We start from the raw sequence: 72,089 nt of genomic DNA, 5'->3' as shown, positions 1-72,089 counted from the left end.
GTCAATTAATAGTGGACGGAGAGAATACATATTTTATCTTATATACAATTTGGTACATCCCAAACTATTTGATACCCCTATTAGCAGCCGTGTTCCCAACAAAACTTTAGTCTTAGTAATACTCTACACCAATGTTTTAAAACCAAGTCGGAAAGAACGCAACCACAACCGAATTAGTGATTCAGAACATGTCGTGATGATGGTCATACCGATAAAATCTTATAAAATCTTCTTTTGTAATAGTAATTAACTACAATAATTAACTATAAAATAAATAAATTGTATTGACTTGCGATTGACTTGAGGCACATGAGCCACCACTGACTTATTTAGGTAGAATTCTAGTCATGCGTTCACACTTCATCGACTAATCGAGATTATGGTGGAGTGACACCAATTTCATTTATAAGTCAAAAGCAGATCTTTAAATTATTTATCGACATAAGCACTAAAGCAATCAAATTGATATTGATACCAATTGTTTACGTATAACGATGGATAATTATGCTAGTCAATTGTCAATTAATTTTTTCTGTTTTTTGATATATATTGCAAAAGCTTACGAAGAGTAAGCAGGAAACATATAAGGCAAACAACCCAAAGGGAGAGGAAGAACAAGCTCGACCTCCTTAGAGCCCAGAGTACCTAAAATATCTTAGAATGAGATCCAAGAACAGAAAAAGCAGAAAATTACGTTATAAAAAGAAAAAGATCTCAATTAGCAATGACTTGATCGAGACGTACCCCTTTCAAAGATTCTAAGTTTTTACATTAGAAGAAAGTTTGAGTTTTTACATCTTGTATGAGAGTCGTGAAGTTTGACGTCCGGTTGTTGAATACGATGTCATTCCGACAATTCCAAATACACCAACAAATAGCTGCCGTCAGCGCATGCCAAAGACATTTTCCAGTAGTGGAGAGGTTATTCACTCTCCAACCCTTGATGAGAAGGTCAATGCAATTAGGCATCACCCAGTCCATTTTAGCACTCGACATAAAATGTTGCCATCAAATGCTCCTTCGCAAACCAGGAGTAAGCCGACTTTACCGAAAAACTCATTTTTTGTCAATAGACCAGGATAAAGAGTCTTGATTAGGACCTATCATTAATTTTTCTATCATCCCCAGTAAAGTAGAGACTTCATCAATTTGGACTTGGGAAAGTCTTCTGTCCAGGCCTAGGTTCCACGCACCTCCATTCAATAACGTCGCTGCACAATCTTGCATTGTCCATTTTTTAGTAGAAGTAATGGAGTAAATATGAGGGAATGTTGCATTCAGTGGTTCTTCCCCTACCCAAGTGTCCTCCCAAAATCTGATCGTCTGACTGTCTCCTAAATTAAGATCGGTGCATTGCTTGAAAGTTTTAAGATGACCATAAATATGTTTCCAAACTTCACAACCGTTGCCTGATTTAGGTTTCTTAGTCTCTCTATCCATATAGTTGTCTCATGTTTTGAGACAATTGCCTTTCTCCATAATGCTGATTTTTCTTTGTTAAAACGCTACCATTATTTCGAAAGAAGCGCTTTATTCATACTTTTAACTGATTTGATGCCCAATCCCCCACATTTCAGAGGAATATGACACTTCTTCCACGACACATAATGGTATCCCTTTTAGTCTCGGAAGCATCCCATAAGAAATTCCTTATAACTTGTTCAATAGCTTTGATAACTCTGGGAGGAGCTATAAATAGCGAGAGCATATATATATAGGTATACTAGATAACACATTCTTGATAAGAGACAACTTACCCGCTTTAATCAGGCTGGAGCGTTTCTACGAAGGAAGCTGACCCTTGATTCTTTCAATATTTAAGTCCCATTTCTGCAATCCCCTAGATGTATCACCAAGCGGAAGACCCAAATAAGAAGATGGTAAAGTGTCAGATTTACAACCTAACATTGCTGCCATTCTGTCTAAGTTTGTTTCTCCAGCGACGCCAAAGATGTATTGGCGTGTACATAGTAACAAGTCCTATACAACTGCATATTTTTTTATCAAGAGTGATTGAAGTTGTGTAATTGATATCATATATTTTGTTTACTAAAATAGTTAGCGTTGATATACGTTAGAGTCAATCAAAGGTCAATCATCTTAATTATAATTGATTTCCTAGATATTGTATCTCCCTGTAAATATAAATAGAGGTTCTTACCTCTCTGTTATATTATTAAAGAAACTCAATTCTTGATGGTCCAGAGCAGGAACATCTGATCTTAAGTTGTTTGATCAAATTCCTATGAGAAATTTTTTTTCTATCATTTTTTTCCCCTCTTTCGTCTTTTGATTATGGAAGGAGAACAAAGTCCTAATGCTTCAAGCCCTACTAGGCAATCAACTTCAATTTCTTTGGATAATGCTTCTTATCGTGATCCATTTTTTGTCCATCCATCGGACAACCCCAATGTTGTTCTTTGTAGCCCTCCATTAAACGGAAGATATGAATGATGAGAGCTTTGAGTGTGAAGAACAAGATTGGTTTTATTGATGGATCTATTTCCAAACCAACTGATCCGGCCAAACTCGCAGAGTGGATGCGGGAAGATGGTCTTGTCATCGGTTGGATTCATGCTGCTATTCTTCCTAACATTAAAGATAGTGCTTCTTATGCTCCTATTGCTTATCTTCTCTGGAAAGATATCGAGAATAGGCATGTTGAGTCTTGTGCTCCAAAGATATATCAATTGAAACAACAACTTGCTTCTATTAAGCAGGATGGTTCGTCTATGATGGGTTTTTATGGTCGTCTTCGTGCTATTTGGGATGAAATGGATGTTATAAGGCCTGTAAGTACTTGTATTTGTGCTAATGCCAAGGATGCTATTGATCATCTTAACCAAGATAGAGCCATGGAGTTCTTACAAGGCCTTCATGATAGGTATGCTGGTCTCCGTTCTAACATTTTGCAACATATTGAGTTTCCACCCTTGTTAACTATTTATAATTTAGTCCGACAAGAAGAGGTTCAACAATCTTTAGCTAATACCATTCTGATTGTTGAATCGGCTACCCTTGCTGTTGCTCGGCATGAAGGTGATAGCTCTTCCAAAACTAACAAAAAGAGAAGTTATTATTGTGATTACTGTCATAAAGATGGTCATACTAGAGACCGTTGTTACAAACTGAATGGTTATCCTCCAAAATATAAGCGCAAGGATGGCACAACTTTGGATACCACTTCTGCTGTTCTTCAAGGTGTGCTACCATAACAACATGATGCATCACAAGGGATGATTCCTTCACCAACTACTGCTGGTCCGCTTTTCCTTGGATTATCCGATGATCATTTGGATCGCTTGGATGCTTTTGCTGCGACACTCCCTGCTACAGCAGACGAACAACCTAAAATGAATCTCGCTGGTACGTTTGTATGTTCCTTCGATACTGAATGTATTATTGATAGCGGTGCTACCCACCATGCATGTTCATCACTAAAAAAATAATTCAACCTATAAAAATGCCCCGCCTAATATGGGTATTTTATTACCTGATGGTATAAGGGCTTTGATTTCTCATATTGGTATTGTTAATCTTTCCCCCACTTTGATTTTAAGGGATGTTTATTATTTACCATCTTTTAAATATAACCTCATTTCAGTGAGTAGGTTATGTTCTTCTTCAAATTGTGAAATTACTTTTTCTCACAATTCTTGTCGTTTTCAGGACCGATCGACGAAGAAACTTATTGGTCAGGGTGATTTGGTTTCAGGCTTATATCAATTGCGCTCTTCTTCGGTGCTTTCTTTTATGAAAAATAAGCCTTTTGGTCTATGGCATTGTCGCTTTGGGCACTCTAGTTCAGGTCGTTTTCGCTCTCTAGTTAATCGTTTTAATTATATGCATTCTACTTTGGAACACAAATGTGTAATCTGCCCTATTGGCAAAACAGTCTCGCTTACCATTTAATAAAAGTATTACTTTTAGTACATCTCCGTTTCAATTAATTCATTGTGATATTTGGGGACCTTTTTCGGTTCCTTCTTTGAATGGTGATCGTTATTTTTTGACGATTTTTCATGATTACACTCGTTGTACTTGGGTTTTTTTTGAATTAATGTTAGCACTCATGCATCAGCATCCCCTTCCCAAACAAGTGTCCACATCCATGAACTTCCACCTGATTCTCAAACTAGTAATGTTCATGAACCCACACTTGATTCTGATCACACATTTGAACCTGTTATCTCTTCTAATCATGTTTTACGACGATCAGAAAGATCACACAATTTATCTTCTTACTTAAAATATTATGTTTGTTCTTCTGTTGAGTGTTCCCAATCTCAACCTTATCCTCTTACAAATTATTTTTCGTTTGATAATTTTAGTCCTTCTCATAATTTTTTCTTGACCACAGTTTTGAACACAGCGGAACCAACTTCTTTTAAGGATGTTATGCAGATTCCAGTATGGCGCAATTCTATGGTTGAACAAGTTCGGGCTTTTAAGGACAATGACACTTGGATAGAGATGAATTTTCTTCCTCCCGGTAAGTTTATTGTTGGGTTTACAAAATTATATACAAATATGATGGTAGTATTGAACGATACAAAGCTCGTTTGGTTGCAAAAGGTTGTACCCAACTTGAAGGGGTGGACTATCATGATACGTTTGCTCCTGTTGCAAAGTTAGTTACCGTTAGAGTTTTGCTTTCTTTAGCTTCCATAAAGGTTGGAATTTACACCAACTTGATGTTAACAATGCATTTCTTCAAGGTGATCTTGATGAGGAAATCTACATGCGTCCTCAACCTGGATTTGGTAAATCTAACCAAGTTTGTCATTTAAAAAAATCTATTTACGGTCTTAAACAGGCCTCTCACCAGTGGTTTGCGAAATTTTCGACCTCCCTTATTGCTGAGGGTTTCCAGCAATCTACTGCTGATTATTCGTTGTTTACTCTTCATCGAAAATCTTTATCTCTATATGTCTTAGTCTACGTCGATGATATTGTGATTACCGAAAATGATTCTGCTGCTATTTCTCGTATAATTTCTCGTTTAGAAACTTTGTTTTCAATTAAAGACTTGGGTCGTTTAAAATATTTTTTGGGAATAGAGGTTTCTCATTCTTCTGATGGAATTTTTCTATGTCAACGCAAATATATTCTTGATATCTTGCGTGACTTTGGCCTAACCGGGGAAAAGCCATCAGCATTTCCTATGGAACAACATCTAAAGTTATTACCACGGATGGTGCTCCACTTAAAGACCCATCATAGTTTAGGCGCCTTATTGGTCGCTTACTTTATCTTACGGTAACCAGGCCCGATATTAATTATGCGGTTACCTATTTAAGTCAATTTATGTCTTCTCCTCGAACTGCACATTTTGATGCTGCGATCCGAGTTCGTCGATATCTTAAGGGAACTTTAGGACATGGCATTCTTCTTTCTTCCCGTAGTTCTTTACAGTTGACAGGATTTACTGATTCGGACTGGGCTTGTTGTCCTACCACCCGTCGATCTACAACTGGCTATTTCGTTTTACTGTGTGATAGTCCCATTTCTTCGAAATCAAAAAAACAGCCAACCGTATCCCGTTCTTCTGCTGAGGCAGAATATCGTGCTTTGGCTACTTTAACCGCTGAATTGCAGTGGTTACGTTATTTATTCAATGATCTTCGCATTTATTCTACTTCCCCTATTTCTGTTTACTGCGATAGTCAAGCTCCCATCCACATTGCAGAGAATCCTATCTTCCACGAACGAACCAAGTACATTGAGATAGACTGCCATTTTGTTCGTGAGAAGATCCAAAGGAAACTTATCAGTCCACGCGCATATTGCTTCCGCTGCACAACTCGTTGATGTCCTTATGAAGCCTCTTGGTGCAAACCAGTTCACGACGTTAGTAAGCAAGTTGGGCGTTTGTCAAATTTCTGCACCCTCTCCAACTTGGGGGGGGGGGGGGGGGGGGGGGGGGGGGGGGGGGGGGGGGGGTGGGGGGGGGGGGGGGGGGCTTATATTCTGTCAAGAGTGATTGAAGTTGTGTAATTGATATCATATATTTTGTTTACTAAAATAGTTAGTGTTGATATACGTTAGAGTCAATCAAAGGTCAATCATCTTAATTATAATTGATTCCCTAGATATTGTATCTCCCTGTAAATATAAATAGAGGTTCTTACCTCTCTGTAATATTACCAAAGAAACTCAATTCTTGAAGATGTTGCATTTTACAAAGTTTATTCGAGGGCCAGACAACATTTCGAACCCCAAAAGATAGTATCTTAGATGATTCATTTTCTCAATGGAATCGTCAAGGAAAACTAGCGTATCGTCTGCGAATTGGAGGTGAGTGATGTTGACCCCATTGCAGCTCATTGCGAACCCTCCTATATGCCCAAGATCCTTGCCTGTTTGCAACATCAGACTCAAAGCTTCAGAGACGATGAGGAAAATGAAGGGAGAGACAGAATCTCCTTGCGTCAAACCTTGCCTGTAGTAAACTTAGTATGGGAAGATCCATTTATAAGGACCGACAAAGGAGAATTTGTGATGCATCCTTGAATCCATCTCCTCCAAAGATCTCCAAACCCATTTTTGCTAGCACTTCATCCACAAAATCCCAAGAAACATGATCAAATGCCTTCTGGAAATCTATTTTGCATAAAACTCCCGGGACGCCACTTTTCATTCTCGAATCAAGGCGTTCGTTGGCTAGAAGAGCGTCATCTAGAATTTGTCTTCCTTTAATAAAGGCCGACTGTTGATGAGAAAAAACAAACGGTAACACCGTTTTCAATCTCTCTGCGAGCATTTTCGAGATCATCTTGTACACGGTTCCCATCAACCCAATAGGTCTTAAGTCTTTAATTTCTTCGACTACTTCTTTCTTAGGAATCAACGATAAGAATGTAGTCTTTAGTCTCCAATTTAGCGTTCCCCACTTGTTAAAGTCCTTTGCCACCTTCATAATATCGTCTCTCATGAATGACCAACATTTGTGAATTACCATAACTTGAAAACCATTCGGGCGTGACGCCTTGTTCTGTGCAATCTTCTAAGAGCGTCAACACACTCTGATTCGGAAATAGGAGTTTCTAATTGAAGAGCCATATCCTTGGTTATCTGTTTGAACTTCATGTTTCCAACTGAAGGCCTTGGGGACTTTTTCGTTTCAAACAAATTGGAGAAAAACTCAGTGATCGAAGATTTGATGACTTTTTTATCCTCCGTCAACTGACCATTAATCTTTAGGGACCTTATCGTGTTTCTTCTCTTTTGTAACTTAGCTTTTCTATGAAAGTATGTTGTGTTTCTGTCCCCATCTTTATCCTAGTACATTCCTTCCTTTCAATTAATTCTTCTGTTTCTTGACGAAAACTGTTGGGAATATATGTTTTAAAAACATTATTAATTTCCAAAAAAAATAATTAGTGCCTCATTTAAATGGTGTAAATGTGATAATTATTCTCTCTCTTAAAGAATAAATATTTTGTGTTAATGTCAAAACCGTTTTTGTTGAACGAATTAATGATGCTAATTAACATCTTAATAATGTCTTTCATTTAATCCATATTTATTTATTCTTGGCTTTAAAAATAAAAAATCATAATTTTAGAATGGGATTTTTTAGAAGAATTGTTGAAACATTTTTTATAAAGAGAGTTTCTCTTTTATGTCTCTTGGGTTTTCAAATAAAAATGAATTTTTGTGAGAAAGAAAAACAAGTGTGTGATTAACATCCTTGATTTTACAAACAAGAGTGGGGTAAGTGTAATTAACATTCTTGATTTTTCTAAAAGTGTTTCTGAGCAAGAATGAAGTGTAGAAGTTTCACGTCCTCTCATCGTGCAAGAGTGATTGTGTAAGAGATTGAATTCGGATGTTTTATCCTAGGGACGACGCGTCATTGAAGAACTGCTTGCACAATCTTGGGCAGAGCCGCGAAACGTCTTAAAGAAAGCGACCTAGTCCGCGACTCAGCCATAACAATGTTTCTTTTTTTTTGTATGATTGTTTTGCAGGCATAATTCAACAATTGTTCCAACAATTTTAAAACGTTTATTCTTCCACAGATATCAAAAGAAAACGATTGCTGAAACGCGATAAGTATCATTGTTTTATTTCGTTTTATAGAACTATAATCGGTATAATTTTTCTTTGACGATTGAAAATTATGCCTGAGATTTTAGGTAACCTGATACTTCGGGTTAATTTTATGTTATGGACTAGGATTGTAAAATGGTTGATATCTTTTCATGAATTTTTAGCATAGAAAAATATTGTTGAACATACACGAACGTATTTGACATGTTATAGAGTTTTATGAGCATCTCTATAAAGAAAAGGAATTGGGTCTTGAAATTTTAACCGAGTATATGAGACATCATGAGGATCATTCCTGTAAAAGTTCATAATTTTTGGAGTCCGAAAAGTATTTTTAGAGTATTTTATGAAACTGAATAATGTTGTTGAAAATTTCTGACGATTAGAAATTTAGTATTGATTAATTTAGCTTTTCTGATCTTTGTGCTGATATTTTGGGTTTGTGTGAAACACAAAAATTTTAAATCATGAACTTATCTTCGAAACCCATTTTGAAATTTCCTGTTTGGATTGTTAGATTGAGAGATGTGGTGATTTCAAAATCGTAGTGTACGTTTGTCCAAAATAGGAGATGATACTTGACATTAGAGATTAAAGATTGAGATGTAATAAATTATATTAAAATTCATGTTTTTATTTTGATTTTTATTACTTCATACTCTTGTTTTGGAAATGAGAAAGAAGATCATTGTTAGAGATTAAGCTAATGCACCACATGTGCTTGATAATATGCTTAGTAGAAAGTTATAATTGTATGTTATAACTACATAACTTTGAATCTTTGTTTGAAACTTAAGAGAAACATGGGGTGCTCTGTTTTATTTGTTTTTCAAGCAATTATGTAAGTGCATACCTTACATATTTTTTCCTGGTTTCAAATGCTCACATGTACATGATTGTGACAGGTGAAAATTCACTTACTTGAGGAAATTTTATTTTCTAATGAAATAAAAAATTGCGAGAGATTAATCGATGTGTGGAGCAATGGAGTTGCTGATTTCTTTGTTAGTGCGCAAAGAATGGACAATGTTTTACAACCAATTGAGCTTTAAAAGCAATTGAGGTATGTTTGTTGAACTATTTGTAGTTATTGTATTCTAAATTGAATAAATTTATTGTTCAATCTTAGAATAAATTTTAGGGAAACAAGATATCGAGAATTCTTGTGTATGAAAATAAACATGTGACTCATATAAGTTTTGAATTTATGAGATGGAATTTTATACGAACCCAAAACCGAAATAATTAGAAACCTAGTAAAAACAAATGTGAATATCAACTCTCACCAAGAAATGAACATAATATTGATTATGAGATTATTTGCTATTCTTGCATGGCATTGCAAGGATATCAAATGTTATTAACAACGCTTTTCAAGCTTAGTTAATGTGAACTATGGATACGGTGAGAGGTTGATATATATTGGTGTTTTACACCATGTTTGTTTTGATAGGTTATGGTTCAAAAGTTGAACCAATCGTTTGAAAGAAAGTGGTTGAGATATACTCACATCACTCACTAGGATTTTCGGTATTGGTACGATTCAAAGTTTACTTTGGGTAGAACAATCTTGTTAAAGATGTTCTACTTCCGAAATGTTCAGTTAAACAAGATTTATATCTTGTTATAAACAGAGTTAGAAATTTGTTGAATTTGATCATGCACTACTACAAATGATATTATGGATAAAATGTTTGAATATAATTTACAATTTTATCATAACATAAATTGAATTTTGAATATTTGAAATATGAGATTTTGTCATGCTTTTAAGAAATCAATGAGTTAGTGATGAATGAGCATGTTATATTTTCTTATAACTTGGTGAATTTTTGAGTAACATGTATGTAATCTTACCTAACTCATAAAAGCATGTACCCTTTCAAATCTACGCAACTTGCAATGTTTGGATGAAATAAATATTTGAGAATTTTATAAGATGCTTCAGTAACTTGTCTTGATATCAAATATGTTTTGAGTAGTGAATATAGATGTTGCTTTCAAGAAAATTGTTTGAATTTTTCTCTATATTGTGGAAAACATTTTGGGTTTAGATCATTGGTTTATTAGTTTTTCACAATTTTTGGGATCTTTGGATATTGTTTTGAAATTCTTGTTTGAGTCAAAAAATAGTGGGGATTCCATACCCTATGTTTTAACAACTTTGATTTAAGTTAGAGGAACTAGAAAAATGAAGGTGACAAGTAATTCACTAAAACTGAACCTAGAAAAGCATATATAGTGAGACTAAATTTTAATCATGAATATTTTGTTGCTGGAAAATAACTTCTTATAGAGAGTAACTTTGTTCTTCAAACTATTAAATCTTTGGCAAAAAGTTTTTATGAGCCTATTATTTTTTAGACAAGCAAACAGAAAATTGTTGACTCTTGCATTCATGTCGCTAAATAACTTACATGCTTGTTTTGTTGATGTTGTTTCTACAATGTATGATTTGTTATAGTCATAAGTAGAAATATATACTTTTGTGTAAGTTAAGGATGAGAATTTATGTAAACCAAGCATGGAAAATTGTGTAGTTTCTACAATAAAGGAAATCATATAAGTTAGATAAGTTATCATTTATATTCTGAAAAACAACTTTAAAACAATTTATAAAATAAAAATTGTTTACTTGATTCATTCGAATGATTTCAGAATTGATGAAAGTGAAATGCACATTACTCTTTGTTTTGTATGCATAAGTGATTTGTTGATTTTTTTATTCTAACTTATATGATGAAAATGAAACTGAGAACATGCTTAGTTTGCTATTTGACATGAAAGACTTGAGTGAAGATGGTGTATATTTTTGAAACGAATCTTTTCTTTCTTTGGATCAATTTTCATTTCAATGAAAATAGAATTTTTAAAAGAGACAGAAATATATATAGTCTTGACTGTAAACAAGTTTTCACTCATTTGGTTTAGTGCTAATGATTTTGAGATTGTGTGTGATTGCACTAGACATGAGTATGGTAGCTCAGTATGCTTCTTTGCTACGTGATTGACTATATATATATATAAGTATTTTTTGTAGTGGGGTGTAATATATTGCTTCCATAGTGGGGGTTTTATATTCAGATTTATCAATCCTAGTATGAAAAATTGGTAAAATATTGAGAAGGTTATGAGGTGTTTCAAACACATCTTACGCCTAGAAATACACTATCTAAATGGTTACCGCAATCCTTTAAGGATATTGCGAAGCTGATTGGACATCCTTTCAGTTGAATCCTTTAAGGGATGAAGCGATTCGATCCTCTAATAGATAAAGGAACAGACATATTAATCCAATGTGATAGTACTGCGGCTATTGCAAGAGTTAAGAAATGTAACTATCACTATAAGAGTTGATGTTACGAGAATGGATTATATAGTGTCTGAAAAGAGTATTCGTTAATCCTTTGACGAAAGGATTACTAAAAAGGTGTGAACACATCTTATGGGATGAGGTTGATGCCCATTGAGATTGAGTCATCTACGTTGGATACCCAACCTACAAATAGGTTCAAAGGGACTAGACGAAGTCATGGATGATATGTAGATGTGAGGATCATGCTTTGAAGAATTCATCCCACGGCATGACATCCTGAAACGAGTAAAGGTTGAGTTTAATTTTTTATTTTAAAATTTTAAACTCTTAATGATGTTTATATCTCTATTTAGAGCGGGGTACTTTAAGGAGTACTCTTGATAAACTCATCTATATGAATGTGAAAGTGTGGCCGCTTTATATGAGAATATGGGCAGTTCTCTAAATCATTCATTAAACTGGGATACAAGCGCAGGGCCGTAATGTGCTGGCTTTATACTTTACACTAGTATAGTCGTGTGTGTTAAGCAATCTTTTTATCTCATAGAGTTCAAGACTCATGTTCACTCTATGGTTAGATTTTAAGAGAGCCTATTAACACTACGTAAAGGTTCAAGTTGCGAGACACCTTTGCTTATGCACAACTCTATACGTTCTTGGTCAATGTTTTGAAAAATATAAGTGGGGGATTGTTGGCAATATATGTTTTAAAAACATTATTAATTTCCAAAAAAAAATTAGTGTCTCATTTAAATGGTGTAAACGTGATTATTATTCTCTCCCTTAAAAGAATTTTTTTTTGTGTTAATGTCAAAACCGTTTTTGTTGAACGAATTAATGATGCTAATTAACATCTTAATAATGTCTTTCATTTAATCCATATTTATTTATTCTTGGCTTTAAAAATAAAAAAATCAGAATTTTAGAATGAGATTTTTTAGAAGAGTTGTTGAAACATTTTTTATAGAGAGAGTTTCTCTTTTATGTCTCTTGGATTTTCAAAGAAAAATGAATTTTTGTGAGAAAGAAAAACAAGTGTGTGATCATCCTTGATTTTTCTAAAAGTGTTTCTGAGCATGAATGAAATGTAGAAGTTTCACATCCTCTCATCGTGCAAGAGTGATTATGTAAGAGATTGAACTCGGTTGTTTTATCCTATGGACGACGCGCCATTGAAGAACTGCTTGCACAATCTTGGGCAGAGCCGCGGAACGTCTTAAAGAAGACGACCTAGTCCGCAACTCAGCCATAACAATGTTTTATTTTTATTTATTTTTTATGATTGTTTTGCAGGCATAATTCAGTAATTGTTCGAACAAAAACAATGGCCAATTAATGTTAGCATGGTACTAACACGGAGTACTCATCAGGAAAAATCCAAGGCTGCTAATGGGGTACCACATTACTTGGGATGTACCAACCCAACGGTAATGAATATTTTGTCTTGTGTGTATTTGGTAGGCCCTCAAGCAAAATAGGACTCCCTATCAGCAATGTTGGAAAAACCGACCACTTTTTTTAATAATCTTCTTGTATGCAAGTCGCACTCACTCAAGGCTACTCTCGTTTTGGCATTGCAAGTTTGCTATGTAAAAGAAGAAAGAGAACGTTTTTTGGTTTATACACAATTTTTGAGCTAGAAGTCTGTAGGCGTAGCTTTAGGTTTAGGAGGACTCCATGGATTAGATCGAGCAGCTGGAGCGCCATAAGTAGCATGGAGTATCGATCCATGGCCGATTAAGATTCTGCGTAGGAGGGGCCGAAAGATGAGTTTGCTCGGATATGGCTCCCCCTAGCCAAGCCATATACAACAGATACACTTTGGCTCTTATGGTAATGATGATCGTTTATAGGGCAACCATGACTGGTATGATTTTGGCCGGTCAAGCTACAAGTTCATGACCACTTATACCTGTTTATGGTACTGTTTATGTTACCATACATTCACTGCTGATTAAAATAGTCTTGCTGATTAAGGTGGAAGAAAAAACAAAGAACAAGACAGAAGCGGTAGAACTGGTCACTGGTGGGTCGTGGCAATGTGTACGATTTATCTGTAGCTGTTGACGACTTCACACTATCTTTTCTTTGTGTCCATAAATACATGCATCCGTCATCATCTCTAAGTATCTTTTCTGTTTTGTTCATATGGAGTTAGCCCTAATATCAAAACAGCAGCACTCAAACCTTTTAGCATGCTTCAAAAAAAAAAAACTTTTAGGGTTTGGATTCTGTTTTAGGATTTGGATTGAAGTTGAGATGTACAAGCTAATCTATATGGGTTACAAAATCCAAATGTTCCAGATTTTTCTTATTGTCACTATGGTTTTGAAACTTCCTCTCTGCTCTCTCCAAACCCCTCAAACACTTGGTACATAAATCAGCCGCTTCCGCTTTCTTTCTCGGATCTAGTCCTATCAACTTGTTGCCTAATTTAGTTATTTGCTAGGGTTTTTAGACTATTCTACTAATAAACCAAGCCGGAAATAAACTCAATCACGAACGACTTAGCGATTCAGATCATGTCGTGATGATCGTCATACAGATAAAATCTTAGAAAATTTTCATTTGTAATTAAATAGCTAATTAATGACAGAATAAATAAATTGTTTTGACTTGCGATTGACATGAGGGGCACATGAGCCACACCATACACTTATTGAAGATGCTTCAAAAAAAAAAAATTCACTTATTAAGTAGAATTTAGTCATGCATTCACATTTCACACCCGTAATAATGTACAACCATTTTCAACAAAGAAATAACCCATCTATTTCTTGCATTGGCTCTTGGTGTAAGCGTGATGAATTGCTATTAATGAAATCGGAGAAGAAGTGTGTATGGGATGTGCATTATTACATTTGGACAGGACAAGCAAAGACATGAAACAACATGAAATTGTTTAGATTATATATTCTCAACCAACTAGTACGAGTATAACATAAAGACATAAAGATATCGATATAGTTATTGCCACCCACGTTGTTGAAGCAACAGTGCCACAACTAGGGCTGTCAATGGGTACTCGTTACCCGGAACCGAAACCGGACCCGAATGAATAGGGTCCGGTTCCGGGTCCCAAAATTGGATCCATTAACAAGTTAGGGCCCGACGGGTAATTACCCGATTGGACCCGAATCTAAACGTGTCCGAACGGGTAATACCCGATGGGTACCCGCGGGTAACGGGTACCCGCGGGTAACGGGTACCCGGTTATTCATTCTTTTATCCCTCTTTTTAGCAAAATTATAAGTATTTTGCTAGTTTGGTTTTGAATTTTTTTCTCATTTTTCATTTCTTCTTACATATAATCTTTATTTAGTACATTAATAAAGAAATAATACCAAATTTTTATAGAAATAAGTTTGATTCAAGCAAAAAAAAGGGAAAGACATCAAAATTTTGAACTTTTATGTGTGTTTTCTTAATACCCAACGGGTACCCGGAACAGATGGGTACCCGGGCTTTTAAACGGGTCCGGTTCTGGGTCCACTAATTTAAGAACCGGACCCGGAACCGCTAGTAACCGGACCTAGGGGTGTAAATATTACCCGAAAAAACTCAGCCTGCCCGCACCCGCCCAAGCCCGCCTGTACCTGAAATTGCCCAAAGCCTGTTATGGCCCGTTGCGGGCTACCCGGCCTGGACTGGATTAATTTATTAGACGGTCTCGGGCTTTGCGATTAATTATGATGCCCGGCCTGATACTCGGCCTGGTGCCCGGCCTGAAAGGCTTCTATGTGCTATTAATCATTTAATATCCTCTTAAAAAGACTTAAAAGTTACAATTTTATAATTGTCAATTTTGTGTCAAGAAAAATAAAATATATAATTGTTTTTACTTATAGTTAACCTTTTCAAAACATTAATGGTAATATATTTTCTTATTAGAAAGTTTATTGTACTCTAATTAATTATTTATTATAGCCTAAAATTAAAAATTTGTCAGTGTAATTTAAATATAAAATAATACTATCACTTTACTTACGATATGTGATGTTGGAAAGGAAAGGATATTGTATTTAACACCGTTCATTTGAAAATTTAAACTTAAAAAAAAAATCAAAATAGTGGCCTGTCCGGCCCGATCTGGCCTGCCCGTATAAAAAACGGGCTTTGGGCGATCTTTGGGTAGCAAATTATCTACTTGTACCCGGCCTGTTCGGCCTGAATTTGTTTACGGGCACACAAATATTAAGCCTGGCCTGCCCGGCCTGTCTTAGTTTTTGGGTTGGGTGGCCCGGCCTGCCCGAATTTACATCCCTAACCGGACCCGACTTTTATAAATAGGATCCGGGTCCGGATCCATTGATACCCGGGAGGACCCCGACCCGTTGACAGCCTTAGCCACAACTCAAGCTAATATCCCTGATTTGATAGATCGGGCGGGCCACATTATATGCTTTGATTAGTTTAGACTCTCATTAATTTCCCACTAAAATTTCCAACTATAAAGATCAGTTGTATGCATTACGCACTAACTTCAAATCCAGACATTTTTGGTGCCGATATGCAGCGATCATTCTACAACTGAGTTAAGTGGTCGAGACCTCAACTCTAAACCCCATATTCCAAACTTTCGTCGGCCTTTCCTCCGGTTGAGGTGGAAAGTGAAGTGCACAGCTCACGAATATTTGGGCAAGAAAAAAGAAAAAAACCTAATGAAATTAGTGTCACTCCACCACCATCACGATAAGTCGATGAAGCGTGAGTCTAATATTACAATATAAGTCAAAGTAGATCTTTAAATTACGTATCGACATGCATGAGCACTAAGCAATCAAAATTAATATTGATACCAATAGTTTACCCATAACGATGGATAATTATGCTAAAGTCAATCGTCAATTAATTTATTTTTTGGGCGAAAACAATTGTCAGTATGGTAGTAACATGGACTTGGAGTACACATCAAAAAAAATTGTCAGTTTATTACGTACCTTATATTCCAAGTCGCACTGATTCAGGAGCAGAGTCGCACTTTCTTAAGCTTAGGCTGGTTTTGGGCCTTTTGACATTGCCAGTTGCTATGAAACAATTCTTGGTCTATACACAATTCTTGAGTTACAAATCTTTAGGTAAAGTTTTAGGAGGACTCCGTCGATTAGATCGGGCAGCTATTTTGAACGCCCACTAGTAGCTTGGAATGTCGATCTGTGGCGGAGCAAGATTCTACATAAGCGGGACCGAAAGATCAAATTTTACTTTGTGGGGAAAAGCAAAAGATGAGTCTGCCCGGATATGGCTTAGCCATGGGGATGGACTGTAGCAAAGCCATATACAGACATACTATGGCTCTTAGGAATGATGATTTTATGATTTTGTTCTCTCAACCTACAAGTTCATGACCACTTATACCAATTTATGGTACTGTTTATGTTACCATTCACTGCCTCTTTTACTACCGTGAAACACGATGGTCGGTCAGTGTCTTACTGTCTTGTTAAAATTGTACTGCTGATTAAGGTGGAAGAATAAACAAAGAACAAGACAGCAGCTATAAAACTGGTCACTGGTGGGGCATAGCAATGTTTACTATTAATCTGTATTTTTTGACGACTTCACACTATCTTCCCTTTGTGTCCTTACGCACATGAATGTGGTCTCTAAGATAATATCATTTCTGTTTTGTTCATATAGTGTTAACGATGATGTCAAAATTGCAGTGCATCTCAAACCTTTTAGGGTTTGGATTTTGTTTGGAAGTTGAGATTCACGAGTTAATCTCTGGGTATTATAAAAACTAGTTTCTCTACCTCAATGCATATGCACCACATTAGTAAGCCACGCAGATGGTTATTCAAGTAGTGGTGAAGGTATATTTAATGCATCATAATCTACCTATTAACTTTGGAATGATGAACGTCCCTTTATTCTCCTTTTGCTAACTTTCTTTTGCCGGACAATGTGGATTGATGTCGGGATTTATCACCATGTAGCCGCATTTGAAGAGTGCCAAATTTTGATCACTGGACTCTTTTCCTTCTTTTTTTCTCCACTTGAATAATACTCCCTTTTATATAAAAGTTCCGCACATGCATGACATAAGGTACACGGAAGTGCTAGGATAGCGCGGGTTATCCCGACAGATTCAGAACGGGTGGGATCCTAACCCACCAGCAGAGATAGTCCATTGGACAGGTTGGGCCGTTGGGTACCACCCATTTAGTTTCTATCAGCATAATCCGCCGGATTCAACCGACGAGATGCAAATCATTTCCGATAAGGTGTATGGTGTATCCATTATTAAAGTTCTATTCATTCAAAAGCAAACAGTTTTACTTCAATCCAAGAAAAGAGTATGCAAATGCAATACGGTATTATGCCAAAATGCAAAACATGGGGATCAAAGGAGGGGTTATCGAACTCTACTTTTGGGGTTGAGAATTGCTTGGTTTTGGGCTCATTAAAGTCCAAAACTAGGTCATAAAATAGTAATCCTTATAATCTCTTATCCTACTATTTCCATTAATATATAATGTATCAACGATTTGATTAGTGGTAATTATGATGATTAACTAATCAAATCACTATTAGTGAATGGATTAGACTAATCAAACGATTAATGTTCCTGAAAATCAAAACTTGTTTTTTTTCTTGATTTTGTAAAAGGAAAATGATGATTTTGATGAATTTTTTTTGAAAAACTTTGAAGAAAAATGATGAAATCTTTGGTCAAAAAAATTCTGAAAAACCATTTAATCAACCCCCAATAACAGATTTATCGATTTAAATCCGTTTAAAATCATGGAAAAATCTAGGTTTCGTTGATGTTACGGTTGGGATAATTAATCGAACAAGCTGTAAAAATAATTTACGTTTGGCAACTGATGGATTCCAAGCCGTACATTAAGTATACGGCTGGGAGAAGAAGAACTCTCAGTCGTTGTGCTAAATGACGACTGGGAAGTGAAGAACTTCTGGTCGTTATTTGGTCCAGAATCATCTGAGTCTTTATTACGACTGGATTAAGAGGTTTATACGGCAACTTTCCCGTCCGTAATTGGGTGTGTAAGTTGAAAATTTTAAGGTTTTGACATGAATACATATTACGATTGAAAGGTAATAATACTTTCATTAATTGGAACACATTACAGCCCATTACATACATACTAGATCCGCGTTACAAAGTTGGTTTTAATAACATCCCTTAAGATGTATTAAAAAGTTTTTGATGATGGTGAATTGAGATTTGTAGTTGAAATTATAAATTTTCCATTTTTTCCGTTCCTTCCTAGATTGAGCTACGACTTCATCATCAGTTTCACCACTAAGTCGAAGTTGTTGGAAAATACGAAGTAAATTAATCCATATGTTCTTCAATTTTTTTGCGTATGTTTCCAAACCGAAGATAAAATTCAACTCCATCATGGTTATTAGTGTTACCTGTTTCACTACAAAAATCTTTCTCCAATGCGATCGACTCTAACCCACTTTTTCTTCTTTCTTCTCCCCTTTTTGGATAATATTGTACGAATTTTTTGAAATAGATAAGTCCAAAGTAAAGTTGGGTTTATCCATTATTTTTTAGTACTTTGCATTGAGTTTTTGTGGAGATTATTGATGTAGAAGGTGTGATTTTGGTTTGGAATGGGTGATTATATAGAGGTGGAGTTATTTCAAGTATAAATAAGTGGCTTAACGGCTTGAACCTTCTTGAATGGTCTATAAGTCAGTCTTCTAACGGATTTATTTTTCAAAATTCAACAAGTAGCCAATAAGATGTGATACAAAAGGAAATTCTGGTACTTACGGCTAGGAAATCGATATATCGATTAAGCCGTAAGCAAGTATGAAACTGTTGGTTTTAGGGTATGTCATAATTACGATTATGATCCAGACCGTGAAACATATTTCTTACATTATGTCAGATTTACGGTATGCGGTCCTAACCGTAACATGGTTACACGTCCAGGAATCTTGCCAGAGGTTCAATTTTTTTAGGCTTTAGAGAAAGTTATAGCTAGTTCATTCCCAACTGTAAAAAAAGATATTATCGGGTTACCTAACTGTGGTCCAAGTTATGTTCAGGAATTTCTAACCGAAACAATGGGTCAATTTTTTAAAAAAACTAAAAAAACGTTTCGGCTAGAATTTCTAACCGAAAAGTTGTGTTTCGGCTGGAATTTCTCACTGAAACATGACTGACCTCTCGTCGCTAACGTTAGGTATGATTATACGGTCGGTTTGGCTGCTACGATGAGATTCTTGGTTACAAACATGTTGATTTTTCATTAGATATTTGAAAAGTCCCAATGGGATATCTTCTTCGAAAATGTTTTGGGTCCCGAGAACTTATCCTGCAACACACAGAGTGGTGGGATCAAAAACTCACCCCCTATAATTCTCTGTGGGCCCCGGGTGCTATGTGTGTATCGGGATTTCTCGGGACCAAAAAATTCGGTCAGTGTAGCATTCCCCTAACTTCTTACCAACTGATGTTATTTGTCTACGAAATACTCGATTCATACTAAACTTAATCTGCACTGTTATGTTTCTTTATTCATGGGTGTCAGGCTTATCAGGAAAAACTTGACCCCAAGTCAAATAAGAAAACAAAAATGCTTCACGAACCGAGAAATAATCTACACGAAAACCACATACTCATATACTCTCATTGGTGGCCCCTGCTAACCACTAAACGGCGGGACCCTCCTGTTTATGTGAGATAGTAGTTTTTGCGTTGTTTTTCTTCTCGGTCCGTGAAGAACCACTGATAAGAAAAATGAAATCTTATCTCATTCAAAGCATCCAATGAAACTTTAGTCATGGTAGTACTGTACACCAATGTTTTAAAACCAAGCCAGAAAGACACGCATTCAGATAATGTCGTGATGACCGTCATACAAAAGAAAGTCTTAAAAAAAGTTTCATTTGTAAAAGTAAATCACCAAATATTAATGTAGACTTACAACTAATTAATGTAATATTGAAATTATTAATATTAATTAGGCAGAATTTTAGTCATGGGTCCACACTTTATCGACTAATCGTGATTCTGGTGGAGTGACACTAATTTCATTTATAAGTCAAAACTCAAAAGTAGATCTTTAAATTACTAATCGACGTAAGCACTAAAGCAATCAATATCGATACCAATATTTTACCTTTAACGATGGATAATTATGCTAAAGTCAATTGTCAATTAATTTTTTTCTTTTTTTTTGGCGAAAACAATTGCATGTCAATTAATGTTAATGTGGTGGTAACATGGAGTACTCATCAGAAAAAACGGGCAACCATGACTGGTATAATTTTGGCCACTCAAGCTACAAGTTCATGACCACTTATGCCTGTTTATGGTACTGTTTATGTTACCATCCATTCACTGCCTGTTTTATTACCGTGAAACACGATGGTCGGTCAGTGTCTTGCTGCCTTATCAAAATTGTATTGCTGATTAAGGTGGAAGTAAAAACAAAGAACAAGACAGAAGCTATAGAAATAGAACTGGTCGCTGGTGGTGGGTCGTGGCACTAATACCTTCTCTTTGTGTCCATATGTACATGAATCCGTCATCATCTCTAAGATAATATCTTTTCTGTTTTGTTCATATGGAGTTAGCCATAATGTCAAAACAGCAGCACTCAAACCTTTTAGGGTTTGGATATTTGTTTTAGGATTTGGATCGAATGATGTACAAGCTAATCTATGGGTTTACAAAATCTAAATATCCTACAACAATGCATATGCACCACAAGAGTAAGCCACGGAGATGGTTATTAAAGTATTGGTGAAGGTATCTTTATGAATCATCATCTACCAATTAACTTTGCAACGGTGAATGTCTCTTTATTCTACTTTTGCCAACTTTCTTTTGCCGGACAATGTGGATTGATGTCGGGATTTATCATTCTTGTAGCCGCATTGAGGTGAATATTATATGAAGAGTGCCAATTTTGATGAATTGACTCTTCTCCTGGCTTTTCTTTTTCTCTATTAAATCTAAAGACTTAAAGGCCTAGACAAATAAAGCTCTCACATTGAATGGTGAGGAAATCCTCGTTTTTTATTGAACGAAACAAGCCTTTTTTGAGTTTTGTGAAACGAGCATTGTGATGAGGACACTTGGAAATGTATGATTGGTTAAAAAAAATTAGGAAAGCCTAACTTACCGTGTTTAGAATTCTATGAAAATCCATATTCCGAAAATCATAAAAAAAGAAATCGCTTTTAAACTATAAACTACTCTAGGAAACCAAAAAATATCTGGAAAGTGTGAGTGTCTGGGAGAAACATGGTATCTGCTAAAAAAATATTAAGCAAAGTACGCTTTGTATGTAACGCAAAATATGTAAAGCAAAGTAATCCATACAAGGAAAAAAATGGTTAACCGGCACACTTCGTAACTATTTTCAATTTGCCATCAATAGTACAGAGGATATGTAAAACCATCAATCTAATGAAATTTATAAAAGAGACATGAAGCTACAGATGAATACTGGTGCAAAAGTTGCTTAATGCGCACTAATAGTAAAAAATACTGGAAACATAATCGTGTGTTGAAACTCACTCATAATCTGAAACAGTCACACCCTCAAGTAGATTAAATAGGCAGAAAACATTATATGATTTCTATACGTGGTAACTTAGCCTAACCGTTAATTATTTTAGGAAAGGATTTTTTGATTTACGATTAATCATCTTTTCTTTCTTTGTACTTCGTGAGTACTTATTTGAAGTAAGGCTCGAATAGTATAAAAGAAAAACGGTGAAATTTTATTTTCTGGGACTTTAATTGTGATTACTCATGACCTACTTGCAAATATTTGATCTCATGAGCCATGATATTAACATATTTGGAAGATCTCACATCTTTCTGCAATGAACAGTTTAACGGAAGACCCTTCTGCTTATGGAGGTTAAATTCCATGGAAAGTTTGTGGACGTCCAAGTTCCATGAAAGGCAAGTTTTCTGATCGACAATTTAAAGTTGTTCTTTTTGACCCACCAGTATGTATCAAGCTTTGCACTTTACGCATTTTACATTGCGTAACTTGGATATATGGATTACCGTGGAACTTCTTGCTATAGGTGAACCTTTTGGTCTTCCATTTTTTTGTACCACTCATGGACAACAAATCACTATATCCTCATAGCTTTATCTAAAGCCTTAAAGGCCTAGACAAATAAAACCTTCGTGTTGAACAGTGAGGAAAACTTCATTTTTTTATTGGCCGAAATAGGTCTTTTTTGGATTTTATGGAAATCCAAATTCGATTTGGAAGTCGAACACCTCTTTTTCTTCAAAATTGATACATACAAAAAAAAGAAAAAAAAATCTACATATTTCACCCATATTTTCTTCGAAAATAAAAGGAAAAATTTAATAAACGGAAAACGGGTCATTTGTCCAGATATTTTTAAATCAAGGTTTAAATGGACGAGTAAAAAATAGTTTGGGTGAAATGGCCAAAAAAAAAAAAAAGTAAGGATGAAACTGGTTTCATCGTAGCTTAAATTTAAAAAATAGCAAGGATGAAACTGGATACATCCTGTGTAAATTAAAAATAAGAAAAAATATTTGAAAATGGGCACGATGAAACTGGTTACATCCTGCCTATTTTTACATTTTTGTCCATTTAAACAGTATCAAAATCTAACTGTCCATTTCACCTAGGAGTTGTTAATTTTGGTCTTTTTAACCAATTTTGTGTTTAATAAACTCCGCACATATTTCCAATCTTTTTCTCCACTTATTTAATGTATTTGCCCTGCCACACCAAATCCAAAATACAATACTACGGGGAAGCACACCAATCGAAAATGCACCGCCACGGAGTGAGGCGAAGCCCCACGTACACCAAATAAAAAATGCATCGCCACGGAGCGAGGCGAAACCACGAGCACGCCAAGTTATAACAAAAATGCCCGGTGCGTAGCACGGGCACATATCTAGTGGGTACTTAAATAATGCACTCTTTTTATATAAAGTTCTACACATGCATGTTACAAGGTGTAGGGTGTTGAATTTACCAAGGAGAATGTTGCTTTCTCGAAAACCTGTTGGAAGTTGAATTTACAATAGAGAATCAAGATTTGTTTCGTAGAAAATTCGCAATGCATTACCAAGTAGGAAAGTACTCGGTTAATATCGAGAAAATATGGATTTACGTTGCACCATTACTGGGTTAATATCCCCGTGTTTCAAAAGTCACTAAATGTTGGATAATATGGAAAGAAAGATGTTTGAGAATCTTCCAAGGAAAATCGAAAACTAGTTTACAAACATCTTTAATAGTGCTAAAATATCTTAAATTTTGGTCACCATCCTTGTAGATACTTATTCTGCTTTGACATCAGGACATACATATGTTTTAGGAGCAACAATAAGAACTCATACAACACTGAATACTAATGACAACAAAAAATGGACTCCACCAGAACAAAATAATTTTGATGCTTCATGGATAGATGAAGATAGTCTCGCAGGATATGGACTGATTTTACGTGCTGCAACAAGTACAACTATCCAAGCTGGATCAGGGACCATCCATGCCTCCAACTTTGAAGAGGCAGAAGCACTGACATTGCTTGAAGCAGCAAGGTGGGCGACAAGCATGGATTGTCAATTTTTTCTAGATTGAAGGAGATTGCAAGGGAGTTATAGATTTTGCACAAGGTCAAACAAACACAATTCAATGGGGAAATAATAATCTGTGAAGCCATGAGGATTTTAAAGTCATGTGAGTCTCTTTTGGGTTTTACTTTCAATTATAGGAGTAGTAACAAGGTTGCAGATGTTCTAGCGAAACATGCAAGAAATCAAGCTGCAGCTCACAAACAACAATGGAGAGAAATGCCATCTCGTTTCATTCAACCTGCTATAGATTATGACTTTAAGTTTTTACTTTCAAACGTATGTATCCACAACCAGAAGATAACAATTTGTTGGCAGGTTTTCATATTTCAGTTTTCACTAACGAGATAAAGCAGCCAACATATCTAATAGCCTCCTGTAATTTTTGTTTTCTTCGATATATTAATTTTCAAACATAAAAAAAGAAAGGTGTAGGGTGTATCCATATGAAAGTTACATCCATTTCAAAATCAAGCAGTTTAATGTCGACCCCAAAAAAGAGCATACAAATGTAAGATAATGCTAAGCCAAATGAAAAACATTACCCATGCTCGTGATTACGTGGGGTGTTTTATGGATCGATATAGCTATGCTTTTCGGTAAACCATCTAGTTCTTTCAATTTCTGAGTTATTTTTAACATTGAAGGTTCAAACCATCCAGTTCTGTGACATGTAGTCGGAGATGGAAGCAGGATTGACAATCTAGGTTGGCTAAACCAGCAGGATTTCTAACAATTGAATTTATTACATCACAAATTTCATATTATGGAGTTAAGATTTTCACAATTGAAAGAGATTAATCGGCAAAAATAGGAATAAGATAGTTGAATGCATAAAAGATGAGGTATTGGAGTGAGGTGGCTTGAGTTCATCTTTCTCCCTTCGTTTAATTAGGACTAGAATTCAAGAAATAAACGCCGAGACTTGCCAACATTTCATGTAATTTCAAGGTCAAATTCAGTGCAGGGTACTAAATAATCCTGATAAAAGACCGACCTGCCGAGACGTTATTCATGTCTGACCCAGAGACTGCAATTGAGGTACAGTTAGAGAAGTTAGAGGATTCTATGCCGATTGTATTACCAGAGATGAATTAGAAAAAGTGGGAGCGGATGCCGCTTTCCAATGGGCAACACAGTGGAACGGTCGCATAATCTTTCAAGAGCAAACCAACCTTGTTGTTGCTGATAGGAATGTATGCGAAAAAGCTCGACAACAAAGATACAAGATCAGTGAAAATTTTGGCAACAACAAAAAATTTGACATAAACTTCATAGTCGAGGATTTTACCTTAATAAGGACAGAAAATGTCACTTGGGCTGTAAAACTTGCTCTTTTTTTTGTAACAAGTACATGATCAAACATAATGGGTAGATCACATCCTGTGGGTGATTTTAAATTATCTAAATATTCAAGACTAGAATGAAACCGTAATGATGAATTGTTGTTCCAATTATGGAACAAACGATATCTTATGTGCGGTCCTCATTTCTTAAAAAAAAATGTCTGACCCCCATCACCCATAATTAATGTGAGCCGTGGACCCGTGTTGTTATGGTCCGTTTGACTAATGGATTAGCGTTGACGACAGAAGTCCGGACTCCGGACATGAGCAGGGGCGATGAATCGACTGTGTTTCTGACTGCTTCGATTGGAATCTGGAGTACATATTTACAGATTTGAAAAGGACCCAATGCGATAACTGTTTACCTACTTCGATGTTACTCGTCTATGGAAATTTTCACTCCATGCTAAAATTTCTACGAATAGTCCGGTTTATTATGCCATGATTTCTTTCAGGGGGTCGCCTTCTCGCTTTCAGTGATATGTCATGATTTCTTAAGGCTTGGTCATTTGGTCATTCAAGATTCAAGCTGGCGAAACCTGAAATTCAAGCTGCGGATCGAGCAGCTGCAACTTTAAATAAAGAATACTAATAAGTAGTAGAAAATTGTATCGACTTGCGATTGACTTGAGGCACATTAGCCGCCATTGACTCATTGAGGTAGAATTTAGTCATGCGTTCACATGTCGATCACACCCTAATATGTACAACCATTTTCAACTTCGAATTGCTTAATGGAACCGGGAACATAGAAATGACCCCCTCTACTTCTTCTTGATGAATTGCTTAAAGGAATCGGAAAGAAAGTGTATGGGGTCGTTGATTTGGATGCGAGCCATCATTACATTTGGACAATATAGGATATTTTTCTTTTTTTGGTGTGGAATTGTTTGGACTGTCACCGGACATTCTCGACCAACTAGTACGAGTATAGCTGTCGAACAAATATCCCTGATTTGATTGATCGAGCCACAATATATGCTTTTATAGTTTTATTAGTTTAGACTCTCACTAATTTTCCACCAGAAATTCCAAAAAATAAATCAATGATATATTATTAATTTTTCCATATCTTGTGATAAACTGTAAAAATCAGTTGTACGCACCAACTTCAAATCTAGACATTTTTGTGGTTCGTATGCAGTGATGATCATCAACCTTTCGAGGGTTTCATTCAAGACTTACTCCAACTATGACTCAGCAGAAAATGAGAGCTTTAGTTTCGGCTCATCGAAATAGGGGCAGGCAAAGAGAGATTCTCGTCGGTGAATCTGTACCCGGGCCCTGTACACACCGCCCGTCACCGGATTTCACCCTACACACGAAATTCCGCTCTCCTCTATCTTAACCAAGTTCACACCTGAGTTGAGAGTTAAAAACCTCATTTCTAAACCCCAGATTGCAAACTTTAAATGCTTGGCTGGAAACGTCGGCCCTCCAGCCGCCCAGGTGCAAAGTGATAGTGTCGCTCCACCACCATCACGATAAGTCGATGAAGTCAGTGTGAACCTAGTACGATATCAGTCAAAGGTAGATGTTTAAATTACTCATCGACATGAGCACTAAGCAATCAAAATAATACTCCTGTCTCCTACTACTGATACCAATATTTTACCTATAACGATGGATAATCATGTTAAAGTCAATTGTCAATTAATGTTGGTATGATTTAATACTTGGGGTACGCATCAGAAACAATGAGCCCCATGTCCTAGTAATTACGTACATAATTACGTATTATGATTTAATACTTGGAGTATCTATATTTTAAGTCACATTGATTCAGTAGTCATTTTCTTAAGCTAATGTTGGCTTTTTGGCATTGCATTTTACACGGAACAGAATCGATTAAAATTGTCCTGTTGATTAAGGTTGAAGAAGAAACAAAGAATAAGACAGAAGCAGTAGAACTGGTCACTGGTGGATCGTGGCAATGTTTACAGTAACAAGCATGAAAGGTCCATAAAAAACACTCGCAAGCTTTGGTGAACCCTTTCCGGATCCTATCAATTCCGACAATATTGCAACCTAAAAACAACAAAATTCGAATCAAAATCCGCATTTCTTGGGTGTCGAACAGATTTAAAGATATGGGGAAGAAAATTCATACCAAGCTAGTAGAAGCGGAAACGCCATAAATCAAGCAAGTCTTTTTCACCCAAGATCGTTTCTTGAGAAACCCATAGACACTAGCAACAGCGAGAGGCCATTGAAGAACAAGTTCAACCCAAGCTAGTCCGACGCGGAAATGGGGTTTCTCAGACATCATATAATCATTGTTTTCTTGTATATATTTTGAAACTAAGTCGACAAGGAATTTAGGAAAGAACTCGGTGGGTAAAATTATTTGAGCATCCAATAATGGAATTTGAACCGAAAGGAGAAGAAAGTAAATGAAGAGGGATCCACTGATCAGCTTCTGGAGAAACATTTTTTTCCTCTGAAATCTGAATCTCTCACACGACTCTCTGATCTTTGTGATAGTGCTGTGTTCAAGTTTCCCAGATTCTGCAGCACTGGCATCATTGGAAACTGGTGTTAGCGGAGGTCGTTGGAAATTGAAGTAGATCAGGGTTTTAGAAACTTTGACAGCTGCCCGTCTAGCTCAGTTGGTAGAGCGCAAGGCTCTTAACCTTGTGGTCGTGGGTTCGAGCCCCACGGTGGGCGTTCTTTTTTTTTTTTTTTTTAATTTGGCTCTTAACCATCAAATATAATGCTGTTTATTATATTACCTGCCTCCTGGGTTGCACGGACGCTCCATTTTTTGAGCAGTGTCCGCGTGGGACGCTGATACGACGCATGTCCGACGCATTAATTTGCACGTATACTCTTAGTTGGGCATGTATTAATCTAAGAATGCATTTTTATTGTGCCATGTGTCCAATAGTGATTGATAGGTCTTTATTAGGGTTTTGTTATTGGAAATGACATCACGTATACCCTTAGTTGGGCATGTATTAATCTATGAATGCATTTTTATTGTGCCATGTGTTCAATAGTGATTGATTGTTTGACCTCCGGCGTGTATAAACAAACAATATCTTCTTTTCTTTTGAAATTTATACACATGTAGCATCATTTTCTAATTTTTTGGATCGAAACACCCGACTTTGTTGTAAAAATACATGATTGTATATATAAATATAATATGTATATACGTGTCCGCGTCCTAATTTTTTGAGAATTTTATAGTGTCCGCGTCTGTGCAACCCAGCCTGCCTCTCTCTTGGTAAAATTAGTTGTGTAGCTGGGGTTTTTTGGTTTTTTCTAATGCTGATCACCATCTACCGGCCTTTGATATAAAGGGAGCATAAGACACAAAGTGCATGATGACCTGGTCCTCGCAACTTTTTTCTGCACAAGCTCAAGAAGTGTGGGATGTCACCTCAACATCGAAAAAGAAAACGTAAATGCAAATAGCTTGGATGCAATTCGTTAAAGAATGCATTCACATTTTCATTTGCGCTGTGCAGTCGACAACCCAGTCCAAAAGGCAGTCTTCGCAAAATGTTTCTCAGTAATATCATAATATGGTTTAATTCAGCATACAGATTTCAAATCAGGATGCAAACCATGAAATTTGCCAAGGCTCAATCACAGCATTGATGGTCATTGTACTTAGAATACCAAGTAAGCAACCAGTTCAATACAAAGTGCAGCATAAAATTAAAAACGAAATTAAAAGTTAAAAGCCTCAGAGTTGCAGAATGTCACCAAGGCTTGCCATTCAGTCCCGAAAGATGGTGTTCTTTATATTGGATATCCTCATAGGTATCTATACTACTGTTTGTTGAAAAAGCACATGACAAAATGTATGTCTCATGGCCACAACGCAGCTCCCCAAGGAAATGGAATATGAGACCACTTAAAATGGAGATTTTTCAAATTTTTGCCAAAATCTCCCCCGCCAATATCATATTACAAATAAATCAGATAAACTAAAAACATGTCAAGTAAAATGGAGGGAATATCATCACGCACGGTGAATACAAACATCAATTTACAATCATTTCATCATACAACATCCGAATCAACTGTGAAACTCCTAGAGAGGACCAAAGCATGATTTCACATACAGAGTATAATTCCCCTTCCAAAATCACCCACAGAACAAAGAGATTTGGAAAAGCGCATACAATTACGAGATAAATCATACACACAGCTGAAAGAAACGATACAACCACCACCGTCAATACTAATCTAAGGAAACTTGAAAATGAATCCAAATTTCAACAGAAGCTTCTTGGTTTAATAGGAAGAAATGAAATCGAACTGCTGCGCTTGAGAGTGTCATATGGCACTTCTTATCTTTTGGGTTTGCTTCCTCATCGGGAGTAATCATTCAATCTCAAAATCAAAAAAGTTCATAAAACAGAACGAAAACAAACATTTATCAGAATGAAATCAAATGAAAAAAAAATTAAGTATGAAAAATAAACAACCAAATTAAAACCTACAAGCCTCAGAATTGCAGAATATGTCACAAAGGTGTTAAGCCATTCAGTACCGAAAGATGGTGTTCTTTATAATTCCCATTTAAACCACTATTTGTTAAAAAAAAACATAATAAAATGTATGTCTCGTGGCCAGTGCCAAGAGGTAATGGCCACAACGCAGCTCCGCAAGGCAATGGAATATGAGACCACTTAAAATGGAGATTTTTCAACCTTCAACATCTCAAGTTTTTCTATGAGGTTCAAAAGGATTTTACAAACATAACAGGTCCCAAAATCACGTAAACTGGAAAGATATACAGTAGGATGGGAAGAATATCATCACGCATGGTGAATATAAACAACAAAGTTACAATAACTCCAATCCTGATCTAGGCCTGCCTCTGCTGATTTTGTTCGTACTCACAAAGCATGATTTGATATTTTCCTCTCACCTAATTTGGTACTCTTTTCCAACGATATCATCGTTAATAATCAACAGTGAAACTCCTAAACATGACCAAAGCATGACTTTACAAAATTAATACAATCCCCTGGCAAAATCACGCACAGTAAAAGAAACCAGGAAAAACACCTAGGAGAGAAAAATCACAAGAATTAGAGATATAAATACCCTCAGAATCCTTTTCCAAATCATACACACAACAGAAAGAAACGAACCAACAACCACTGCCAATACAAATCTAAGGAGATTTGAACTCATAATCAAACAGATCGAAAATGAATACAAATTTCAATAGAAATTTTTGGTTTAATAGGAAGAAACAAATCAAACTGCTGCGTCCTATCTTTTGGGTTCGCTTACACATCAACATTAATCACTCAGCCACAGATCAAAATACAAACGAACAAACAGACTGAAAATCGAAGGAGAAACCCTAACTATTACAGTAAAGAATTTTGACTTAGAAAATGTAGTGCTGTTATTAAACTCCGGTCTCGTTAATTACGAAAGAAAAAGCTTCTGCAACAAGACAGCACACATTCTGTGAGTTGTTTCAGTCTTCATGTTCACCAGTTACCCGAACACACCAGTTAACAGGACATGGGGAAGAATCAAAACAATTACCAAGAAGTAGCAAAGACTCGTAAAATAAAATAAAAAATACAGGCCAAATCAATATGAAAAATGCCATAATGCCCCAGTTAGATCCATTATTGTCATATGAATGTAGTTTCCCCAAGGGGTTCTCCCTATAAACAGGGTCTCAGTTCCACTACATCTCAGCTAATTGGATAACATCATCATAGGCTTCTCAATTAACACACTGATCAACAATCTTTATAAAAATTTCATACACACATCTATAAAAAAGACGTAGAAAATGTTGGATATTGGCTAGATTTTAGGAAATATCAGTGTGATTTCTTAAATCGGTTTTGACTGATTTTTAGAATTATGTTTAGACTTCTATCTAAACAAGGGTTTCCTATCTTAGCTAGTTTAGGTTTCCTAGATTAGAGTAAAGCTTGGTTTCCTAATCAAAGTATTGTAAGCCTATAAATAAAGGCATAACCTTTAGGTTATAGGCATCTACATCATCTACATCAATATTGTCTAAACCCTTAGGTTGTAGACATCTCCTCACAAAGAAAAGAAGTAATCTCTTCATTAGAGAGATGTAGATCCTCTCATAGCTCTAGGGCTGAGAGAGTTGAAGGTGAGTTGAGAATGTGAAGAAGAAGAAGGGGTGTTGAGTGTCATGTGCATTGTGTATTCTCTAATATATGAAGTAAGTGAATTTCTGCCCGTGGACGTAGGCACATTGACGAACCACGTAATTCTCTGTGTCTTGTGTGTTCTATGTGCATTAGCTTCCGTTGATTGTGTAGTTTTTCGTTTCTGATGCCAGATCCTGTGAAGCTTTGAGGAACGATATGAACCTCTCGGCGCAACAGACAGGTATCATAGCTTAGGCTTAGGTTCTTGAAATCTAGGGTTTTCTCGTTTGAATTGGGTCAGAAACGGTATGTGAAGATATCAAGAAGATGTCTAATTTGAAGAAGAACACAAAGACAAGGTGACGTTTTTTGACTGAAATTTGTGGTAGAAGAATCGTGATAGTTCTGAAAACTTGTGGTGAAGATTGGTGACAGTTTTAGAACTATGGTGCAAAGTTGTTACAGTTTCGTCAGAAAACGTGGGAGGATTTGTGGAAGAAGACATACTTGTAGATTGAAGTAAAAGCCTAGAAGAAGATGCATCAATAGGCATGTTGTAGAATCAAGTTATGTCGATTTGAAATCAGAGTTACTTTGGAATTCAGAAAATCATTGTATAGCCTCATGTGAAGAATCATGGAAACAAGATCGTTTGAATTGCATCAAGGTGAAGATGTGGATTTTATGATTTGACAAGCACCGTTTGAAGCATCAATTACTCATAAACGAATGTATTTGAAGTATCTCACATTCGTTGATTGTTGATTGATACACTTTTGAAGTTAAAGCTCTACATGAAGGGAGGATTTGACGTTGGAATACTTCTTGAGGTATAAACCCTATGTATTTTTCATAGCTTCGGGTAAGCATTTCCATAACCTTATTAACTAGTTTGATAATGGTGTTTAGTTGGTTTTTTGGTCTTTACCTCGTTTGTTTGAGACTTTTGTGGACTATTTGGGAATACATAGTCGGTTTTCCGTTTGAATGTGCTTGCTTTGCAAGCCAAGTTGCTAGGAAACAAGAGTATCATGTTTGAAGTACAAGTTGAATGGTTTGTACGCTGGAAGAGGTAAAGATGCAAAAATGGAATTCGTCAAAGATCCTTAGAATTGTTCAAAGTACCAAGGGGAACGATTGTGAATATTACCGGTTGTCATTAGTTCGATCATGTTGTCCTTGACATAGTCGAAGGAATTGAAGAATAAGTTAAACTCAAGTTTGCCTCAGTTGCATGGTGTAGCGAGGATTGCAGAAATCTATTAGTAGGTTTCATGTGAGAATTATCGATCATTTGAATGTCTTAGTGTTGCGAGGGAAACAATGGAAGGTTGATAAATTCTGGTTGAAGAGTTTGATTTCACGAAGAAGTGCTTGAAGCAGGTGGCTATAAGCATATTGCATTGTTGATGATCGAATGAAGGCGCGGTAACTGGATTTCCTATATGGAGATATTGTGTGTGGTGGAGTTGTAGTTTCTTATTCTGTTTTGAAGAGAAGAAATTGAAGATGAAGTCAACATAGTTTTTTGGCATGTCCTTGGGCATATGATTGAAAAAGGGTTTATTTGAGTGTGTTGAGTTTGAATCTTACTTGTAGATTAAGCTTATGAACATTGGATTTATGCAGGCTTTTGTTGTTTACACAACAATATAGGAGCAGAATTTTTTGGTACCGTTGAATACCGCGAATATGGTACATTTGAATCATCCATTCAGATGCTTGCAGGCACCTCTTTGATTTACTGTTTTTGAAAGAGGAGCTAGGTGGTTGGTTACTTTTGTTGTTTTATGATATTTGACGGAGAATAAAGGTATTTACCTTTTGAAATCATCGAGTTGAAGAAGTGCAAGACTGTGGTAGAAAAACAGATTGGTCATGTGGATATGTTACGTTTTTTGAAGCGAAAACTTGGATGCAAAGAACAAGGTATCATTATGGCACTTCATAATTGTAAGGTACAACACTACATGTGAAGAATATAGTTAAGCGAAGAAATCGCAAACTATTTGAAGAATGCGGTACTGAATTGAATTGAATTGAATTGTTTTTTGTCATGAGAAAAAGCATTGGAAAATGATGAGAGCTAAAAAGTGCATATTTCTATATCTTTTTCTTGGCAATTAACTCATCTTTTGTGCTCTAATTCTCCGTTTTATCCCATATTCTGTATTTTCATTGTTTTCAAGAATAAATATTTTTATTAATTAATTTTGCATTTTTAGGTAATAAATAAAGACTAGATGAGTTGCGGAGCGAAAAGTGCAAATACACGGAAAAAGCCGAGAGGAATCACGCAAGGAAGCTGCGAAGAATGTTGTGCGCAAGACCAAAAAGATGAAAATAGGCTTAGAAGAAAGAATTGCCCTTAAGAGAAAGAAATAGGCTTAGCATATCCCAAGCCCATCTCAACCCAAAATGCTAACCCAAAAACCCAAGTCCGTTTATTTTCTAGCCGTTGGATTCGGTCCATCATCTCTTCATCTTACGGCTTCATCTCACTGGACATCAAGATAGCTGCCTCCGCTTCACACTACAACACATACCTTTTCCCTAACCTAACCAAAAAAACCCTAAACTCTTTTCTATCGGGTTCTTCCTTCTTCCCCCTTTCTTCTTCTCTGCAACCATCATCTCCCCCAACTGCTCCACCACCATAACCACCAAATCACTCAACCACCACCACTCGAGCCATCATCACTTCTAACAACCAAGACCTACCTTTCTAGCCACTTATAATATCATCTCCCTAATCGTTTCATCTCACAGGAACCCTAGGTTAGGAGTTGATGAAATAGGTGAGGTTAGAGGATAAATCGAAGGCATGGGTAGCATCAGCAGACGAGAAGGAAGCATGGGTGAGAGCTATCAATCGTTTTCAGAGATTAGGTAAGGATTTTTTGTAAAACCCTAATTTCATAAATTGGGGATTTTTGGGGGAAAGTTAGTGTACGTCTAATTAGGGGCATGGGTGAAAGTTTTCAAGTAGTTTTCAATGTATTAGGTGATTTAATATCACTTTTTGTCAGAACCCTAGTTCACTGTTTTGGGGATTTTAGGTTAAAAATTATTGTTTGTATAAATAGATGTGTGGGTGTGTAATAGAATCATCCTGGGCTAGCCAGTGAACATCATGCTTTGAGTTATAAATTTTACTTCTTAAAAATTGCAATATTAATTTGATACTTGATATATTTTCACCTTGACTGTGTATGCTGTTATGATGATATTTTTGAGTATGTCTACACCTGTGAAGATGATGATAATGGTCATGTATATGTTCTAGTTTCATCTGCTAGGGATTTGAGGAAGCCCTAACTTACTGTTATGTATTACACTATGATTATGTTGTTCTTGATTGATAAACAAGTTTAGGAAAGAATCAAAGTTAGTAAATCATCATTATACTCTCACATTGTATGGTATGAATACATGGTATGTTATGAATACATTGTAGTTAGACTTATAGCATGTTGATAAAACTACAACTCATGTTCAACCAGACCACTCTTAATCCTTAGACTAGTTGTGTCTTAACCAAGACAATTAGTGCTTTGGAGTCATACTTTAGTTGATTTGATCTTTCTATAGGAGAAACTCCTTAGATGTAGAGAACCAAGAATGGAATCTTAATCCTTGCATCTTATAAGGCAAGAATAGCATAATCTAGTGAATACATGGTGTAAGTTAGAGGTGGACTTAATAACCCTAGTAACTCAATCCTTTTTATCAACTTTTGTCACTAGATCCTTTGAATTCAGTTAACTTTTGAAACTTAGAGAACTTTAGCAAATCCTCCAAGTCCCTGTGGACAAAACCCTTATTTACTTTTTCTTGCTTCAACTTCCCTGTGCACTTGCAAGCTATTTTAGGTACTTCTTTTCCTTTCTACCAGAAAACAGGAAAGAAGTTTCAAGTTAAGACGTGAATGTTGGAACATGAAGATCTAATATTGATGAAGAATATGTGGAGGATTCTCGATTGTTTGAATGTTTGTGTATCATGTACATCCTCTAGGGAATGACTTCTGACTTTTAGGAGTTGGAGTTTGAAGTTGAAAATGTTAAACATTCGTTTGAAGTACTTCGGGAAGATTGAAGTTGTTCGGTGTGTACCGAAGTTTGAATAAAATCTGAATTCATTAGATCCATTTAACTCCATGGGGTTTAAAGTTGTTTAAACGATGGAGTATTGAAGAAGTTTTCCAATGCGGTTGCAGCGATGAAAGGATTGAAGAATGGAAATCTGTATTGTTGAATAAGGAAGTAGAAGCGTTAGATAGTGCGTAATCTAATACATTTGAAGACTAAATCATGCAGCTAAGGCATGAATTTGAAGAAAACGGAATCATGTAGTTTAGGATTTTTCGAACATTGTGTGAAGGTGGAGAAAGAATCAAGCTTGGAGTTGAAGTAGAAAATTCTAGTTTTTTGAAGATATGAAAATATCATGAATATCACCACATATGGAATATTGGAATGTGTTCACACAGATATTTAGGAACTTACAAAAACTGCATCTTTGTAAGGTATGAATTATTTCATCTTTTGAAAAGAACTTCGTCGGTATGGGGGGTACACCATACAGTTGGATGTGACGAAATATTGAAGTCCGCATGTAAAAATGAAGTGTTGGAATTTGAAGAAGTAGGATGGAGGAAGAGCTCAAATTTGACAAGTAAAGTGGTGAGTTGAAGTCAAAGACTATATCCTACAAGTTGAAGCAAATGTGCAAAGAATTGAATCTTGCAAGTTTGAAGAACATGTGCATGTGAAAATCTATGAAGCTGAAGACGCGTCAAGAATTCATAGATAATTGGATTTGCTGAGAAATTAGCAAAGTAGCAAAAGAAGTGGTGGAATTCGGGTAAGGCCTTCCTGGACCTAATCATGTCTTTTGAGTTTGCTACACCATTCAGGTGTATTGGTGTCTTTAGACACAGTTGCATCCCTGTTATGAGATCGAATTTGTGAAGCACATGTTGAAGCACATTGCATCTTAAAAGGAATTTGAAACACCATTTGGTGTGTTGGTGTCGGTGGACACATTTGAACCTTAGACAAACATTTTGGATATTGTACCAGTGCAACAACGTCTTCGGATGAATGAAAAATTGAAGCCCATTTGTGGGAGTGCAGCATCTTTAGGATGATTGAAGTATGAAAGCATCATTAGATGATTGGAGAATTGAAGCCCTATGAGGGATTGAAACATCTTCGGATGGGTGGCACCTACGGGTGAGTGAAGTATTGAAGTCCTTTTATGGAAGTGAAACATCTTCGGATGGTTGGCACCTATGGTGATTGAAGTCCTTTAGTGGAATTGAAGCATCTACGGATGATTGGCACCTCTAGGTGATTGAAGGCAGTAGAATACAAAGGCGTGGAAGGTGAATGTCGAGATTTCATGCCAAGGTGGAGAAATCGGAGAATAGTGAAGTTGAAATTGTCCTAGAAATCTTGCCAATGTGGAGAATTGTTGGATATTGGCTAGATTTTAGGAAACATCAGTGTGATTTCTTAAATCGGTTTTGACTGATTTTTAGAATTATGTTTAGACTTCTATCTAAACAAGGGTTTCCTATCTTAGCTAGTTTAGGTTTCCTAGATTAGAGTAAAGCTTGGTTTCCTAATCGAAGTATTATAAGCCTATAAATAAAGGCATAACCTTTAGGTTATAGGCATCTACATCATCTACATCAATATTGTCTAAACCCTTAGGTTGTAGACATCTCCTCACAAAGAAAAGAAGTAATCTCTTCATTAGAGAGATGCAGATCCTCTCATAGCTCTAGGGCTGAGAGAGTTGAAGGTGAGTTGAGAATGTGAAGAAGAAGAAGGGGTGTTGAGTGTCATGTGCATTGTGTATTCTCTAATATATGAAGTAAGTGAATTTCTGCCCGTGGACGTAGGCACATTGCCGAACCACGTAATTCTCTGTGTCTTGTGTGTTCTATGTGCATTAGCTTCCGTTGATTGTGTAGTTTTTCGTTTCTGATGCCAGATCCTGTGAAGCTTTGAGGAACGATATGAACCTCTCGGCGCAAAAGACAGGTATCATAGCTTAGGCTTAGGTTCTTGAAATCTAGGGTTTTCTCGTTTGAATTGGGTCAGAAACGGTATGTGAAGATATCAAGAAGATGTCTAATTTGAAGAAGAACACAAAGACAAGGTGAGGTTTTTTGACTGAAATTTGTGGTAGAAGAATCGTGATAGTTCTGAAAACTTGTGGTGAAGATTGGTGACAGTTTTAGAACTATGGTGCAAAGTTGTTACAGTTTCATCAGAAAACGTGGAAGAAGACATACTTGGAGATTGAAGTAAAAGCCTAGAAGAAGATGCATCAATAGGCATGTTGTAGAATCAAGTTATCTCGATTTGAAATCAGAGTTACTTTGGAATTCAGAAAATCATTGTATAGCCTCATGTGAAGAATCATGGAAACAAGATCGTTTGAATTGCATCAAGGTGAAGATGTGGATTTTCTGATTTGACAAGCACCGTTTGAAGCATCAATTACTCATAAACGAATGTATTTGAAGTATCTCACATTCGTTGATTGTTGATTGATACACTTTTGAAGTTGAAGCTCTACATGAAGGGAGGATTTGACGTTGGAATACTTCTTGAGGTATAAATCCTATGTATTTTTCATAGCTTCGGGTAAGTATTTCCATAACCTTATTAACTAGTTTGATAAAGATGTTTAGTTGGTTTTTTGGTCTTTACCTCATTTGTTTGAGACTTTTGTGGACTATTTGGAAATACATAGTCGGTTCTGTGGACTATTTGGGAATACATAGTCGGTTTTTAACCGTGATTCAATAGTTAAAAATGTAGCAGTTTATAAAGGTAAAACAATCTAAAAAAAGTAAACCCCCACGTGTGACTAGACCGATTTTCATATTTGCCTCTATGACTGAGCAAATCTAAGTAGATTATTTGATTAGTGATATTTAAAACAGTGGAAGAAAAACATAGATGCTAATGTGATTCACGGTTAGAAATATATACTGCCCCTTAGATTCACTGCATATCTGCCATAACTAAATAAAAAGCAAATAACCACTGCATATCTTCTAAAAGTGTCATACTTGTATGCTATGCTACATGGAATTGAGCCAACATGATAGTTGAATAACGAGCAGTTTGTTATTGGTTGCCAATAAAATTAAGACAATGAAATTAAAACCTACAAGCCTCAGAATTGCAGAATATGTCACCAAGGCGTTAAGCCATTCAGTCCCGAAAGATGGTGTTCCTTATATTCTCACAGGCTACATCTAAACTACTATTCGTTAAAAAGAACATGACAAAATGTCTCATGGCAAGTCCCAAGAGGTAATGGCCATTGGCCACAATGCAGCTCCCCAAGGCAATGGAAAATAAGACCACCTGAGATGGAGATCTATCGACCATCAACATCTCAAAAAAAAATTCACGACGTTTACAAATATAACAGGTTTTCTCCAAATTATGAAGAGAATTTTTACAAAAATCTCTCCCGTAGATATCATACCAGTCCCTAAACAGATTACTATAAAATCAGATAAACTAGAAACTTATTCAGTAAGATTGGAGGAATATCATCACGCACGGCGAATACAAACATCAAAATTACAATATCTTCAATCCTGATCTATGCTGCTATTGATTTTGTTCATACTCACAAAGCATGATAACATATCCTCTCACCTAATTTGGTACTCTTTTCCAGATATATCATCATACAATATACAAGCATTAAAAATCAACAATGCAACTCCTAAACAGGAGCAAAGTAAGATTCATTCGAACAAAAACAATTCCCCATCCCTTTCCAAATCAAAGCAAAAGAAAATTAGAGAAAAATCACAAGAAATAGAGATATAAATACCCTCAGATTCCCTATCTGCTGTGCTTTGACCGCCTTAGCAGCTTTTGCAGCAGTCCGTCCATCAAGCCACCCAGTTCTTCTAGCAGCAATGACAATTATGTTGATGCTGCAGGAGGTGTCTAAATGATTGCCAATAGCTAGTTCCAGTACTATAGCTTATTGAGCAAAACAAACAGGCCATTCAGCGGTTGCCGGACTTGGACTATTAATAAAATAAATATCAAGACAAAGCATACAACGGAGCTTTTCGTAAAGCTTTCATCTAACCCATCTTCTATCCTATCATGTAAACAATACACAGAACCAGTAATTTCTCTTCCTAAGTGAGGGAGGACCTCACACTCTCAAAACAACAACATTCTGGATTTCTCTCATTAAGTGCACCAAAACCTCTATCCTACGCCATCTAGATTCGGCAAAACTAAAATTTTGTTAACAAGTCTCACAACCAATCCACAATGAGGTTTTCTGTGATCTATGAGTACTCCCAAGATTTACTAAGAAAGAATAAATTGTTACTTGTAGGTTCTTATATTCGAGACTTGCATTTGGTTTTATCTAAATAAAACTAAACAGCATCCTTCTGACAGCAAGTTTCAATATGAAACTAGGAAATATTAACTCAAGATACTCAAACAAACTAAAACAGTAAAACAGAAAATATGCCCTTGCAGCAGGCTGTCCATGAAGACACCCAGTTTTCCTAGCAGCAATGGCAATTATGTCAATGCTGCAGGAGGTGGAAGTCTGACTGACTGCCAATAGTCGCAGAATGATAGCATACTGAGCAAAGCGATTAGGCTATTCAGTGGTTACACGACTGTACACTGTTAATGAAGTATCAAAACGAAGCATGCAACGGAATCTTTTCGTGCCCAAAGTATACATCCTTTGGTTTCAGACTTAAAGTTGAAATTGATAAATCCTATGCAGCAGTTGTAGATAAACATGGCAATAATGAAGATTCAAACATCTACACCATGATGACATATATTCTTCGGCTAGCAGCAATGTAACTTATGTTGATGCTGCAGGAGGTAGAACTATGACTCATTGCCAATAGCTAGTCGCAGTATGATAGTTTATTGAGCAAAACAAATAGACCACTAAATGGTCACTGCTCACCGGACCGTAGACTATTAATGAAGTAAATATCAAAACAAAGCATACAACAAATCTTTTCGTAAAACTTTCATTTACAGATTTACCCTATTTTCTATCCTACCATGTTGAAAAAAAACACAGAACCCCTATATGCTTCTTTTCTCTCTATCGAGGCATACCATGCCTGTAAGGATACATCCTTTGATTTCACACTTGCAATTCATAAAGATGCAGCAACAGTAGATAAACATGGCAATAATGAAGATTCAAACAACTACACCATGATGACATATATTCTTCATGCTGTCCATACATAAGAGGTGACACAATTTTTACTTCGTAAATAACAAAACACGCATAAACCAAAAGGGACTATGTAGGCTGTAAATATGTGAATTCAGATAATCTACGTACCGGTACTGCGCATTCAGCTCATAAAAATATTTCAGTTCTGAAGCAGCTGTTGGTAATTCAACTGACTTTGGAATATCTTCATTAGTTGAGGAACTTTTTGCTCATACTTTATTACAAACTTGTCCTAAAAAGTCTCGTCTACCTTTGCAAGAAAATTCATAACCCATTACATTTACAAGAAAATTCATAACCACCGTCATAATCTTTCAATCTCAAAATCAAAAAAGTTCATAAAACAGAATGAAAACAAACATTAATCAGAATGAAATTCAAATGAGAAATCTTAAGGATGAAAATAAACTAGGTTTTCTATGTTAGTAAAGGGAAAGTGCTTGCTGTAGAACACAATAAGACAAACATACATGCTACAGAACATAATAAACACACAAGATGCAGATGGGAATATACCTAGGGGTTATAGCCTATGAGCAGAGCATTGAAGTGATATTTTTGTGTTTTCTGAACAAGCTCAAGAAGTGTGTAGTGTAATTTAAACAGTCATTCATGTTTCATCGGAATTCTTCTTCCAATGTGCAGTCAACAACCCAACCCAAAAGGCACTATTCAATAAAAGTTTCTTCTTATACAGTTATATCACAATAAGCTTTAAATCAGCATACAACTTCCCATCAAAATGTGAACAACCTAGGAATTTGCATAGGTTATGGTCATAGCAAATTTGACTACCATCAAAATCGCTCAGACAAAACAAAATGCTAATGTGAATATAGAGGTGCCGCATCATACTGGTATGCTATATCGAATCAAGCCAACAGGATAGTTAAATACCAAGCAGTTGGTTACTAGTTGCCAATAAATTTAAGAATGTGAACAACGAAATTAAAACCTACAGGCCTCAGAATTACAGAGTATGTCACAAAGGTGTTAAGCCATTCAGTCCCAAAAGATGGTGATCTTTATAATTCCCATTTAAACCACTACTTGTTACAAAGAACATAACAAAATGTATGTCCCATGGCCATTCCCAAGAGGTAATGGCCACAACGCAGCTCCACAAGGCAATGGAATATGAGACCACTTAAAATGGAGATTTTTCAACCTTCAACATCTCAAGTTTTTCTATGACGTTTACAAAAGGATTTTACAAACATAACAGGTCTGCTCCAATTTATGGAGAATAGAATTTTAGGCAAAATCTTCCCAGTCGACACCATACAAGTCCCAAAATCAGATAAACTGGAAACATACACAGTAGGATGGGAGGAATGTCATCACGCGTGGTGAATACAAACAACAAAGTCAATAACTCTAATCCTGATCTAGGCCTAGGCCTCTGCTGATTTTGTTCGTACTCACAAACCATGATGATATTTTCCTCTCACCTAATTTGGTACTCTTTTCCAGCGATATCATCGTTAATAATCAATAGTGAAACTCCTAAACAACACCAAAGCATGATTTTACACAATTAATACAATTCCCTGTCAAAATCACGCACACTAAAAGAAACTAGGAAAAGCGCCTTGTAGAGAAAAATCGATATAAATACCCTCAGATTCCTTTTCCAAATCATACACACAGCAGAAAGAAACGAAACAACCACCACTACCAATACAAATCTAAGGAGATTTTCATAATCAAACAGATCGAAAATGAATACAAATTTCAATAGAAATTTTTGGTTTAATAAGAAGAAACAAATCAAACTGCTGCGTCCTATCTTTTGGGTTCGCTTACACATCAGGAATAATCACTCAGCCAGAGATCAAAATACAAACAAACAAACAGATTGAAAATCGATGGAGAAACCCTAACTATTACAGTAAAGAATTTTGAGTTAGAAAATGTAGTGATGTTATTAAACTCCGGTCTCGTTAATTACGAAAGAAGAAGCTTCTGCAACAACAGCACACATTCTATGAGTTGTTTCAGTCTTCATGTTCACCAGTTAGCCGAACACACCAGTTAACAGGACATGAAGAAGAAACGTGATACAGGAGAAATCAAAACAATTACCAAGAAGTAGCCAAAGACTCATAAAATAAAATAAAAAAGTACAGGCCAAATCAATATGAAAAAAATGCCATAATGCCCCCAATTAGATCCATTATTGTCATATGAATGTAGTTTCCCCAAGGGGTTCTCCCTGTAAACAGGGTCTCAGTTCCGCTACATCTCAACTGATTGGATAACATCATCATAGGCTTCTAAATTAACACACTGATCAACAATCTTTATAAAAATTTCATACACACATCTATCAAGAATTTTCTGAAGCAGAACTGGCATAAAGCTATGTACTGATCATCACTGGAAGATTTTACATTTAACATAACCTAATAAAATATATAACCCTAGTTCTTTAGTCTATCAATATTGGCTCATATCAAGAAATTCAACCATTTTTACCTTTTTAGCTTCATATACTCGGAAGCGCGGGTATATTTAGCCAATTTTATGGTCAAAGACTAAACATAAATTTTACTCATAATCTAACACAAACTCATATTCAATAGTTAAAAATATAGCCAGAGTTTAAATGAGGTAAAACAATCTAAATAAGTAAACCCCCACGTGTAACTAGACCGATTTTCATATTTGCCTCTATGACTGAACAAATCTAAGTAGATTATTTGATTAGCGATATTTAAAACAGTGGAAGAAAAACATAGATGCTAATGTGATTCACGGTTAGAAATGTATACTGCCCCTCAGATTCACTGCCTATCTGCCATAACTAAATCAAAAGCAAATAACCACAGTGAATATCTTCTAAAAGTGTCATACTTGTGTACTACGCTACATGGAATTGAGCCAACATGATAGTTGAATAACGAGCAGTTTGTTATTGGTTGCCAATAAAATTAAGACAATGAAATTAAAACCTACAAGCCTCAGAATTGCAGAATATGTCACCAAGGCGTTAAGCCATTCAGTCCCGAAAGATGGTGTTCCTTATATTCTCACAGGCTACATCTAAACTACTATTCGTTAAAAAGAACATGACAAAATATGTCTCATGGCAAGTCCCAAGAGGTAATGGCCATTGGCCACAATGCAGCTCCCCAAGGCAATGGAAAATAAGACCACCTGAGATGGAGATCTATCGACCATCAACATCTCAAAAAAAAATTCACGACGTTTACAAATATAACAGGTTTTCTCCAAATTATGAAGAGAATTTTTACAAAAATCTCTCCCGTAGATATCATACAAGTCCCTAAACAGATTACTATAAAATCAGATAAACTAGAAACTTACCCAGTAAGATTGGAGGAATATCATCACACACGGCGAATACAAACATCAAAATTACAATATCTTCAATTCTGATCTGTGCTGCTGCTGATTTTGTTCATACTCACAAAGCATGATAATATATCCTCTAACCTAATTTGGTACTCTTTTTCAGATATATCATCATACAATACACAAGCATTCAAAATCAACAATGGAACTCCTAAACAGGAGCAAAGTAAGATTCATACGGAACAAAAACAATTCCCTATCCCTTTCCAAATCAAAGCAAAAGAAAATTAGAGAAAAATCACAAGAAATAGAGATATAAATACCCTCAGATTCCCTATTTGCTGTGCTTTGACCGCCTTAGCAGCTCTTGCAGCAGTCCGTCCATCAATACACCCAGTTCTCCTAGCAGCAATGACAATTATGTCGATGCTGCAGGAGGTGTCCAAATGATTGCCAATAGCTAGTTGGAGTGCTATAGCTTACTGAACAAAACGAACAGGCCATTCAGCGGTTGCCGAACTTGGACTATTAATGAAATAAATATCAAGACAAAGCATACAATGGAACTTTTCGTAAAGCTTTCATTTAACCCATCTTTTATCCTATCATGTAAACAATACACAGAACCCGTAATTTCTCTTCCTAAGTGAGGGAAGACCTCACACTCTCAAAGCAACAACATTCTGGATTTCTCTCATTAAGTGCACCAAAACCTCTATCCTACGCCATCTAGATTCGGCAAAACTAAAATTTTGTAACAAATCTCACAACCAATCCACAATGAGGTTTTCTGCGATCTATGAGTACTCCCAAGATTTACTAAGAAAGAATAAATTGTTACTTGTAGATTCTTATATTCGAGACTTACATTGGCTTTATCTAAATAAAACTAAACAGCATCCTTCTGACAGTAAGTTTCCATATGAAACTAGGAAATATTAACTCAAGATACTCAAACAAACTAGAAGAGTAAAACAGACAATATGACGGTCAGACTCGTGCTTTGTCTGTCTTATGACCCTTGCAGCAGCCTGTCCATGAAGACACCCAGTTTTCCTAGCAGCAATGGCAATTATGTCAATGTTGCAGGAGGTGGAAGTCTGACTGACTGCCAATAGTCGCAGAACCAGAATGATAGCATATTGAGCAAAGCGATTAGGCCATTCAGTGGTTACACGACTGTACACTGTTAATGAAGTAAGTATCAAAACGAAGCATGCAATGGAATCTTTTCCTTCCTGAAGTATACATCCTTTGGTTTCAGACTTGAAATTGAAATTCATAAATCCTATGCAGCAGTTGTAGATAAACATGGCAATAATGAAGATTCAAAATCTACACCATGATGACATATATTCTTCGGCTAGCAGCAATGTAACTTATGTTGATGCTGCAGGAGGTAGAACTGTGACTGATTGACAATAGCTAGTCGCAGTATGATTGTTTATTGAGAAAAAAAAATAGACCATTAAATGGTCGGTGCTCACAGGGCCGTAGACTATTAATGAGGTAAATATCAAAACAAAGCGCACAACAAATCTTTTCGTAAAACTTTCAATTACAGATTTACCCTATTTTCTATCCTACCATGTTGAAACAATACACAGAACCCATATATGCGTCATTTCGCTCTATCGAGGCATACCATGCCTGTAAGGATACATCCTTTGATTTCACAATAGTTAGTCATAAAGATGCAGCAATTGTAGATAAACATGGCAATAATGAAGATTCAAACAACTACACCATGATGACATATATTCTTCATGTTGTTCATACATAAGAGGTGACACAATTTTTACTTTGTAAATAACAAAACATCTACGTACGCTGTAAATATGTGAATTCAGATAATCTACGTACCCTGTAATTTCACATATTTACAGCAATAAAGGGACTATGTACGCTGTAAATATGTGAATTCAGATAATCTACGTACCGGTACTGTGCATTCATCTCATAAAAATCTTTCAGTTCTGAAGCAGCTGTTGGTAATTCAACTGACTTTGGAATATCTTCATTAGTTGAGGAACTTTTTGCTCATACTTTATCACAAACTTGTCCAAAGAGTCTCGTCTACCATTGCAAGAAAATTCATAACCGCCATAATCTTCTTCTCTAAGGCCGTCATACAATAAGATGTTTCCTAAATGCTGTTTGAATGTGATCCTCAGACCAATCCCATCTTATTCTTCCAATTGACTTCGCCCATTGATGTCAATCCAACTATACCATCAATCTTTTACTGAGAATCCAAGAATCTCGTCTGAGCAATTTGATGCCGTCTTCATCGGATTGAACAATGTTCTTCATCTTGATGATCATTTTAAGAAGAAGTTTGCAACTTTGGTATGAAAAAAAAAAAAAAAAAATTGGTCTAAGGGTTTTATCTGGTTTAAATGAGAGGATAAATGGGGTTTTGTAAATCCGTATGTTTCAAGTAGGGTTAGTACTGAATCTGGTGCAGAGGTGGTTTTGAAATTGAGTTTTTCAGAAGCAGTAATAGCTCATTTTGAGACAATCCACATGAATGAATCAGATAAGAAACAACATATGAGGAGAAGATGGAAGTAACCCTAGATCTTGAAATTACAATAAAAAAAAAAAAGATTTTGTATTCTGAAGAGAAAATACTTAGCTGTTGTTGGTGCTAATGAAAAAGAAGAAGATTCTCCATTGATGGCCGCCCGATTCAGTGTTCCACCTAATTTACACCACACTGATCGAAACATTCGAAGAAGAAAGAGAGTTTTGAGACTGGTTTTCAGTAGAGATGGGGAAGAAAAAGTAAAGCGAAAACATAAAATTTTCAAGCATTTGAAATCCGAGCCTTTACAATGATTCTTAACAGACCGCCCCAAAAACTCCCCAAAACGGTCACGTGAGAGGAGATGGTGGGACCTACGGTCAGGGAGTTGGCAGGGGTCCATTAAAAGGGGAGCTGGGCCCACCAGCTGAGTCTAAGCGGTTTTGGGATGTTTTGTGGGGCATATGGATAGCGCGTTAGGAATTTTTGATAAATTTATCAAAGGGAAAATTAGACTAAGGCCCAACCCATGGATAACCCATAATATAAGTCTCTCAATTAAAAGAAGTTTAAATCTAAGCCCCAAAATATTAAAAGACTTAGATACCCTTCTGCATATTATCAAGCCCATAATTAAATAAAATTTAAATTCAAGCCCACAATTAAATAAAATTTAAATTCAAGCCCAAAATTTATTAAAATAATTTATTTCAACAGTTACACGTGTAAGCAGAAGTTACACATGTGTATGTAAAGTTACACATGCATATAGATGTTTATCTCAACAGTTACACGTCAAAAATGAAACATATATTCAGTTGTTATTGAAATAAAAATTTCATTTACAATAATTTTTTTGTTTATCAGTTACATATGGGCATGCAATGACTACAATGATGAATGATTTCTCTGAGGTTGAAAACATGAGGAAAAAAACAAAATGATTGCAATTTTTAGTAACCAGTCGTCTGGGTATGCTCCTAATGTTCCAAAGATATACCTGCAACAGTATCAGGAGGATCGAAAAGGTTATTAGCTGAATAGCCAAATAAAATGCACAAGAATCTATACATAACAATATCCAACTAAAGGATAACATGATGTACCACAAGAACTATACATAACAATAGCAATTCAGCTTCCCTGCAAGCAAAAATGATTATTCATTTAACAATTTCCTTCTTTCAGAGTGGCCGAGAATAACCTAGAGGATGTTTAAACTGGCTCGCATCTCAACACTGCATAAAAACAAGGGATGCGAGTTTTAACTATCCGTGTATGGATACACTGACTAGTATTTTATTTGCAACGAAATATGTCTTGTTTAGAAAGGAGATTAACCATATATGTAAATTCTGAGCTCTACGTACACAAAAAATTAGTCGAACGAACAAAGGCAGATCACAAACATATATAACTAGAATGTGTAACTATAAGCTACACATCTAATTAGCATGTGTAACTAGTATATACACATAAAACTAGAATATGTAACTTATAGATACACATCAAATTAGCATGTGTAACTAGTAGATACACATCGATTTAGCTTGTGTACCTAGAAGTTACACATTTAATTAACATGTGTAATTACTAGTTACACATCCATAGTCTACCAATGCTAGTTTCACATTAGACTAACAAATTCCTAAGAACACATTTTCAACTACAAAAAGCAAAGGATCATCATTGATTACCTTGACAGTAGCCAACATCCTTATCTATCTAGGCGTAAACTGCTAGAATATCCTGAAATAAGAGATCAGAAAGAAACTATTTACTATTATAAGCATGGTGATGTTATACACAAGCGTTGGAAGGATGATCCTGTTGGTCTTACCGGTACCAAAACTGATAGAAATACAAAGTTGAATGCCAAGGATGAATATAGCACAACAAATTCTAAAAAATATAGGTCCATGAAACAGAATCTTCAAAGTATGGAACTCCCCAGCATGCATGATACACATTTTACCAAAATATACAGAAAAACCAAATAATTTACATAAGATCTTGCATCTAGTTAGCATGTGTATCTATAAGTTACACATCTAGTTAGCATGTGTAATTAGTAGCTAGACATGTATTTAACTTGTGTAAATAGAAGTTACACGTCTAATTAACATGTGTAACTAGTATTTACACATCCATATATCACTCGTAAAGTCTGAAGGCATCATATATTTAAAGCTAATAGTGTCTACCAACGATTACCCTTTATACATAATTTCCCGATTAAGATCTTAAAGCAATAGCATCCATTGAATCCTACTAAGTGTCTACCTTAAAGTTCAAAAAGCAGAATGTCAATATTGTGTTGACAATTTTAAAAGCACTGTTAAACTAAATCTCTCAATTGAAGCATAATCACTGATAGAAGAGAATACTTATCTGCACTTAGATTGCTGATGACTTGTGTTGAATCTGCAGATCAATTAACTGATATTCGTTTCTCGGATCCATTATCTTCTACTGCAACTGATACTCCTCCTTCTCCTGATGGTGATGTTATACACAAGCGTTGGAAGGATGATCCTGTTGGTCTTACCGGTACCGAAACTGATAGAGATACAAAGTTGAATGCCAAGGATGAATATAGCACAACAAATTCTAAAAAATATAGGTCCGTGAAACAGAATCTTCAATGTATGGAACTCCCCAGCATGCATGATACACATTTTACCAAAATATACAGAAAAACCAAATAATTTACATAAGATCTTGCATCTAGTTAGCATGTGTATCTATAAGTTACACATCTAGTTAGCATGTGTAACTAGTAGCTATACATGTATTTAACTTGTGTAAATATAAGTTACACGTCTAATTAACATGTGTAACTAGTATTTACACATCCATATAGCACTCGTAAAGTCTGAAGGCATCATATATTTAGAGCTAATAGTGCCTACCAACGATTACCCTTTATACATAATTTCCCGATTAAGATCTTAAAGCAATAACATCCATTGAATCCTACTAAGTGTCTACCTTAAAGTTCAAAAAGCAGAATGTCAATATTGTGTTGAAAATTTTAAAAGCAATGTTAAACTAAATCTCTCAATTGAAGCATAATCACTGATAGAAGAGAATATTTATCTGCACTTAGCTTGCTGATGAACTTGTGTTGAATCTGCAGATCAATTAACTGATATTCGTTTCTCGGATCCATTATCTTCTACTGCAACTGATACTCCTCATTCTCCTGATGGTGATTTAAGACCCAAATAAAATATCCATCATTAGGCTGCTATTACATCTACCAATCTAAAAGGAAATTCACTAGAAAAATTTAAAAACTTTGCCTAGTACTTCCAGATGCTACTATTGCGTCATTTTTGCACAATTTATCAATGTCCAAATGATACACATGAATATAAGAGAGACAAGTACCTTAATCTGAAGCTGTAAGTACTTGACATAGTCAATGATATCATCCATGAGCGAGGAATCATCACTAATCACCTTGACAGTAGCCAACATCCTTATCCATTCAGGCATAAACTGCTAGAGTGTCCTGTCAGTGCAGCTGATGAATCCAACTGTAACCAACTTACTAATGTGTTTCCCTGCACAAAACAACACAAAACTAGTAGATCAGCAGACGAGTTTCAATTAGATCAGCAGGTATGCCTCTAAGAACTGCATATGCATATGCATATCCCATCAAATTAGCATGTGTAACTATAATTTACACATCTAATTAGCATGTGTAGCTAGTAGATACACATCCATTTAGCATGTGTACCTAAAATTCACACATTTAATTAAGTTTCTCAAAGTGAAGGACAAAAACACTTATATAAACACTTGAGCAAACAAAAAATTTAAGCAGAAAAAGGTGGGGAAGATAAAACTAGAGCGGAACCCTAAGATCCCAGCAGGACTTGTCAAACTTCATACCTACATTATTCATAATCGTCATGTCAGAACAGAGCTCTAAGCGCCAACAACTTCAGTCTCTACTTTTGCTGGTGTTTCCTCAGCAGGCCTGTCAACCTTCACACCCACATCTTCTGCATAATCGCCATGAACCTTCAAGAGCAAAGAACAAAAAATGTTACAAACTCGACTATTAGCAGAACACGTGTAAACTAAAACTACATTACGAACAAGACCAGTATAATAACATATAAAACGTGGATTGAGAATTACAAACCAATCAGCTTTCCAAGATCAAACTTAGGAATTTCCCTTACAATTATAGAAATGTAATGCTTAGAAGATGCGGACTGGCTTTCCCATGGTAGTCTTCAAGTACAAGCACCTCACCTGATTCAACAAACAACACACAAAAAAACAATCAAAATTTGACAGAACTATCGATGAGGACCTTGATAAAAAGCTGCTAACTAGGACGAATGCGCTAACTATGTGTATGACGCCGCTAACTATGAAAATCATACTATGTAGAAGATTCAAAACCACCAGCAAAAAAAAGCTAAAAGAACTCACATTCTGCCAATTCTTTTTCAACAATGATACTAGAAAGTTGACACTAAGCTGAACGTTCTAGAACATCTGCTTGTCCTCCATGCCAAGGTTACCAACAGCAACACCCATACAGAGCACTTTCTTCAATTGAAACTTAACCATAGCCTTGGTTTCATTCACCTTGGCCTCCAATGACTCTTGATGAGTCACAAGAGTTGGGAACTTACCTGCATTTCATAGCATTAAAAAAAAACACAATTAGCAATGACTATGTTGGAAAATTCCTAGTAACAAGAGCACAATAACAAAAAGGTGAGACAAAGCAACATAAACAAATTAATAAGTCCACAGTTCTTGGTAGAAAAACATGCCTGCCTTGTTAACACCAGGTCCAAGAAGACGGGGAATTTTCTTGATAACAGCTTCTGAGGCTAGGAAGCATGGAACTTCTTGCAAGCTTCTTGACCAAGTTTTTGTTCTTGTTAAGCTTCTTAAGACCTTCAACATCCATGTACTCAAGACCGATCTTCTGAGAGTGTAATCATAAATAACAAAGTAAGATTATTACAAGAGGCAAAAACAATTTGGTCAACTCACCAGTGTGGCCTTGGTAACTTGAGAGTTCAAGAACTCAAGCAAATAATTAACAAAATAACAACATGAAGATGTAACCATTATAGCGAGCCATAAGCTGATTAACACAGAGCAAGGGCTTTGATATAAACACTCTGATTTGAATTCTTTTTCAGTACACATAACATTTGATATAACTTTCACCATGTTGATAACCTCTATAAACGCATTGGCAATGATTCCTGCATCTAAACAGTCGAACACATAAATAGAGGGTGTCTTCAGCCAGGAATCCAAGTCGCTAATTGGTAAAGGAATGTACTGGGTGTAGCTCTACAAGCAGTTTGTGTATATGCTATGATTAGAACCTTACGAAAGGAGACATGAAACAGTAACAAGCCAATACTCTAATAAAGAAAAGTGTGCAATCAGACCAGATATGAACCTTATTAAAAAGCCAGATTTCACCATTAGTAGTTGGTTTTGGAACTCCATGGACGTTATAGTGAAAGAGTACTCTCTCACCCTTGGCATGCTTACGACAGGCAAGACAAAGTTTCTTCACTTCATCTACAGTGGGATCTAGTTGAAGCTTATACTTAGCCTGCAAATATCATGAAGCCTATTAAATTACAGATCAATGGATGAACCAAACAAGTCGAGAGTGAAGAGGAGTCATCTTACCCTGTACTAAATGTAATCGGCAGGTACACATTCGTATATCATGTGTAAGTCGCAGTTACATATGTCATAGGCATGTGTAATATGCAGTTACACATGCAGTTGACATGTGCAAGCCTCAGTTACACATCAGTATTATGGCTTGTGTACTTGGCACGTATTTCATAGAAGAAACCACTTCCTACATGGGATCTTCTTACATGTTAGCTGCTCATCACCGCTTTTAACAAACAATAAAATACATATTAAATTGCACCAAGCAGCTCTTTAGTACATGAATCACACAACAACATGCTCTTTAATACTAATACATTCATTGTTTAAAACAAATTGGAATTCAAGTACTCAACATGACATTTACAGATAACTGAATTGAATTTTGAGACATTTCGCAAACCTAAGCCAAAATCATACCAATAGACCACATGACCAAAAATCAAAAAAAAATCAAAAATTTGGGGTTAAGCCTGATATACCTGACTTATAACAGTTTTAGCCAAACTTCTCAAATTCTTCCTCATAACTGATTGATGAAGCAAAGTTCAAGCTTGAATTGATTATGTCCCTAAGAAATTATAAAATTGAAATCAAAATCAATAAAAAAAAATCAGATCTATAACTTGAAAAAAAATGAATTAATGAAATAGAAATCAAACATCATTAACCTGAGTGTGTAATGATTCGGTGATATCTAATCTCAAATTAGTTTTTAGACCGAAACTAGATACAGATATATACAGCAATTTTAACGAAGAACAGATCCGAGAATTTTGTTCAAATTTTTTCAAAAAATTTACATTAAAACAACCAAAGTAAGTATATCATTGTAAATCTAAGATCTGACTTCGATTCTGATAAGTTAATCGAGAAGCATCTAAAGATTCAGGTTTTAAAAACTCTAATATACTTTTCTCAAAATAAAATCTGACTTAAATCAACTAAAATTTCTCAATCGAAGCATCACTACAAAGAGAGGAGGATACGTACCTGTATAGTTAGCTTGTTGATGGACTCGTGTTGAAGCTGCAGTTTAGTTATTGACATCTGTTTCTCCGATTCGTGTTTTCAACTGCAACTGATGCTCCTCCTTCTCTAGGTGGTGGATTTATGATCTCTATCGTTTTAATCGACTATAATACTTGTTCAAACTCTTATATCTTTCCAATTTTAGAGAACATACCAAGAACAAAGAGGTTACAACAACAGCAGCGAAATCATGCAATGAAAACTAGATGAAACGACGAAATTAATCGATTCAGACCTAAATTTAATCAAACTGGAAAACACGAAATTAATCGATTACATTTTTCAATCGATTGTCTCTGCTCAAAATTAATTTAGAACCCTAGAAAGTGTTTCTGAAAGAACTGAATAGAGAGAGAAAAAGAACTCTGAAATGAAAAGCTCTCGAGAGAGAGAATGGTGAAGAGAGAGAAAGAGAATAAAAAAAATGAAAATATCTTTTAGTATTCCTCTTGTATTTATATAAAAGGGTATTGTTGTCATTATCAAAATCCGTAATAATTAATTATGGGCCAGATCTGAACAAAATTTGATAATTTGGGCCTAATAGTAGCATTTTTCTAAAATATGGAGTTGATAGTGAAGGATCCATTTTGTGGGGCTTGTGCATGTTGAACCCATATAACAAGGGGGTCTCAGTATTTTTCACTTTATCAAAAGATGACATTTTTACTGCACAACGGAAGGACCGTATCAGGGCATATGGATAGCGCGTTTGGATATAAATTTGTTTGTGTTTTTCCAGAAATCGAAGTCAGAAGTAGAAGTCATAAGCTAAAATATATTGTTTCATAAAAAGTTAAATTTTCGATTTCTAAAGATCGTTTTGAAATTTGACAACCAAACTGATTTCTGATTTTTCGACTTCTAAAAGTATATGTATGTCTTTTGACCATTTCAAGTGGATTTTCAATTTTCAGCTTTCTATGTGGATGTGGGGTTTTCACCCAAAAGCAAGCCAACGATGATTCAAGTGTTTTCTTTTTCTTGGATGCTTTAGGGTGGGGGTTTTCTTCGTACACTCTTGGCTCATGGTATTTCATAAATTTCAACTAGTTCTTTAATGATATTTGTAAACATTCTTGAACTTATCCTTACATTTCTTTTTTATATTTTCATGGTACCCAAGATCTTCCAAATTTCTAATAAAATAAAATTTTGGTACCAAAATCAGTCTCATAGTGTAATTAAGCTTAAAATTTTAAAAGGTTGACAAAATTATTAAAATCAAAAAATTATCCAAAAGGGAAAAGGAAAACAAAATACTGAATAATCAGACAGTTTTAATGAGACTGCTTCTTCTTTCTTTTAAGTGCGTGAAAAGAAAAGGAAAAGAAAAAGGGCCAGCTGACGAATGGTCATACTTTTTGTAATTCGTTCACAAAATGGTCATATTTTTATAATTCGTTCACAAAGTAGTCATATTTCCATCTGTTTTAACACTTTTGAATAAAATGATGTTATCTTTTCCAAAATTAGCCTCCCCCAAAATACCCTTCTTATTTAACTAATTGGTCAAAGTGGTGGTGATGGAGCGGTGGTGGTGGTGGAAGCTTAAGAATCTTCGCTGAAAGCCAGAGAGGAAGCGGTGAACCATTTGAGTGAATGTGGTGTAACAATCTTGAATACGGTGTCACGAACCTGAATGTGATTTAACGATCATGAATGCGGTGTAACGATATGTAAGCGGCGGCACCACCACCTACAAATATCACCACCGTCAAAATAATTATAATGAAGGAAAAATTTAAAATTGTGTATAGAGGGATTAATAGGAAGGACACATAGGTAATTTCATTAACATAAACTGTGAGTCATCACTTAACTCACTTTTTAATGGAAGTATGACCATTTTGTTAATAGTTTGTAACAGTAGGATGCTTTTGCGAATCGGGTCCTAATACTAGGATTGTTTTGTACATTTCCAAAAAAAAAAGTGAAAACGCGGGGGTACCAAAATACACCACCACTTTTTCTTAGGCAATTTGTATGGACAATCTCAATACAACTCTGAGAATTAAACTCAATCAAGGAATAGTATCTAGAGTTATATCTCTCTCTCTTGCGATTAGAATGTTTACAGAAACAAATTCGTGAACCTAATCACTAAGAGATTACTTGGACAGTACCAAATATCAATGTCCAAGAATCAATCAAGTCGTATCCAACAAACTAGGTCGGATGTATCTACTATGATTGATCAACGTACAACCTGTGATATTTGAATTATAAAGATAAACAATATAATGCGGAAAAAGAAATAACACATAAACCAGAAGTTTTGTTAACGAGAAAACCGCAAATGCATAAAAACCATGGGACCTAGTCCAAATTGAACACTGAAATGTATTAAGCCGCTACAGACACTAGCCTACTACCAATTAACTTCGGACTGGAATGTAGTTGAGGCCTAAAAGGTATCCCACCGATTAAGGTACAGTCACGCTCCGTACGCCTCTTGAATCCCAGAAGGACTCCGCACAATTGATTCCCTTAGCTAATGTCACACCAATTAAGAGTTGCTTCAACTCTATTGAAGATTTTGAACCAATCTGCCTTCCACATATTAATCCTATATATGATTTCCTTTTATAATCAAATAGTTTGATCAAAGATTATGGAATAACAATAGAAAAAGTCTAGCTAACCTCAAAATCCGGACTTATGCAACCCAAAGTACAGCGTAGATTATTATTCACATCACAAGTATAAAACTTGTGGAATCAACAAAGTTTGAGACGAAGAGAACCATGGTTTTTAAAATCGTGCGATTCACGATTTGAATCGTAGGATTCGATTCATTTTGAACATAATCGATTTGAATCGCACCTTCAAATCGTTTTTGCTGTGAATCGTATAGTCAAACTTCTTTGACTATGATTCTTGTGATTCTTGACTTCATTCTGAAGCCAGACGTATTTTCAAAAATGAAAACTTGGAGAGATTCGAACTCAAGACCTTCGGTGTCATACGAGTGCCTTCCAACCAATGTTCCACTTTGCTATTTGATGATTCTTAACGAAATTTATTCGTATATGCAATTTCAGGTACCAAAACTTGGCAAGAAAATATGATCTTTGTTAAATACTTCATGCGGTTCACAAAAATACATATGATTCATAATCGACCGTGAATCTTCGATTTACGCTTTAAAATACGATTCGATTCTCAAAATTTAAAAACGATTCGCTCCACGATTCACGATTTCACAACCTTGAAGAGAACTGTAGTTGCAGGAAATCCTACAACACACCCCTCGTAATAATTTGTAGATCTAAACATAAAAATGATGATAAGAATGCTAAAATTATAAAGAGACACAAGGTTTACGTGGTTCGATCAATTTGATCTACATCCACGGGGTTAGGTTTTACTATGATTATTTGTATTTACATTTGGATTACAATTGAGACTCCATTAATGAGTATCTGGATCTCTCTCTCTCTGTTTTTTTGGGAAGAATAAGAAGATAATAATAATACCAGTCCCTTTTCTCTCTCCTACCTTTCTCTTTATATAGATATTACATAGTGGATGACAGCTCATATGTGGTGGGATATAGCTAACATTTCCCCTAATTTCGGAATCACCGTGCGATGTTCTCGCAGGCTCACGTTGGATCTTAATTTGCACACATGCTACGTTCTCTCGCAAGCTTCCCTACATTCTCGCGAGATCTTATTATTGTGCGATATTTGGATCCTACATCTTGCCTCTTTTTTCTTGAATATTGCTTGAAGAGCAATATTTAAGGAAAAATTCGTCTTGTTGAAGTTGTTGGAGTAGTCTTTAATCATTATTGATGAAGGAACGAGCGAAAGAATACTGGACTTGAAAAGTACGTACTTGCCTCTATTCTTTTGTGATGTTCTGGAACGTTGCGAAGTAAATAAGATGTATCATCTCTTGAAGTATGCGAAGTATGAAGTATCCTTGAAGAAGTATAAGAAGCATGAAGTATCCTCGATGAAGTATAAGAAATATTCAATTCTCGAAATATAAGAAGTATCCGTCCTTGAATGAGAATAATAAGTATTTCCTCTATTCATACGAAATTATTACTCCATTTTTGGTGATTCTTGCCGAGAAGATAAAGAACATAAAATGTTTTCTTGGTAATCCATAGTTGCCTCTGTTCTTTATCTATGAGGGTAGAATCTTTGAGAAAATGTTGAATGTGCGAATTGTTTCCTCATTCTTATCTTGCCTCTGTCTCATGTGTTGTGCTCATGCGATAGTATAATCTATTCAAGTTGCTTATAATTGTGTGAAATAATTGAGCGAAATAATCATATCGTTCGGAATAATCACATTCTGCAAAATTCTGACACATTTGACGAAATTTTGAATCATTCTGCGAAATTCTGAATCATTTTGCGAAATTCTGAATCATTTTGCGAAATTCTGAATAATCCTGCGAAATTCTAAACAATTATGCGAAATTCTGAACAATTCTGCGAAATTCTGAATAACTCTGCGAAATTTTGAACAATTCTGCGCAATTGCGAATAACTCTGCGAAATTCCGAATAACTCTGCGAAATTCTGAATAACTCTGCGAAATTCTGAACAATTCTGCGAATCTAATGCTTATGTGATGATTATGTTATGAAATGTGTATGCAATGTTTATGCCATAAAATGCTTGTGAAATGCTCTTATGATGCGAGTATGATGCTTGTATGATGAGAATGCTTATCTATTGCAATGTATAGTTAATGTTTGTGTTACTTAGCTCATTTTTCCGTCTAAAATTGATGTATCTTTAAATTGCTTTCATTCTTCATTTCTCTGGCTTTTTCTTTAGTGTATGCATTCCTCTTCGTGTAGTTATTATTCCTCAAAAGTTCTTACTTCTGTTTCATCTTTCCTCTTTCCTGCACTGTTAGTATCTCACAACAGTATGATCATAATATCAAGTCTGCGGTATTTTCACTGCCTCAGTTTCATTTCCATGTACATATTCGCAAGCTTATTTGCTTACTCATTTTCTTATGTGGTCTTATTTTGCCTTCCTAGTTAAAGGTCTTATTTTGCCACCTCTTGTCATTGCGACAAAATCGCAGGACGTCTTTGCACTTTCATGCAAAAATCCATTGATCTTGCCTTAACTTTTTCTTTTGTATTATTGCCTCTTCAGGATTGTTGCGACAATATGACAGGCCTAAATATTCTTGCGAAAATAAATCCCCATGACGTTGCCGTCTTGCGACGAAATCGCAAGACGTCTTCACACTTTCATGTAATGGCCCATTGATCTCGTCTTATCTTTTTCTCTAGTATTATTTCCTCTTCAGGATTGTCTCACAAATATGACAAGACTTAACACCCTTGCGAGTAAAAAGCCTCATGACATTTGCGTCTTAAGACACTTATCAGCTCCCTAATGGAGGGTGCCGCCCTTATCTCCTCCTGGTTGCCCCTTCAAGGAGGCGTACTTTTACCATACAAGGTTAGCTCCTCCCATCCGGGCTTAACAACAACCAGTTTTTTTCGCAGCCTCTTGTCCCTTTTACCTATAGGGCTTATGGTTACGAGACTGCACCCTAAGTGGGGTTTTCTTCGGTCCGAGTGCAGTATAAGCCAAGACTTGTCAAGAATGGTAAGGAAGCTTCAAACGCCCATGGCACTCTTGACTCAACCGTGTACCTCGGCGCCTTGATCAGATTCTGCACTCCTTGGGAGAGTCCTTATTACCTTAGTCGCCCAACCTAAGTCATATGCTTAAGCTGAGAATCCAAGGTGCCTCCCCCGGATGGGCTTTATTGACCCCAAATCTCCATGACTCAGGTTCCGGGGGGGGGGGGGGGTGTAACCTTTCCATGAGCCATGCAACAGGTACCCCCTTATATGACGTACTTTAGGTCTTACATTGCCTCTTGCGAAATTTTATTCGCGAACTAGGGTGTACGCCATAAAGGTTCGCCTATATCTGCGAAATTTTATTCGCGTTTCTGCGAAATTTTCGCGTCTCTTTGTTTCTGCAAAATGTTCGCGTTTCTTTATTCTCTCATTCATCCTTTCATTACTATCATCTCTTTCATTCATTCTTTCATTTCTGTCATCTCTTTCATTCATTCTTTCATTCTCATAATATCATATCATTTGAATCAAAATAAATATTCAAGAGAAATTCTAATACATAGTAACTCTGAAATCTTTGTAGTTGTGAAATCTTTGTAATTCTGCGATTCTATCGCGTTTTGTAAATCAAATCAAAAATCTTTTTATTCTCTCCAAAAGAAATATTCTAGAGAAATATATAAATCGAATTTTCTCAGTTTTCTGTAATTTTGAAATCTCGCAATCTTTGTAATTTTATAATCTTTGTAATCTTGAAATCTTAGTAATCTTTATAATCTTTGAAATCTTGAAATCTTTGTAAATCAAATCAAAAATCTTTTATTTTCTGTAAAAGAAATATATATAAATCGATTTTTTTTTTGAAATCTTAGTAATTTTTGTAATTTTTGAAATCTTGAAATTTTTGTTATCGTGCGATTGAATCGCTTTTTGTAAATCAAATCAAAAATCTTTTTATTCGTTCTTAGTATAAAGCAAAATGTTCAAGGAAGTGGTACTTATCTTTCATGTGAGTCGTTGTTGTTATCAGAGAAGTGAATAAATGCCTTGAAATGTATGAATTTCGCGCAGCAAAAAGAAGTGTGAGAAGTGAGATTTGAACCCTCGACCTGCTTCTTGGATTTTCTTGCACCATACCAACTGTGATAAGCCTCTCTTGCGGAATAATCAAATTTCTTGCGAAGTAATCAAATTCCAACTGTGTAAGAGGCGATTCTGTATAAATTTCGAATAATAAAAATAAACATGCGAGAAGCAAGAATTGATCCGGCGACCTGCTGCTTGCATTCATGCCTCCTGACCAACCGTGCTAACCCTCTCTTGCGAAATAATCAAAGACTGTGCAAAGTAATCAAATATCAACTCTGCGAAATGAATATTTCGCGAAGCTAAAATTATTTGGTTACAGGGAGAATCGAACTCATGTCCTCTAGTTTGCATACTACTTCTCTGACCATCTACGCTACTTGTTGCTTGCGAAAGAAACACACAATGTTGTACTTTATTCCATTTCTTCACCTTTAGAATTTCAAAAATGTGCGAAAAATTAAGCTTGATGAGGGATTCGAACTCGAGTCTTACAACTCACTCTAGCGAAGCTTGACCAACTGTGCTACCTCTTGTTTGCGAACTAATGAAACAATATTGCGAAATTATTCATTTTTTCGCTATCTATAAAAAGAAGAAAACTATGCTCGCAGGGAAGTTCAAACTTGCGACCACGAACGTACATATTGTTTTCTTGACCAACTGTTCAACAATCTCTTTGAGAAATAAATGCACAATGTTTTTCTCTTATTTTTTTATTCTCCCATGCAAATGAGAAGAAAATGAAAAATATGTGTCTCTGCGAAGTTCGAACCCGTGACCTATTGCTTATTCGCTCCACCCCAAACCATCTGTGCGAATTTATATTTGTGATAGAAATTGCAGCATCTGCCTCTTATTTTTTCTTCGTCCTTCCTTAACTTCTTTCGCATTTGCCTTCTTCTCCTGAACATGAAAATCTTCCACTGAAACTTCCATTTTCTCCTTAAATTTCACCACAACAACTAATTTTTTTCTCTCACTCTTTTCATGTCTTTGAATTGTTGATGATGTTTACTCCCTGAAAGTGTGATTTCTTCCATAAAATTTCCATTTTTGAACCTAAATTTTGTAGATCTAGAAAAATATGAACAGTAGCTAATCTTCATGAAATTTTCTTGAATTAACAAGTTACAGGAAGGATAAATCCTTTACTCGTTCCTTGTTTCTAGCGCCATTATGTAGTTGTAGGAAATCCTACAACACACCCCTCGTAATAATTTGTAGATCTAAACATAAAAATGATGATAAGAATGCTAAAATTGTAAAGAGACACAAGGTTTACTTGGTTCGATCAATTTGATCTACATCCACGGGGTTAGGTTTTACTATGATTATTTGTAATTACATTTGGATTACAATTGAGACTCCATTAATGAGTATCTGGAGCTCTCTCTCTCTCTGATTTTTTTGGGAAGAATAAGAAGATAATAATAATACCAGTCCCTTTTCTCTCTCCTACCTTTATCTTTATATAGATATTTACATAGTGGATGACAAACTCATATGTGGTGGGATACAGCTAATATTTCCCCTAATTTCGGAATCACCGTGCGATGTTCTTGCAGGCTCACGTTGGATCTTAATTTGTACACATGCTACGTTCTCTCGCAAGCTTCCCTATATTCTCACGAGATCTTATTATTGTGCGATATTTAGATCCTACATCTTGCCTCTTTTTTCTTGAATATTGCTTGAAGAGCAATATTTAAGGAAAAATCCGTCTTGTTGAAGTTGTTGGAGTAGTCTTTAATCTTTATTGATGAAGGAACGAGCGAAAGAATACTGGACTTGAAAAGTACGTACTTGCCTCTATTCTTTTGTGAAGTTCTAGAACGTTGCGAAGTAAATAAGATGTATCATCTCTTGAAGTATGCGAAGTATGAAGTATCCTTGAAGAAGTATAAGAAGCATGAAGTATCCTCGATGAAGTATAAGAAATATTTAATTCTCGAAATATAAGAAGTATCCGTCCTTGAATGAGAATAATAAGTATTTCCTCTATTCATACGAAATTATTACTCCATTTTTGGTGATTCTTGCCGAGAAGATAAAGAACATAAAATGTTTTCTTGGTAATCCATAGTTGCCTCTGTTTTTCATCTATGAGGGTAGAATCTTTGAGAAAATGTTGAATGTTCGAATTGTTTCCTCATTCTTATGTTGCCTCTGTCTCATGTGTTGTGCTCATGCGATAGTATAATCTCTTCAAGTTGCTTATAATTGTGTGAAATAATTGAGCGAAATAATCATATCGTTCGGATAATCACATTCTGCAAAATTCTGACACATTTGACGAAATTCTGAATCATTTTGCGAAATTCTGAATAATCCTGCGAAATTCTGAACAATTCTGCGAAATTCTGAACAATTCTGTGAAATTCTGAATAACTCTGCAAAATTTTGAACAATTCTGCGAAATTCTGAATGATTCTGCGAAATTCTGAATAACTCTGCGAAATTCTGAACAATTCTGCGAATCTAATGCTTATGTGATGATTATGTTATGAAATGTGTATGCGATGTTTATGCCATGAAATGCTTGTGCAATGCTTTTATGATGCGAGTATGATGAGAATGCTTATCTATTGCAATGTATAGTTAATGTTTGTGTTACTTAGCTCATTTTTCCGTCTAAAATTGATGTAGCTCTAAATTGCTTTCATTCTTCATTTCTCTGGCTTTTTCTTTAGTGTATGCATTCCTCTTCGTGTAGTTATTGTTCCTCACAAGTTCTTACTTCTGTTTCATCTTTCCTCTTTCCTGCACTGTTAGTATGTCACAACAGTATGATCATAATATCAAGTCTGCGGTATTTTCACTGCCTCAGTTTCATTTCCATGTACATATTCGCAGGCTTATTTGCTTACTCATTTTCTTATGTGGTCTTATTTTGCCTTCCTAGTTAAAGGTCTTATTTTGCCACCTCTTGTCATTGCGACAAAATCGCAGGACGTCTTTGCACTTTCATGCAAAAACCCATTGATCTTGCCTTAACTTTTTCTTTTGTATTATTTCCTCTTCAGGATTGTTGCGACAATATGACAGGCCTAAATATTCTTGCGAAAATAAAGCCCCATGACGTTGCCGTCTTGCGACGAAATCGCAGGACGTCTTCACACTTTCATGTAATGTCCCATTGATCTCGTCTTATCTTTTTCTCTAGTATTATTTCCTCTTCAGGATTATCGCACAAATATGACAATCCTTAATACCCTTGCGAGTAAAAAGCCTCATGACATTTGCGTCTTAAGACACTTATCAGCTCCCTAATGGAGGGTGCCGCCCTTATCTCCCTCCTGGTTGCCCCTTCAAGGAGGCGTACTTCTACCATACAAGGTTAGCTCCTCCCATCCGGTCTTAACAACAACCAGTTGTTTTCGCAGCCTCTTGTCCCTTTTACCTATAGGGCTTACGGTTACGATACTGCACCCTAAGTGGGGTTTTCTTCGGGCCGAGTGCAGTATAAGCCAAGACTTGTCAAGAATGGCAAGGACGCTTCAAACGCCCCTGGAACTCTTGACTCAACCGTGTACCTCGGCGCCTTGATCAGATTCTACACTTCTTGGGAGAGTCCTTATTACCTTAGTCGCCCAACCTAAGTCATATGCTTAAGCTGAGAATCCAAGGTGCCTCTCCCGGATGGGCTTTATTGACCCCAAATCTCCATGACTCAGGTTCCGGGGGCGGTGTAACCTTTCCCTGAGCTATGCAACAGGTACCCCCTTATATGATGTACTTTAGGTCTTACATTTGCCTCTTGCGAAATTTTATTCGCGAACTAGGGTGTACGCCATAAAGGTTCGCCTCTATCTGCGAAATTTTATTCGCGTTTCTGCGAAATTTTCGCATCTCTTTGTTTCTGCAAAATGTTCGCGTTTCTTTATTCTCTCATTCATCTTTTCATTTCTGTCATCTCTTTCATTCATTCTTTCATTTCTGTCATCTCTTTCATTCATTCTTTCATTCTCATAATATCATATCATTTGAATCAAAATAAATATTCAAGAGAAATTCTAATACATGGTAACTCTGAAATCTTTGTAGTTGTGAAATCTTTGTAATTCTGCGATTCTATCGCGTTTTGTAAATCAAATCAAAAATCTTTTTATCCTCTGCAAAAGAAATATTCTAGAGAAATATATAAATCGAATTTTCTCAGTTTTCTGTAATTTTGAAATCTCGCAATCTTTGTAATTTTGAAATCTTTGTAATCTTGAAATCTTAGTAATCTTTATAATCTTTGAAATCTTGAAATCTTTGTAAATCAAATCAAAAATCTTTTATTTTCTGTAAAAGAAATATATATAAATGAAATTTTTTTTTTTTGAAATCTTAGTAATTTTTGAAATCTTGAAATTTTTGTTATCGTGCGATTGAATCGTTTTTTGTAAATCAAATCAAAAATCTTTTTATTCGTTCTTAGTATAAAGCAAAATGTTCAAGGAAGTGGTACTTATCTTTTATGTGAGTCGTTATTGTTATCAGAGAAGTGAATAAATGCCTTGAAATGTATGAATTTCGCGCAGCAAAAATAAGTGTGAGAAGTGAGATTTGAACCCTCGACCTGCTTCTTGGATTTTCTTGCACCATACAAACTGTGATAAGCCTCTCTTGCGAAATAATCAAATTTCTTGCGAAGTAATCAAATTTCAACTGTGTAAGAGGCGATTCTGTATAAATTTCGCATAATAAAAATAAACATGCGAGAAGCAAGAATTGATCAGGCGACCTGCTGCTTGCATTCATGCCTCCTGACCAACTGTCCTAACCCTCTCTTGCGAAATAATCAAAGACAGTGCGAAGTAATCAAATATCAACTCTGCGAAATGAATATTTGCGTAGCAAAAATTATTTGGTCGCATGGAGAATCGAAACCATTTCCTCTAGTTTGCATATTACTTCTCTGACCATCTGCGCTACTTGTTGCTTGCGAAAGAAACGCATAATGCTGTACTTTATTCCATTTCTTCACCTTTAGAATTTCAAAAATGTGCGAAAAATTAAGGTTGATGAGGGATTCGAACTCGAGTCTTACAACTCACTCTAGCGAAGCTTGACCAACTGTGCTACCTCTTGTTTGCGAACTAATGAAACAATATTGCGAAATTATTCATTTTTTCGCTATCTATAAAAAGAAGAAAACTATGCTCGCAGGAAAGTTCGAACTTGCGACCACGAACGTACATATTGTTCTCTTGACCAACTGTTCAAGAATCTCTTTGCGAGATAAACGCACAATGTTTTTCTCTTATTTTTTTATTCTCCCATGCAAATGAGAAGAAAATGAAAAATATGTGTCTCTGCGAAGTTCGAACCCGTGACCTATCGCTTACTCGCTCCACCCCAAACCATCTGTGCAAATTTCTATTTGTGATAGAAATTGCAGCATCTGCCTCTTATTTTTTCTTCGTCCTTCCTTAACTTCTTTCACATTTGCCTTCTTCTCCTGAACATGAAAATCTTCCACTGAAACTTCCATTTTCTCCTTAAATTTCACCACAAAAACTAATTTTTTTCTCTCACTCTTTTCATGTCTTTGAATTGTTGATGATGTTTACTCCCTGAAAGTGTGATTTCTTCCATAAAATTTCCATTTTTGAACCTAAATTTTGTAGATCTAGAAAAATATGAACAATAGCTAATCTTCATGAAAATTTCTTGAATCAACAAGTTACAGGAAGGATAAATCCTTTACTCGTTCCCTGTTTCTAGCGCCATTATGTAGTTGCAGGAAATCCTACAACACACCCCTCGTAATAATTTGTAGATCTAAACATAAAAATGATGATAAGAATGATAAAATTGTAAAGAGACACAAGGTTTACTTGGTTCGATCAATTTGATCTACATCCACGGGGTTAGGTTTTACTATGATTATTTGTAGTTACATTTGGATTACAATTGAGACTCCATTAATGAGTATCTGGAGCTCTCTCTCTCTTATTTTTTTTGGGAAGAATAAGAAGATAATAATAATACCAGTCCCTTTTCTCTCTCCTACCTTTCTCTTTATATAGATATTTACATAGTGGATGAAAGCTCATATGTGGTGGGATACAGCTACATTTCCCCTAATTTCGGAATCACCGTGCGATGTTCTCGCAGGCTCACGTTGGATCTTAATTTGCACACACGATACGTTCTCTCGCAAGCTTCCCTACATTCTCGCGAGATCTTATTATTGTGCGATATTTGGATCCTACAAGAACTTTGATGATTTCTATCTATCTTGATCGAGTGAGCAGCTCAACAATCGATCAAGATCAGGATACTCAAGTTATCAAGGAAATATAACTGGATATGGCTTCACGAATCCCTATGAAGTCTTTATAGTCGTTAAACCCTAAAAGGGTTAAGAAGAGGACGACTCTAGATACAAGGACACACCAAAAAGTAGTATCGAGATTCAAAGATCGCAGTTGCTTGAAGTTCCCCTTTTATAGATATTCAAAGCATCAGTTGATTTAGGTTTAAGCTAAGATGGCTTTGGAACCAAGCAATCAATATCCACCATTAGATGCATTTTTGAATAAACAAGATATACACTCTGGTTAGGAGAAACCGTAACTGAACCGTGTATAAAGACTATGTTTAACGTGGTTAGCTGAAGCTAACCGATTTGAACTTAAAAGATTAACATTCATTTTCATGAACACATAAGATATTAACCTTGAGTCAAATCATGTGATCAAGTAAGTCTAGTGTTTTATAGAGTTAATCAAATGCTAATTATCTCATAGAAATAATTTAATCGCACTTGAAAATAATCGACATGGTTAGTAGGTGTACAAGGTACAAATATCATTGTCGTTCGTGAGTCGGTTCAGTCACAGTACGTGTACCGTTTTGTAAGTTAACGAGCCAAACCAAGTTCCGGAGTTAACAGAACTATTTAGGTATGCGTATCTGTATGGATACCTTAAGATTTATCACCTGTTCCGGAGTCCACATAACTATTTTGGTTTGCATACCGGTTTGGATACACAGCCGAGTTTGGGAACACAAAACTATTTTGATACATGTACCGGTTTGGATACTAATCACGGTTTCGTGACCACAGTTCCAAAATAGTTTGCATACGAGTATGCATACCGATCCGTCTCACGAGTTAAACATATTTTCACATAATGTGCATAAGAATATGCATACCACAAATCTGTAAGTCGATATATAGATACTCCGCTACGTGTACGAGTACATGTAATACGGGTTCAGACTTATAACAGTTTTCCAGTTTGTAAGAATGATGACACTGTCTTGTATCTGAATCTATAGTAGTTCTATATTTATTTCTAAATCAATTTGAAATATTTCTGAATAACATCAATGACACATATCACGGTTCTAGGCTATTTTGGAATGATAAAACTTGAATCATGATTTTGATTCCGAACAATATATTGTCCTTAATCGAAATTCATCAAGTATGAACAAATGTTCATTAAGCTTAGTCATTATATTTTGAGAACTAATTACCAAGATAAACTTGACTTGAAATTCTTGTCTATGAATAATAGTCTAATTAGTTATGCGAAATCGTCTCAAATCATAGAAAAATGAATATAACTTGAGAAATAGGTGGTTCAGTCTTCACTTACCTTTTGTTGATGAAGTTCTCCAAAATCTTCGGTTGATCTTCGGTTGATCTTCGGCTTCAAACGGTAGAACGCAATGATGACTGTTGTGATCCACTGTTTCTCAACTAAATTTCTATCCTAGTCCGATACTTAACTAATTGTATACTAGAAATCAAGACATAATTTTGACAACTAAATTTGACAACAAGCTTGAGATAGCAACACTTGTGAGTTCGACCAAGTAACGCTTTAACAATTTCCCCCTTGTCAATTTTAGTGGCAAAACTATCAATACATATGGATAAAAAATAAATCTTTGAGAACTCCTCGAATCCATCATGCTTGATTTCCTTGGTTCTTCAACTCCTTGAACTCTTCGTAATTTCAAGTCGCAATGATTATGAACGTGTTCAGCTCAGCATCGTTGTTGTTGAAGATCTGTATCCGTAGCTGTAACAACTTTTGAAAAAAATATATTCTCAATCGTCGTTATACAGAAAACATAATATTATTACTTCTCCAAAGTTCAATTATATCCTAACTCTGAAGTAATACTACAGTGATATGTTTCTCCCCCTTAATCAATACTTATATCTTTTGCATAATATGTGTAACCTATAGATTATTGAATCACTCCCCCTAACATAATGATCTGTAAACCATATGTATTAGTATAATACTTCGCCTTTTTATCAATAAAATTGGCAAAGGTACGATAATCGGGGGATCGTAATGAATACAACCAAAAGATATATCAAGTTTTAAGGAAGTTAGAGATTCAAGATTATAACATAGTTAAAATGCAACTCCTCATATCAACTTTTCTTGATGATATCACGTAGTAAGAAAATACTTAGCGCTCATCTAGGAGATATAAGATACAAGCATCCCCTTTAAATTCCACAGCCACACACCCCACAAAGTTATACCAATTAAGCACAAGTTCATTTAAGAACTCTCCCCCATTTGATGTCATTCCCAAGAGAACAACATGAGTGACCTTGCTTTATGAAAAAGAAGGATTTTGTTGGACATCAACAAATCACATGGATTTGTATCCGAAAATCGACTTAAAATAATCTCAACGCCAGATACGGACAAAAAGATAATTTTGATCGATATGACTTAACATAAGAAAATCTTATGGAGTGTGTCAAGCAGTAAAAAAAAATAAGTATAATCACGATTAGATCAATACTGCGAGAAAATTCTCAAAGAGTTTGTTCTATTTTCGTTTATAAAAACATAATAGATTTAACTTATAAGCATATATGAAATATCGCCCTGATTCACGGAAAACGCAAAGGCACATATATTTCATAGGACTTTTGCAATAATTAAACCAATAATGATTACATATTGCAAGTTCATCTTCCATTAACTCTAGAATTTAAATAAATAAATCTAAAAATATGCAAGATGAAAAACGTTGGAAATAGCTTGTGTAATCATAAATTTTGCTATACCAAACCCTAGTTATCCTTCTTAAAAGTAAGAAAGAATTATCACAATAAGTTTCCTAGTGAACAAAAGAAACTTAACGCGAAAGGGTTATTCATTTTCTTCATCATCGGAATTACCCATAAAAGCTTGAATTTTATCGATCTCGTCCTTGATGTCGGGAAATTTTATAGCAATCACATATAATTGTTTTTGCATACCTTTTACCTTGTGATTGATCTTTCAAACATCCTTGTGGACTTTTTAAAGAAGACTCAAGGTTGTAAGATCAAAAGAACCGTCAAGAGGTGAAATAGATTCCTTTTTTTCTTTTGTTCTCGTTCGTTCTCATACATTTGAATGTGCTTCCACGAACTATAGTAGGAGTTCCAATTGAGTTTCTAATCGGATCAACGAAGAAATCTCCACATATTTTCTTGATAAGACAAGGAAACCCCAACTTCTTGTTGGATAAGTTCATTGTTGTCATTTGATGAATGATCCATCCACAAATGTCAAGACCTTGAGTATCCATTTCAAGGAAGTAAACTAACTCCGTAAAGTCACGACTCCAACGAGCATCTTCTATCGTGGAGGGACAAATGTTTGGAATAACAAACTTTCCAATGACCTTAAAAGACATATTGAGGTCTTCGGTAGGAAACTTCTCATCTTTCCAACCAGCATTCTTTCCACAAAGTTTGAGAGAAATGGTTTCACAAGATGGTTTTTCTCCCTTAGGTCTAGGAAAACGGAAATCACCCATTGGAATATTGGTGAATTCCGAAATTAATTCTCGAGTTACTCCAGTCTTGACTTTTCTAATCATGGTCACAAAACACAACTTCTCAAGATCAACATAAAAAATGTTAGCATAAAATACACTTGTAAGTGTGTCGAATCCTTCACCAAAACCACAAAAAATGTTACCAAGATTTTTCAAAACAAGTTAAATCACTACAAGAAACTAACCCTTCTTCCTATTTTTCACTAGAATAAATTCCTTAGAGGAAATTCTTTTATAGGTTTCAAGACAATCTTGATTAACAAATCTGATTCCAGGCTCTTCTGTAACCGGTTCAAGAACCTCTTTAGACGTAGGTTTCTTACTAACACCTTTAGTTCTTCCCATATTTGACAAATATAGTAAACAAAAAAGAAAATAAATAGGGATGGATCTTCCTTGAAGATCTTCTTTGTAGATAAATGCTTTTTCCTTCTTGACAAACCTTTAATCGAAGAAAATAAACAAGAATTATTAAAAAAATAATCTTCAGTTCAAACGGACATACACCGGTTCGGAAACCCTATATTCAACTTCTTATCTCGTTCGTGAATGCAAGGAAGAAAAAAGAGTAGGGGAATAGAAATCAAGATATAATTTTGAAAACTAAATTTGACAACAAGCTTGAATAGCAACACTTGAGAGTTTGATCGACCAATGCTCTAAAAAAGTACTAATGAGAAAAGCTTTAATGAAACTAATTCGACGAGTTCTACAACAAGATCTGAATTGACGAGATTACACGTACCATTTCGCGAAACACTATGATCTCAACCCCTACAAAAAAAACTCAACAATCTCAATCGAAGTGAGGCAAAACCCACCAATCAGACTTCTATCTTACACCAACTCCTTGACAAAGACTCAAAATCAATCCATAACATATTTTTATGTGATCTATAAGTATTGCGAAGGTTTATTAAGAAATAATAAAAAATTTATTGTTGGTGTTAATATCAGAGACTTGCATTGGTCTATTATCTATATAAAACCTCAAAGTATCCTTCGGCGGTAACTCTAAATATCAGACTAGGAAGGTTAACTCAAGATACTCAAACAAACTAAAACAAGTAAAACAGAATATGATCATCATACTTGTGCTTTGTATGTTTAGCATCTCTAGCAACATCCTGTCCACAAAGACGCCCAGGTCACCTAACAACAAATGACAATTATGTTGATGTTGTAGGAGGTGCAACCCTGGCTGATTTCCAATAGCTCACGGTACCAAAGCTTATTGAGGGAGACAGTTCAGTGATTGACAGACCGTACACTGAGAATGAAATAAAAATCATAACAGAGCATACAGCGATTCTTTGTGAAGCTCTCATTTATCCCGTTTTCTATCCTACCATGTTGTCACCGGTATATGCTTCCTTTATCTCTACCGAGGAATACAAAGCAGTTGGAAATAAGAGCAGTCTGTTCTTGAAATCACATCTGGTGGTGGGTATATATTTAAGTACGTACGAGCATATCAGATGGATGGACTTGTACATTATCTTAGCCCCAATCCGCATGTGCAGAAGCTAGTTCATCTAGTGTTAGGGGTTTGACTTGTTCCAAAATTGAGAAGATCGGTAGAGGTGAAATACCACCTGCCACTTATTTTAGATATTTATTTCTTTAATTAATTTTGCGTAACCATGTTAACCTCCAACGATATTCAAGATCAATAGTATGGAGCTTCCACCTTCTTCTGTGCAATATTAGCCGACAGAACTCGTAGAGGAGGCATCTTCTTATGTTTCTTGTTTATAAGATTCTGCTTTAGTAACTTGTAAGCACTTGTCGAAATTGGCATTCACACCCATGGAAACTCCAGCTTGATAAGATTCCGAATTATCCATTACATTCCCTCTACTCTAGGCAACAAAGATGACGACAGAGAAGTAGGTATGATATATGATGTGGATGAAATTAACGTAGCGGAAGCGTATAACTTGGATCAAAGGTCCAATAGATATTGAAAGCTAGCGTGAAATCAATAGATTCACAGAAGTAATAGTAAAATTAAAGAACAATAATAACTAAATAAAATATCTTTTCTTAGAATTCTATTTCCTAAAATTATTATGACTAGAAAAAGGAATAACTAGAAAAGGAAAATCAAACTAAATTAGGAAAAATCTAAATCAAGAAACACGCTAGTAAAAGGAAAGAGGCTTGATTCATGTCAAACATGGGTGACTTGTGTAGCTAGATGTCTTACATCAGGACTCCCTTCTTGAAGAGAACTCCACCCCGAGTTTGATGTTGGAAGAGAAATGTCATCGCCTAGAAATAAGGGAAAATATCCTTAACGTTGAATGTAGACGAGATGTTCATATCAACTGGGAGGTCAACGTATGCATTGTCGTTAAT

The 72,089-nt window shown here is 35.7% G+C and overlaps 1 protein-coding gene, 5 non-coding genes and 7 pseudogenes across 6 annotated transcripts; 2 read left to right on the top strand and 11 right to left on the bottom strand.

The window, feature by feature from the left end:
• Window positions 1-2,453: 2,453 nt before the first annotated feature.
• On the top strand, window positions 2,454-3,215 carry LOC113352311. Its single transcript, XM_026596146.1, has one exon. The coding sequence runs from the start codon at window positions 2,454-2,456 to the stop codon at window positions 3,213-3,215; it is 762 nt and encodes a 253-aa protein (XP_026451931.1).
• A 24,676-nt stretch (window positions 3,216-27,891) lies between these two features.
• TRNAK-CUU lies at window positions 27,892-27,964 on the top strand. The gene has a single exon. It is a non-coding gene; the product is annotated as a tRNA-Lys (tRNA).
• A 1,022-nt stretch (window positions 27,965-28,986) lies between these two features.
• On the bottom strand, window positions 28,987-29,072 carry LOC113354918 (annotated as a pseudogene).
• Window positions 29,073-29,565: 493 nt separating this feature from the next.
• On the bottom strand, window positions 29,566-29,631 carry LOC113354885. The gene has a single exon (XR_003362088.1). It is a non-coding gene; the product is annotated as a small nucleolar RNA U49 (small nucleolar RNA).
• A 1,030-nt stretch (window positions 29,632-30,661) lies between these two features.
• On the bottom strand, window positions 30,662-30,774 carry LOC113354859 (annotated as a pseudogene).
• Window positions 30,775-30,890: 116 nt separating this feature from the next.
• LOC113354784 lies at window positions 30,891-31,004 on the bottom strand. The gene has a single exon (XR_003362000.1). It is a non-coding gene; the product is annotated as a small nucleolar RNA Z278 (small nucleolar RNA).
• Window positions 31,005-38,608: 7,604 nt separating this feature from the next.
• Window positions 38,609-38,692, bottom strand: LOC113354921 (annotated as a pseudogene).
• A 3,917-nt stretch (window positions 38,693-42,609) lies between these two features.
• On the bottom strand, window positions 42,610-42,720 carry LOC113354857. Its single transcript, XR_003362063.1, has one exon. It is a non-coding gene; the product is annotated as a small nucleolar RNA snoR97 (small nucleolar RNA).
• A 139-nt stretch (window positions 42,721-42,859) lies between these two features.
• On the bottom strand, window positions 42,860-42,972 carry LOC113354785. The gene has a single exon (XR_003362001.1). It is a non-coding gene; the product is annotated as a small nucleolar RNA Z278 (small nucleolar RNA).
• A 172-nt stretch (window positions 42,973-43,144) lies between these two features.
• Window positions 43,145-43,219, bottom strand: LOC113354890 (annotated as a pseudogene).
• A 437-nt stretch (window positions 43,220-43,656) lies between these two features.
• Window positions 43,657-43,740, bottom strand: LOC113354920 (annotated as a pseudogene).
• A 7,021-nt stretch (window positions 43,741-50,761) lies between these two features.
• LOC113352310 lies at window positions 50,762-51,652 on the bottom strand (annotated as a pseudogene).
• Window positions 51,653-52,381: 729 nt separating this feature from the next.
• On the bottom strand, window positions 52,382-52,455 carry LOC113354776 (annotated as a pseudogene).
• Window positions 52,456-72,089: the final 19,634 nt, after the last annotated feature.

This window comes from Papaver somniferum, chromosome 2 (assembly GCF_003573695.1).
Source record: "Papaver somniferum cultivar HN1 chromosome 2, ASM357369v1, whole genome shotgun sequence".
Classification (NCBI taxonomy): Eukaryota; Viridiplantae; Streptophyta; class Magnoliopsida; order Ranunculales; family Papaveraceae; genus Papaver; species Papaver somniferum.
Note: the sequence above shows the minus strand (reverse complement) of the source record. Positions and strands in the feature narration are given on the sequence as shown.

Bases quoted from the DNA above. Each gene is read 5' to 3' on its own strand.
- LOC113352311 (XM_026596146.1), top strand. From the start codon at position 2,454: ATGAGAGCTTTGAGTGTGAAGAACAAGATTGGTTTTATTGATGGATCT.